This window comes from Thalassophryne amazonica, chromosome 18 (assembly GCF_902500255.1).
Source record: "Thalassophryne amazonica chromosome 18, fThaAma1.1, whole genome shotgun sequence".
In the NCBI taxonomy this organism is placed as follows: Eukaryota; Metazoa; Chordata; class Actinopteri; order Batrachoidiformes; family Batrachoididae; genus Thalassophryne; species Thalassophryne amazonica.
In genome coordinates, this window is record NC_047120.1 from 55106303 (window position 1) to 55160705 (window position 54403).

The following is a 54403-nucleotide window of genomic DNA, read 5'->3' on the forward strand; positions in this document are numbered from 1 at the left end:
ACCTGCATCAAATCAGATCTACTCATTGACATTGACCCTATGCCATGACATTGACCCTATGTGTCTTTTTGCAAGGAATGTTTTTGCAGTTTTTGCTCTATGGCAAGATGCATTATCATCTTGAAAAATGATTTCATCATCCCCAAACATCCTTTCAATTGTCCAAAATATCAACATAAACTTGTGCATTTATTGATGATGTAATGACAGCCATCTCCCCAGTGCCTTTACCTGACATGCAGCCCCATATCATCAATGGCTATGGAAATTTACATGTTCTCTTCAGGCAGTCATCTTTATAAATCTCATTGGAACGGCACCAAACAAAAGTTCCAGCATCATCACCTTGCCCAATGCAGATTCGAGATTCATCACTGAATATGACTTTCATCCAGTCATCCACAGTCCACAATTGCTTTTCCTTAGCCCATTATAACCTTGTTTTTTTCTGTTTAGGTGTTAATGATGCCTTTTGTTTAGCTTTTCTGAATGTAAATCCCATTTCCTTTAGGCGGTTTCTTACAGTTCGGTCACAGACTTTGACTCCAGTTTCCTCCCATTCGTTCCTCATTTGTTTTGTTGTACATTTTTCGATTTTTGAGGCATATTGCTTTAAGTTTTCTGTCTTGACGCTTTGATGTCTTCCTTGGTCTACCAGTATGTTTGCCTTTAACAACCTTCCCATGTTGTTTGTATTTGGTCATCAGTTTAGACACAGCTGACTGTGAACAACCAACATCTTTTGCAACATTGCGTGATGATTTACTCTCTTTTAAGAGTTTGATAATCCTCTCCTTTGTTTCAATTGACATCTCTCGTGTTGGAGCCATGATTCATGTCAGTCCACTTGGTGCAACAGCTCTCCAAGGTGTGTTCACTCCTTTTTAGATGCAGACTAACGAGCAGATCTGATATGATGCAGGTGTTAGTTTTGGGGATGAAAATTTACAGGGTGATTCCATAATTTTTTCCTCAGAATTGCGTGATTCCATATTTTTTTCCTCTGCTTGGTCTAAAAAAGTAACCGTTACTGACTGCCACAATCTTTTTTTCTTGATTTCTTATAGTGTTTCTTAAAGCCAGAAAGTTGCCATTTGAAATGACTTTAGTTTTGTGTCATGTCTGTGATCTGCTTTTTTTCTACAGAATTAAACAACTGAATGAACATCCTCTGAGGCCGGTGATTCCATAATTTTTGCCAGGGGTTGTATAAATGAATATATATGTATATATATCACAAACAGTGACCCCAAGCTTATTGATTAAAAAAAAAAAAGGGAGGGGTGTCAAAAGGTCATTTTATCAATAGTGGAATGCCCATGATTTTGAAAAAAATTGTATCTCTTTCTTTTTTTTTTTATTATGAGTTTGGTATTTTTGATTTTGAGCTGGGGTGTTGTTGTTGTTAAAAGAAAAAAAGTCAGTGTATGTCAGTGAACATACTTTGTAAAAATGTTGTGATTTTAACTTGTTTTTTCACTGCCCAACTGTCATCAATGTTAGTAGGTGTGTTAAGAATACTGACCCCAAGAAGCCTACTGACTTTGGCTTCAAAAAGGAATGGTCACGATCACTAAACCGTATTTTCTAAAAATATTGTGAATGCGGTAACTTCTTTTCTAATTGCCCGACTATCATCAAACTTAGAAAGTGTGCTAGTCATGGTGACCCAAGAAGCCCATTAACTTGGGGGGGGGGGGGTGTCAAAAAGTAAAAACACTGAACTTCGTAATAGCCTTCAGCCCAAAAAAAAAAGAAAAGAAAAAAAAAGTCACTTGTCAACAGTAAACTTAACATTTGACCAGGATGCCATGGGTTAGTGCAGACTATGCACTTACTAATATAATGGGGTAAAAGTAAGGCCCTCCAGCTCCTCCTTTGTGTTGCACCCGGGGTCGCCACAGCAAATCCAAGGTGGAGCTAAATGTTGAATTGGCACAAGTTTTTTACGCCAGATGCCCTTCCTGACACAACTCCACATTATATAGAGAAATGTGGCAGGGGTGGGGTTTGAACCGGGAACCTTCCACACTGAAACCAAGTGCACTAACCATTTTACCATTACCCCTGCTCTGCTAATATAATGGGGTGACAGCGCTTAAAGACAAACTGTTGCAGCAGAATTAAACCTACCATCCACATTAACTCTAAATACTGTAATAAAACAACAGGATTGCTGCAAGTATCATGTTAATGAGCAGTGTCAGAAATATTATGGTACATTTTAATCTTTTTGGACAAAACTGACTTCATCAGAAAGCTCAGCAGAGATGTGTGAATATGAAAGGAAAACCAGATAAAAGGTGCTTGAGTCTATTTTTGTCTTTTCTATGTCAACCATGTAAGCAGATGCCGTGTCAGTAACATTCAATAGCAAACTCAGCTAAAAATGGACTCAGCCTGAGTTTACACATTCTCCATGTGTCTGAACTGATAAATGTCTGTTGTGCATCTATGACAGACTGATGACCAATTCAGGATGTTCCAATTCAGGATGCTCCCCTCTTTTCTCTAAACATGTGCTGATTAGGGATGTGGAAATTAATTGATACGAATCGGGACCTAGACACAAACGTGCGCAATGCAAGTGTATCGATTCATTCAGTGTGCATCGATTCAACTGAAGGGTGAAATTGTGATCGCATCGCTCGCTGTGTGCTTGCATCGATTTTTTTCCGAGGCACATTGAATGCATCATCCCTGCTTGGTGTTTTGTTTTGACGAAACCCTGAAAGTACATTTCTACCACAACAAACATGTAGGTCCGCGAGCAGTTGGAGATGTTTCACGCACCTAAAACATTAAAGTCAGGCATTAGGAGATACTTTGGCTGTTTTAAAAAAGATGGGAAACTTCACAAGACGCTGGTCATTTGTAAAGAATGCCGTGCTGCTAAACCATACGGCCACTGCTGCTCCACTTGGATACTCAGATTGTAAACCTCCAGCAAAACTGTGGTAAGAAAAGTATCTCAAACTACTTTTGCGGTACTGTCAATGAGTGACTCACTTTAAGTGACTCATTGAGAGTGATGTTGTCTTACTGTTTAAGTTCTGAATTTGTGATAAAACAGGTTCCACATACGAGGGAACCAATTCCTATTCCATAATGTTGAATCTGGTAAATTTGTTGATAACGAGTAAAACAAATCCTCTGCCTGAAGAAGAAGAAGAAGCAGAAGAAGCAGCAGAAGAAGAAGCAGAAGCAGAAGAAGAAGCAGAAGAAGAAGAAGACGACGACGTATTAAAATTTTTGGTGTAATTTCTTTGCATCACGTTGAATCGCACCGTATCGCACCAAAACACATCGTGAGGAACTGAATCGGCATCAAATACATATCAAATCGCATCGAATTGTGAACAGGAGTGAATCGTATCACACTGTCTCGTCAGTGTTGTCATGTATCACTATATGTATCGTATCGCTGGTAGTGTATCGATATGCGTATTGAATCGTCAGTAATGAGATTCACATCCCTGGTGCTGATGTGTTCTACAATGTCACACACAGTGTATTACATGACAGACTTACTTTTCTTTTCTCATCCACTTGAGAAAAGAGCTCATCCATGTCGATTAGGTACTTGTCCTAAACAAGAAATGTTAACATTTCATTACATATATGACAATGTTTACTTAAATATGTATTTCTAAATGGAAAACATAACCACAAACACAAAAACTAAGACATACATGCTTTGATGCAATTTTGGCACTATCACTTCCATTTTGATTGTCGTCCTGTTTTTCTTTGTATTCTTCTAGTTCTCTGTACAAGTACAAAGTTAGTATAAGTTATTCCTCCCTGCAGAATCATGAAAACCATATAGCAAATTTATTTCCATATTTTATAGATGCCATGAAGTAATTATGACTCGCCCATTGGCTATTTGACAGACAACTGGCCTCCACCCTTCCTAGGCTCACCTTTCCTTTTCTGCAAGTATCAATTTAGTTAAATAAGCATGTAACTCGTTCTCCTGATTGATACGTTTCTCCTCAATGCTGTTCCAACGTTTCTTTTTGGCAATCCGTAAGGCGCTGGGAATATCATCTCCAAAATTCAGTCTCTGTTCTTTTGCCAGGTTGTAAGCTGCAGAACAAAATGTCCATTAAATCAACAGTGGAGCACCGTTAAAATGTCACACAGTCTCTTTTGGTTTAGACATCTCTTGAATGACATTATTTAGTACCAAAGCTGCTTCTCTGCATACCACTAATTTTTGCCGTCTTTACAATATTGTTCTGACCTTTCTGCAAGTTGCCAATTGCCTCATCGTAGTTTTCCAACTCCAGATGGCACTGACCCAAAAAGAAGTGGGCCTTAACTGACTGGCTGTCCAGCTCCAAAGCGTGCTTACAATCAGCCAGAGCCTTGTCGTGTTGCTGCAGCTTCACATGGCACAGGGCCCTGTTTGTGTAGTATACTGCCACTGATGGGTTACGGTTCTGTGAGGCAGGAAATACCATAAAACACAGACAAACAATAAAATTACAGGAAAGAACACACTAGAACAGGGATCATCACACGACAGCTTGTGTTAGTCTAAGCACAGCATGCACATTTGTTATGACTTCAATGTTACTTTGCTGTTTTAACATACAGGTTTTTCACTACATGTTTTCTCCCTGGAACTAAAATCCACAGGTGTAATTGTTGCAGTGTTACTTATTACTAATTTAGATCACAGATTTAATACTGGATTACCTTCTGTATTTGCATCAACATCACACAGCACTTGCTGATAATTAAACCACTTCAGAATTTCTTTGTGATAAAATTCAGGTCACTTTGTCCTGTTACACTCTCATTCTGACATGTCCTGTTTGTAAATTTGGTTTGATTGCTGTAGAATTTATGTTAGTTCTGGGTGCATTAAATCCCAGTTTACAAGTGTGCATCAAAAGATCTGGATACAAGGAATTTGGGGCCCCACTAAAGTTAGATAAGTGTTCAGATCTGCCCAAATAATTACCCTGTATGTCTGCAAAGCCGCAATAACAGGGCATTGTTTTCAATGGCGTGTTTGTGTATGCGTTTGTGGACAACATAATTCAAAAACAGCTGGGCAGGTTTCCTTCAAACTTGGTGGGAACAGCCCTTGGATAGTTATCTAGCGGTGATTATATTTTGAAGTAGGTCAGGATAGCACGGTTGCTTAGTGGTTAGAACGGTTGCCTCACAGCAAGAAGTTCATGCAATCAATTTCCACCTGTGGCCTTTCTGTGTGGAGTTTACATTTTCTCCCCATGTCTGCGTGGGTTCCACAGCCACATTCCTCCCACATCCCAAGACAGGCAGGTTAGGTGGATTAGAAACTTTAAATTGTCTGTAGGTGTGTGTGGGGGGGGTAAATGTGTAGGTTTGTCTGTACGTAGCCCTGCAATAGACTGGCATCCTGTCCAGGGTGTAGCCCCCCTCATGCCCCCTATGACTGCTGGGATAGGCTCCAGACCCCGTGACCCTTAATTGGAGTAAGCAGTTGACGGTGAGTAAGCAAGTACACGTAGTTTGGTCAGAGGACAATGAAAACATGGTCATATATATATATATATATATCTCCAACCAAGAAGCCTAGATGGATGATCCAAAGCATGTAGTGTGGACAGTGTTAGTTCCTCAAAAAAAAAAAAAAAAAGCAATCTGCTACTTGGAAAATCCAACTGATGATCCCTTCTGTATGTCCATTATTCTCTCATAGATGTTGTGCTTTATTTTAGACGACATTATCCATACCATTTATTTGACTATGAGCTACTCACAATAGCTTTGCTGTAGAATGTCGCTGCCTCCTGGTACTTGCGGCAGAGGAACAGCCGGTTTCCCTGCTCCTTCAGTTCTTGCGCGGTGGAACTCTTCTCCGGGCTACCGGCCATCTTCTCCACCGGCTCCGCCTCGCCCTGCTTCCCTATCCTGTTCGGCTTCTCTTCAGCTAACTGACGGATATGAAAGATGTCCCTTCTGGATCTCACAGACTAGATTAGAGGAGGGAAAAGGACTGCAAATTAGAGATGGTCACCGCAATGCACCAGCAACGCGCGTATGGAACGAACTGGGCGCAGTGCTTGATGGCACCTAAAAATGCATTCGTTTAATTTGCTGACTGAGCAGACGGCTGCAAAAAAATACAGCAAGGTGCCGGTGAATTAACTATTCATGTGACAGACATCAGTGAGAGCTGGACGGCCAGCGATCAACATCTGCTACCGGCATGTCAAGCTGTAGCCAAACACCGATCTTCATCTGTACAAAATGACATATAAAAGCTATGAAAATAAGCAGCAGCTAAACAACAACAAAAAAACAATGAAAAAAAGCAGATCGTCAACCTCTAGCTAACAGCGACGTCAACTTTGACTAGCTATCATACAAAACTGATGATGTGCTGGAAGGAGATTTCACCAGCCGATTTAACGCTATTAACAACAGCTACAAAATACAAATTCAAGGACGAATTGTTCTGAAAGCTCAGCGTGTAGCACCTATACAGGCCTTAACGCGTTTTTAAAGCCAGCAAACGCCGCTACACAACCTCACGACCCAAAAACGGGCTAATGCTAGGTTAGCTCGGTTGCTAGGCAGCCTTCAGTTTTGCTGTTTCCGCTCATGTTAGGAAACTCACAGTCCAAGACGAGGCTCGCCGTTGAAGGGAAAATCTTACATTCAAGGGAATATGTATGACTCAATATGAAACAAACCAATAAATACATAAATAAAAAAATTTTGAGCTGTCATGCAGTTGTTTTGCTGACGTCAAACGTTTCACTGGACGTCGACGGAAACCGAGGGGATCATGAGTAGGAAAACCTGCATCGCGACTAATGAATAAAGTATAAATTTTTAAAAGTTCCATCTTCTCAGATATAAAGGTTCGCTGCATACTTATAGCTGACATCGAATCACGTCAACTACATATTTTGCATGTTTTAAAATTCTACCAGAACTTAATCAAATCGAACTTGCACATAAAAGCCACTTTACCACTACAAAGCTCCAGCACTACTCAGCTCTACTCGGTTTGGTTTCAAGCGCGAGCTTTTCTACTGCAAATAGTACCTCTTCAACGTGGGCGGGGTCATCAGAGCAAACTGCAGTGACGTCGTTTTATACGCGACACAAACATAAACAATGGCGAACGCCGTGTGTTTATTGCTGTGAGTTTTTAAGAGAAAGTTGCTGGCGGCGAGAAAAACACGCTTGAGACGTACAGAAGACTTTGGGAATTCATATGAAGATGAAGACGAGAAGATACAACCTGCTAGAGATGAAGAGACAAAACATGACGGTAAGCTAATCGTTAGCTTCCTAACCTCGTAAATAATAACTGCAGGCTGTCGCTATTAACTATTAAAATTGTGGCTGTCAAAATAAAGCGTTAATTTAGATTAATTACAATACCTATCAGGCCTTCGGTCACACTTTACTCCATTTTGTTTTGACGTCAGTGACTTGGTCAGTAAATAAAGACGCGTTTCTGAGCGATAAACGTGTTAGTGTCAATACTTTTTTTTTTACCAAAGTAACTTGCTTTGATAACTTATTGTTAAATCTCAAATGTGGGAGTTTGTGCGTTTACTGACGTTCACGCACAAAATGTTGATTCGGTTTTAATGACCGTTAATTAACGTCGTCACTGAACTCGATCAGGCTTAAAACACATTAAAAGTTTGTTTTTCATCCAGATTTTAATGTTCAATGGACAAATTTAAAATATGAAAATAAGATAATTATTAAAGGAGTCATATTGTGCAGAATCAGCCTCCAAACTCCCACAATTCTGTTTTTATAGACATTCTTTATCCTTTTGTCATTGTACACATAAATACAATGAAATTTGCCTGCATTTAACCCATCCAAATTACACTTAGTTCTCCCAATTTAAGACCAATTTACATCTTAATATCTCCTTGATATGTAACAAAAATAACCCTGATCCTTTTTTACCTGATTATTAATTGCCCCAAACACACAGATGTTTTTTTTTTAATATACCTGCAATTAAATGATTCATTTAGATTAACTAATTAAACCCTGTAATCACATTTTTTAATAACCTGACAGCACTAATTAAAATATGTATGCTGTATGTGTGTTTCAGATGGTTTTCTCAGTCACCGCTGGGGAGGTTCATGCCACGGAATGGGACACCTTTGTCATCATCATGTTATGTTTCACTGTGAATTTTTAATAAATTTTTGTACCGTTTGCTAAAATGTCTCCACTTTTGTTTAACATTATTTTGATTTGTAAAAGTTACCTGATTTAAAGGCTAACAGTTTGAAAAGCTGTTTAAGCATAATCCAGTAGTAAAATAAGCTTTACATTTAATGGGGTCGTAAATGTAAGACAGTAAAACTGGTTATTCAAAATTCCTTGATGTAATGGTGCCTTCACTGAAGTGACTAAACCTTTTTGTCTATGTTAACTACCATTTGGTAAAATCTCAGTTTAGTCATGATTATTCCAGCATCTGTGTAAAGATTCAGCCAGGTGTAGTGTGCAGTGTCTTCTGAAGCGGCAAAAACCCAAATTAAAAATTCTTAGAAATGAACCAAAATGTTTTTTACTGTTGACTCAGAATGAAATGACAAATTCTGATACAGTCACATGAGTCAAATTGTTTACTGCAACAAAAAAGAGCAAATACACACATAAAAAAAGCAACACAAACTATACAAAAGTTTCATGTGTCTGTAGTCTGGGTTGGGGGCGCAGGTCACATGCCCCGGTCATGCATCGCCTGCACAAGATCACCCAGCATGCCAAGATATGCCTGATTAAATGCAGCATCCACCACCGTTGCTTCCTCAAGGATCAGTCGGATGTGTCGATCACACTGAACCCAGTTCAGCTTCAACGTCACTCAAGATGGTGAGATTCTCCTGCTGGAACAGGCTCCCTTTATCTCTTGCCTAGACAATAATGAAGATAGAAATGGGAAAGAAAGCTTAAAAAAAAACCAGTCTCTGTATGCTCATTCCCCAGAGTTTCAGTTATCTTGGTCACTTTGCATAAAAATTATGTTCTTTCAAAATTATCCTCCAACAAAATCAGATCATTTGGAGCATCATTTTGAAAGAACATGACTTTTATGCAAAGCGATCAAGATAACTGAAACTTTGGGAAGGTCCATTTTGCTGGACCTTTGTGGGATTTATGACTATTTATGGGTTCTGGATTTTTGTTTTTTTTTGGGGGGGGGGGGGGGGGGGTCACCCTGTATATATATATATATATATATCTCGTATTTGGGAAAGTTAAGGTGATGTGAGACACGTTACTCTTACCTGTGATGACACGTTGCTGTGTGGTGCTGGACGTTGATACAGATGTTGAAGCTGGTGTTCGAACCCTCCTCACTTATGGAACTGGATTCTTCAACAAAAACACAAAATGGCGACATGTCAAATCAATTTTATTTATATAGCACCAAATCACAACAAACAGTTGCCCTAAGGCGCCTTATACTGTAAGGCAAGGCCATACAATAATTACGGAAAAACCCCAACGGTCAAAACGACCCCCTGTGAGCAAGCACTTGGCAACAGTGGGAAGGAAAAACTCCCTTTTAACAGGAAGAAACCTCCAGCAGAACCAGGCTCAGGGAGGAGCAGTCTTCTGCTGGGACTGGTTGGGGCTGAGAGAGAGAACCAGGAAAAAGACATGCTGTGGAGGGGAGCAGAGATCAATCACTAATGATTAAATGCAGAGTGGTGCATACAGAGAAAAAAGAAAGAAACACTCAGTGCATCATGGGAACCCCCCAGCAGTCTACGTCTATAGCAGCATAACTAAGGGATGGTTCAGGGTCACCTGATCCAGCCCTAACTATAAGCTTTAGCAAAAAGGAAAGTTTTAAGCCTAATCTTAAAAGTAGAGAGGGTGTCTGTCTCCCTGATCTGAATTGGGAGCTGGCTCCACAGGAGAGGAGCCTGAAAGCTGAAGGCTCTGCCTCCCATTCTACTCTTACAAACCGTAGGAACTACATGTAAGCCTGCAGTCTGAAAGCAAAGCACTCTATTGGGGTGATATGGTACTATGAGGTCCCTAAGATAAGATGGGACCTGATTATTCAAAACCTTATAAGTAAGAAGAAAAATTTTAAATTCTATTCTAGAATTAACAGGAAGCCAATGAAGAGAGGCCAATATGGGTGAGATATGCTCTCTCCTTCTAGTCCCTGTCACTACTCTAGCTGCAGCATTTTGAATGAACTGAAGGCTTTTCAGGGAACTTTTAGGACAACCTGATAATGAATTACAATAGTCCAGCCTAGAGGAAATAAATGCATGAATTAGTTTTTCAGCATCACTCTGAGACAAGACCTTTCTAATTTTAGAGATATTGCGCAAATGCAAAAAAAGCAGTCCTACATATTTGTTTAATATGCGCATTGAATGACATATCCTGATCAAAAATGACTCCAAGATTTCTCACAGTATTACTAGAGGTCAGGGTAATGCCATCCAGAGTAAGGATCTGGTTAGACACCATGTTTCTAAGATTTGTGGGGCCAAGTACAATAACTTCAGTTTTATCTGAGTTTAAAAGCAGGAAATTAGAGGTCATCCATGTCTTTATGTCTGTAAGACAATCCTGCAGTTTGGCTAATTGGTGTGTGTCCTCTGGCTTCATGGATAGATAAAGCTGGGTATCATCTGCGTAACAATGAAAATGTAAAAAAAAAAAAAACACATCACCGTAATAGCACTAAATGAGTCAAATGTACACGTTTGTTGTCTTGCTGACTTGAGGTGTTTTTCTGTCAGAAGTTAATACTTTAAAGCGGAGCACGGAGTTAGCTAACTCGCTAGTTAGCAGTCAGCTAGCTCACTGTGTCCGCGTACATGAGACAACGATGTTACTTTAACAAGTTTAGACTCACAATCTTAGTTTGTTAAAGTGTGCTTCCCACCACCAATGGGATAAGGAACGTTAAACGGTGCTTTCAAGCAGACTACAGTCACAAAAACACTTACCATCCGTCGCTTCCAACAAAGCCGTGGCCCAGTCGCGGTCATCCTGTCTCCCGTTGCTCGCCGGTCGGTGTCCGTAAATAGCGTTCCTGCGGTCCGACCTACTCCGGTCATTGTGGTCCTTTAATCACTTTTAAGCTTTTTCAGCTGTTCTCTGAGTTGCTGTAATGTCCGGTGAGCCGAGTGCGGCCTCATTTCGGATCGCTTCATCCACCTCTCCGTATTCTCTCCTCCGCCACCAAACATAAACGTCCGCAGCTCATCCACAGACCACGGTGTGGTTTTGTGCGAGTAAAAAAAAAAAAAAAACGCCGTGAAACGAAAGAAAACAACGATCGCTGTAACGCCGCTGTGACTATTTAAAAATGGCGGGTTTTGATTTTCCTCTCGGACGGCGCGCTCATGACTCGTCCAGTGACGACGTTCTCTGACCAATCAGTGGTCGGCAGCCTGTTGACGTCACATTTTAGTATCGGCTCGGCTCGCTTTGAACCGCTCCCGAGCAGGTACTAAAAAAAAGGACCCGGTACCAGATACTACCGTAATGGAAAAGCAAAAAAACCGAGTAGTGCTACTTTTGTGAAGTGGAAAAGCGAATTTTGTTTAGGATTGTTCAACAAACATCTTCCGAGTAATGCGACGTTCAGGGTATATCATAAAGTCGGTAATTCCTTGTTCCAACTCGGGCTAAACGATTTGAACATATGATCGGACTGGATTGGAATTCCGATTTAGCAGAGATGACGTTAAAACAAACTGCAATCACGTTTCATATATTAATTATGTATCAAGCATTACAGTTTCTGCAAAAGAAAGACACTTATCGGAGACATTTCACATTATGCATTTGGATTTTGTTTTTTTTATTTATGCTTATGCTTTTTGCATTTGGGCCACAATGGAAACAAGTGTGTGTGTGTGTGTTTTCACAAAAAGTGAAAATTGCATAATCAGCCATAACTTCGGAACTACTCACCATAAAAACGTCCAGTTTGGCTCAAATTGTTCCTCTTCGAGAGATGCTGTCTGATTGACCTTGGCCTTTGACCTTGACCTCCAAAAGTCCGGTCAAGCTCAAAGTTGACCTGAAAAATTAATATTGTATTTAAATCTGATGCCTGTAAGTGGTGTATTGGGTCCAAGAATACAGTGAGTTCTCTTTTCAAGGTCACAGTTCATTTCATAGTATGACATCAAAAGTAACTACAGTACTAGTTAATATATTTATTTTATATTTAATACACTTATTAGTATTATTTTACATTTTTATGTTTATTGCAGACAGCTGCAAACCACAAAGTTGTTACTGCAAGTATAAGATTATTTTCCAAGCTGATTGAGTGAATGCACGTTTTTCAGAACTATGAAGCTCCCTTCATGAGTTTTCCGACTTTCCTGTTACATTGAACGCAACACAGAAGCGAGCAGAAATCTGCTCCTCTAAAAACTAGAGGTGGGCGATACCGGGAATTTTGGTATTGATCCGATACCAAGTAAATACAGGCCCAGTATCGCCGATATCGAAACAGATACTTTTTCATATTTGGGTGATTCTTTAACTACGGGCACTACTGGCCTTATAAATGTAATTTCCACCACACCATTGCCTTACAATATAAAGCGCCTTGGGGCAACTGTTTGTTGTGATTTGGCGCTATATACATGTGCTCTGATGTTACTGTTTATCTCCATAGAAACTACCCACACAACCTTTCATACAAACTTTTTAAAGGGACATTATTGTTGTGGTGGAAATTACGGCAATAGTGTGGGACAACTACATTTCGTTTAAAAAAATCACAACAGTTGTATGACATTGAATACCCCAATTATGTTTTGATTATTTTACTGATATTTTATTCAGAGATATTTTAAAACATTAGAAAAAACGTTTGTTTACTATTCATTTTTATCATTGAAGATCATAAGTCTTGGTGTGGGACAAGCACAAAACGGCAATATTTGCATATAATGATGCTGAAAAAAGGTGAAAAAGTCATCATAGACTACTAGGACAAATTTCTTAAAACACTTTCATTGTAAAGATAACTATAAAAGTGTGAAATTTCCCCTTTTTCTTTTTTTCATAAAATATGATCAAGGGACATAAAAGTGCCCGTAGTCTAAGAATCACCCATTTAAGCTTCATAGATCCAAAGGATCCAAAAGACCTAGGATAGAATTTCGCCAAACATTGTACGTGACAACAAAATACTTTATTATTACAATCAACATTTTTGTTAAAAAAATATCACTCAACACAACTTAAAACAAAATCTCCCGAGGTAGAGGGCTGACAAACCACAATACAAGGGTGCGCTGCTCCGTGTTGTGTGACGCAGCGCTGCTCTTACAGAGAGTAGACTTTGATGAATCTGCGTGTGCAGCATTCAGTGTGTGCAGGAGAGAAAAAAAAGCTTGAGCATCGATCTTTTTACACGATGATTGTTCAATATCAATACCAGCGTTGGTATCGATATTATCAATATTAGGATCGATCCGCCCACTTCTACTAAAAACAGCACATTTAGATGTTGGGGGAAATGAATGATAGGAGGAAAAAAGTTCCGCACATTATGTTGCACAATCCATACAATCTCCCTGGATAATTTAACAATAACTTTTGTTCCGCAAGCAAATAATAGCCAGCAGATGGCGCTCTATCATCATCACTTCACCAAACAGTGAAAACTGACACATGCAGATAAATAGATGTAATAAAGAAAGTTAAATATTCTTTAAAGCCTGTATGTTTCACATTCATTTGAAGGAGACATGCTGAGAAAAAGACCAGACTATAATTAAGAATTTAGTAGAAATCATCAGGATCATCCCACCCACAGTGTTTTCTCCCCACACAGAGTGAGACAGATCTTTAGATGGTGGCATTTATATTGGGAAGAACTTTTTTTATGAATGGAGGAATTAACAAGGGTGCAACTATGGATACACATGGCTTCTTTCAACTCAGGCCATCAGGTTGTCAGGACTCTGCAGAGATCAACTGGAGTGTGAAGATTAAGACCCTCAGCAAACACACTGAACTGCAAACCCACCACGACTGGGTCCCCAGCTGTGTTTACCTATCACAGTCAGTCTGGTCCCCCCCCTCACCCAAAGAACGCTAAAGCACCAAACCAACCACCTCAAATCCTGAAGTGTTAGAAGCAGTTAACAGTTTGCGGGCAAATACAAACACTGGGATTGTTCATTTCACACATATGAAACAGTCATTGACACATTTTACAATATGAAAAAACTATTAAATAAATGTGATCCATTTATTATGTTTTTCAAGTGATCAGTAGATATAAAAAAAAAATCACAAGAAAGCACATTGTAAATTGCATGCACAATTATTAGGCAAGTGATTATTTTGACGGTATCATCATTTCTATGCATATTTTTCAACTCCAATCTATTTATACCTGAATGCTTATTGGGTTTAAGCATTTTTGGGTGATATGTATTTGTGTGATGAGGGAGGATGTGACCGAAAGTGATTAACATCCAGTATCATATTAGACAGCTTCTTTACCTCAGGAAATAAGACCCAAAAAAGAGATTTAATAGGCGCTGAAAAGTCAAAAACTAAAAATGCTTTCCAGAGGGGTGAAACACTATTGAAATAGCTATTAAGTAAGTCCCTTTGGCTACTCCCTTGTTTTGGGGTTGCCACAGCAGATCCAAGGTGGACCTGCTTGTTGATTTAGTACAACTTTTACACTGGATCCGCTTCCTGACACAATGTTCTCCATATTACATAAAGAATGGGCAGGGGTTGGTTTTGAATCAGGAACCTTCCACACTAGATACATGCACACTTAACCACTTGGCCACCACCCCTGCTAAGCCAAAAACACCTGACCTTGTAAAATTCAGGCAAAAACAAGTAGTACACCCGCTATGGCACTACCTATATGCAGTTAGCAGAATTGAGGCGCGATCACCAAACAATCAAATGTTTTGTTGGGTCTCAAGAAATGCGTAGAGAAGAAAAGGTCCATATTAACTGCAACAGACTTGAGAAGAATGAAACATAACACTATGAGGAAACCATTATCCACCAGTGCCACTATATTCCAGAACTGCAACCTACCTGGAATGTCCAGAAGTACAAGATGTTCAGTGCTTCAAGACATGGAAAAGGTAAATCAGCCTGAAACACGGCCACTAGTGATCAAGACTCAGAAGTTAAAACATCAAGACTGGGCCAACAAATATCTGAAGACAAATTCATCAAAAGTTTTATGGACAGACGAAATGACAGTGACTCTTGATGGATAGGCCGTGGGTGGATGGACACAAGGCACCACCTCAAGTCAGATGCTAGGAAGGTGGAGGAAGGGTAGTGGTATGGTCTACAACAGGGGTGCTCAAGTTTGATCCTAGAGAGCCACCTTCCTGATACTCTTAGTTGTCTCCCTGCTCCAACACACCTGAATCCAATGAAAGACTCGTTAGCAGGCTTTTAATGAGCCTTTCATTGGATTCAGGTGTGTTGGAGCAGGGAGACAACTAAGAGTATCAAGAAGGTAGCTCTCGAGGACTGAACTTGAGCACCCCTGGTCTACAAGCTTTGAGGATGAGCTATAGCTAGTTCTTTTCAGGTTAAAGATGGACTTAAAATCAACTCCCATATCTACTGCCAGTTTAGAAGATACTTTCTTCAAGCAGTGGTACAGGAAATAGTCTTCACCATTCAAGAAGGCCATGATTTTTGTGCAGCACAATACTTAATCACATGCGTCCCAGTATTCTATGGCTCGGCTACGCAGCAAAGGCCACAGATGTTGACAAAGAGTTCATCAGTAAAGTTAATCCTTAGACATACAAATTGCCTAATAATTGTGCATGTACCGTGTTCTTAATAATACCACTTGGACATTGACTTTTTCCTGCAATTAAGCAATTATTATTACATCGTGGGAGTGTTTACTCCTCCTTTCCAATAACCCAACCGACACATCGCCGCCATCCCTCCTCAAATCCAACTGCTGCACTGCACCAGCTGGCTGGAATATAGTCGCTTTGGCAACCAGACCAGGAAGTTGCCTGGTTCCTTTGGCACAGTTGAAAAGCTGCCACTTCCTGATTGATTCCAGTCTTTTCTCTGAGCCTGTGTTGTCATTTTCCCTTTTGGCAGTGGCCTCTACTCTCAGAGCCAATGCAACTGAAAAGAGAAAAAGACACAACACTCTCTTTAACATTAGGGAAATCCCAGGTTCAAATGAGTAAAACAAAAGACGAGATTAGCCACAATAGTGATCCTTTGTTGGTGCGTTTGCTCGCTTCACGAAGGGGAAATGCTTATAGACTTATCATAGTTTGTTCAAGTGAATGTGACATGTATAAATCAAGTTCTGTCGACTTCATAGAAAGAAGCCATAATTGCAGGAAGTGGGTACAGGGATCAGTTCCATGTGTTAGTGCGCCTGGCTGCCAGTGCAGTCGCCCGTACAAATCAAACTATTACTGGGATCGACAGCGTGTAGAGCGTCACTGGACCAATCGTCCACAGAGATCAGTTAAAGGGTTTATACTTTTTCAACTAAATCCTACGTCTCAGATGATTAGTCTCCATCGGACTTGGATCAGACAGATCCAACATGGAATTCTAACTTTTTAAGAATTCATCTTTAGCCTTATCGCAAAGTAAAGAGATAATAGCCACATCTGTGTTTGTGGTGATATCTTCAAAATGCAAAGAGACATTTCAATCAAACATAGTGGAAAAACTCAATGGACCATCCTTTCATCATACAGGTCATTTCAAGGTCACAGGTCAAGGTCAAATCACTGACTGTTTGTGATATGTTCAAAACGCAAAGAGAAATTTCAACTGAACTTGGCAGATAACCTCAGTAGACCGTCCTCTCGCAACATATGTCATGTCAAGATCACAAGTCAAACATCAAGATCAAATCAAGGTCATTATCTAATGTCTGCAGTGATATCTTTAAAACACAGAGAGCACTTTCTATGAAATTTAGTGGACATACTCAATGGGCAATCTCCTTGGAACACAAATCATGCCAAGATCATAAGTCAAAGGTCAAGGTCAAATCAGATGTTGCCATCTACTGTCTGCAGTGAAATCTTAAAATCACAAAGAGCAATTTCAATAAAACTTAGTGGATATCCTCAGTGGACCATCCTCTCACAACAAAGGTCATGCCAAGATCAGGTCTAAGGTCAAGGTCTAATTAGAGGTCACTGAATATACATTAATGGCCATATCTCAGGAGCTATGTGAGATATTAAAATAAGGTTTCATGCATGAACCTCTGCTGTCCTGGATCTAACAAATGCATCAGACCTATGATGTCAATGACGTCACATGATGTTGTCAAGAAAATTTGAAAAATTATTTGACAGCAGCGAGGTATTCAGCTGGATTTCATGGGCTGAAATGTAGATATGCTTCTATATGTGCCATAATAATTAGCCTAATGTGGGAGTGAAGGCCTCAAATGTTTGATCAAATCTCTGTTGTTTATTTACATGGTGGTTATACTTTTTCCACAAAATGCATCATAGACAGCCAACAACCTTTTCAATAAGTTTCATGATGATTCACATTTTTCCCATTTCACACAGCTGCATGTATGGAGAAACTGGTCATGTAATGCATATTTTAAGCACAGAAAATTGCCCATTCCAATGGTTAAATAAAAACCTGATACCATCAACCAAATTCTCTGCCAGTCTACTGCTGAATTACAGTGAAGGACTTTTAAATTTAATGATGCCATTATGAAGTACAGAGGCCTTGCTTTTGCCTGGAGGTCTATTCTGAGCTTTTGTTGGATTTTCCTCAGGATTATGACATCAAAAAATGTCATAGTTGGGCTCATTTTGCTATTACTAAGGTAACCTTTGAAACAATATTAATATGTTGTCATTTCTTTAGTGATACCAATTATGAAGCATAACAAATGTGACTTTCATGATGCTGCTGATCTCTATATCTATCAACAACATATTTGGTATGACAATTTATACATCGCCTACATAGATCCTTGTCATTTGATTGGTGGTTTGTATGTCACGTGATATGGATCATTTGTTACATTTGCCATTTTGTTTTTGTTTTTTTGTTTTGTTTTGTTTTTGCCATTTACAGTGCAGTTTTGGTTCCATACTTTTTGCACCATTGCATACCGCGATAAACATGGCGGGGTTTGTTTTGGTGACAGATGATGATTTGAATGACAGTGCTCATTCTTCTAACACACACATGCACACGCGCACGCACACACACACACACACACACACACACACACACAAAACCAAATCCAGTACACCGTAAACCGTCTGGAGGCATTTGCAATATTTGCTGGGACGTCTCTAGCTGAAGTAGAACCGCTGTCGGATGAAAAGCTTGACAAATTTCTGTCGCGATTTTTCGCTGGATCGAGGAAAGCAGACAGCAGTCTATACACGACCAATTTTGGATTTGATTTTTTTAAATTATCTGACTGTTTTTTGCAAATTGAATGAGAACAATTTTGGATTGGATTGGACTGCGATTTAAAGTTTGTGTTGGAGTGTTTGTAACCTCTTGATCTCAAAGGACATTTATAAATTAATAAAATATAAATGACAACGATCTATTTTAGGTGTTATATAAAACAAATAATGAGTTTTTTTTCATTCGTACAATGGAAAGAATATTTCATGCGGTGAAAGATGAAATATTCTTACCATTGCAAAAATGAAAAAAACATTGATTATTTGTATAATAAATACTAAAACAGGGGACATACCTAAAACAAGTAAGAAGAAATAGCTTGACAGACAGAAATTGAGCATATGAGTATTTTGCCTTTATTTAAGATTGATATCTTACCAAGTCCTTAGATTTTGCACGGCAATTTTGCAAGACTACAAAAACAAGCAAACTTTAAATCAAAGTGGAATTGTTAGTCCTAAAATCTGTCACACTCCAGGAGGTTGACAGAACATTGCTCACACACACACACACACACACACACACACACACACACACACACACACACACACACACACACACACACACACACACACACACACACACACACACACACACACACACACACACACACACACACACACACACACACAGGACTGCTGGGGGTGGACACGGTTGTAGTAGCTGAGGTGGGGGATACAACAGAGCAACTATTTTGGAGGGAAACTAAAAGTTTTGTATTTATTCATTTAGGGATGCTCATGGAAATTTAACATGAGTGATACAAGCACTGTGTTTCCATGCAATATAAAGTTAACCATTGCATACCCGACATCTGGTCCCACACGGACACAATCTTTATTTATTGACTGCTATTATTTGCAGTCTGCAGGATGCTTTTTTTCTAATTAAAATGAGCTCTCTTGTCCAACAAAGCTCACGCAGTTTACAAGCGATGATGAATCAGTGCATTTTTAGCAGGGAACACTAGAAAATACTCCCCTGTCCCCACTCCTGTCCTCGGTGTGACTCCCCCTCTTAACTCCCCCAGTGTACCCTCGGGTCGTGATCTTTGGGGTCAACAATCCACACCCCAGCCCAGCCCCCAGTCTCCTTTCAACACAATCCAGAGGAGCTAAAGCAGACATAATGAGCTGCGGGTTAATTGTGTGTGCATGTGTGCGCCGGCCGGACAGAGCTGTGTTTTCGGGGAGGGGGGTTGTGTCTGTTAATGGTGCACAGTCCTTCAGGGAGGCTGAAAAGGCATTTGGTATCTGATTTTCTGACTGGCATGAATTTACACATTTTTAAAGGGGGTGGATGTGACACACACACACACGCACACACACACACACACACACACACACACACACAGTAATTGATAAGTCAAATGTTTGCTTACATACGTTGTGAATTGCCTTGAGTTTCTGCTTATGCATGAAACTCATGCATGTTACTGCTTTTCTGTAACATTTATTATGTTTGTGTGTCTAGCAGATGATTTTTTTTAATCTGAAATTGACACTGAATTAAAAGAGTAACATTATACACATTTTTAGAACCCTATTAGCTGTCACCAGGTGTCAACAGATATTAAAATTTGATGCATTTGATATTTCAATTTGATGCAAAAATTTGATGCATACTGTATTTTCATGAATACAAGTCATGCATTTGTAATGCATGATGATGATGATGATAATAATAATAATAATAATAATAATAATAATAATAATTGGTATTTGTGCTGGAGACCCTCCTGTCCTGTGCACCAACAGCATTTCCTATATTTTCGTTTTGTGAATTGTTTCTGTAATTTATGTTTGTAGCATGGCCCAAGCAGAGGGTCACCCCTTTGAGTCTGGTCTGCTTGAGGTTTCTTCCTCAGAGGGAGTTTTTCCTGACCACTGTTGCTCTGGTGGTTAGTAAGGTTAGACCTTACTTGTGTGTGAAGCGCCTTGAGGCAACTCTGTTGTGATTTGGTGCTATATAATGAAAATAAATTGAAATTGAATAATAATAATAATAATAATAATAATAATAATAATTTATATGGCTTTCCCAGGAATCAAACACTAAACAAAATAAAAGTACACTACACAAAAATCCCAAATTAATGAATTCATAATAAGGAAAAAAGGTGTGACTTACACTCCTCCAGAGAAAATTATATATGCCCCCCCCACTTTCAAGAAGCTTTTTTTTTTTGACAGGTGTTACTTATACTCTTGAAAATATGGTAATAAAAATTGTGATTCACAAATAATCTGTTTCTGTGCCTGTTGCTTTAAATGGAAAGGATCTGGTATTTGCCACACCAATTCTCCATTTAACCCTCAAGTGACCAAGTGGGGTCATTTATGACCCCGGGCATATATTTTTGTGCACCAATTTTCTAAACATGATTCCTGTCATTAATTTGTCAGTCTATTTGTTCTGCATTTGTTCATAGAATTTTGCAAGGATTGGCCGATCCGTGTGGCAAGTATAATCCAAATTTGTGGGGTGTCACTTATGACCCCGGGAAGATCCATGAGATGTCTGACATTATAGCTTCAGATCGTGTTATAATTATCATTATATTTTACTGTTTTGCAAGGAAGCATGGCCAACAAACCTAGAATAGCTGGATTTACAGCTGCACAAGCACTGAGACTGATTTTTGATGCTCAGAGTGAGGATGAAAATAGCTCCGTTGATGTAGATGAATCAGCATCAGACAGTGAAGATGTGTTCTGTTAAAGTATTGGCATATTTACTAGTCACCGATTCTTCTATATTTTGATGCTATAATTATCCTATCATGTTGTAATACATATTTGAATCAGAGAAACTTTAGTCTTTATGATATATTGTTTTCATTTTTGATGCAAAGAAATCAAAGGTAATGTGCATTTTACAAGATGTCAGACAAGGGCTGCCTAAATAAATGTAATATTGTTCTATCGGTATGTGTGTTTTTTACTTTTTTTTTGTGCAAAAAAAAAAAATCAAATTCTATACCTTATTACATTCGATGATGGACAAATATATTAAATATAATAAATATAATAATCATCATAAATCATCAGAATAAATATGAAGAACCCTAAAACAATCATTTATATAGAAGTATTCCAATATAAAGTCAATGGGGTCATTAGTCATGTTTGAAGGTTAAAGAGGAGTCACCTCCAACTATCTCCAAGAGATTGCATGAGCGTGTCACACAGAGCAAGCAGATGTCCCTGTATGGATGTCTGTTACTCATGTCACAGAAGTCTAAAATGAGCTGTTTCAGGTGTACATTTTGCTTAAAGCACAATAGGTTTTACATGCCCAGGCACATAATAGAGACATTTGGGCGATATTTAACATGAAACCCCAAACACATGTAATTGTAAAATGTAGAAGGAAACATATTTTGCGCAATATGATCCCCTTAAAGATAAAAACAGTGGACTGTAGGGCCTTGGTGAGAGTATGAGCTCTCTGAATGTCCTCGAGTATCTAATCATTTATTTTTTTCTATTCCACATTTACATCATCCACATTTGTTACACTCGACCAGCTCTGTGTGGTTTTCTTCAACTGTTTTAATCAGATCTGCATAAATACCTCATTACACGAAGAATTCGTAGCAATTAGTTGTGTCTATTTAACGTCTCGACTGAATAGAACAAATACTCTTTCCTGCAACAGTCCAGCGATTTGTTGTCATGTAAAGTTGCTGAAAGCATCTCTTGATCTTGGAAGTGTGTAAGTCGGCACATCTCAAATTGGGCCTTAATCAGATCAGTGTGCAGAGTCTGACAAACCTCCAATGACTAGCACTGGACCCTGGAGGATGGGAGGGGCTAGCAAGGGTCAAGGTTGGGGGTCAGAGGTCGGCTTTTCAGAGCCGCTCAATTGGAGGGTCATTAAATCCCATCTTTGTGTGATTTCTCAGCGTGGTGCACGGATTCTCCCAAGCAATGCGCTGAATAAAAGATATGTTAGTTTGTGCCGACATGGAGTGCTGCAAAAAAAAAAAATTTGAGGCAACTGGGAGGGAAAGAAAACAAAACGTGGAATGATCTTAAAATTGTGACAGCAAAGTATTGCTCTTGCTGGTTCCAATGTTCCATTTTAATTAATTAAACATGTTTATACATCATTCTGGGAACGAACGTTCAAGAGTACAGACTTTCTGAGTAAAATAAATGAAAACGAGTCTTTGTGGTTGAGTATTTTGCTTTTGGTTTTTTTTCCTTGGTGTGTTATCTCATGTGTAAAGTATGTCGTCTCGGGGGCGTCCTGTCACTTTGCTTTGTTTTCTTACGCCTGCCGTGCAAATTTCCATCACAAACATCTCGGCCTGAGTGACCCTTTGCTTTCTGTGTGTGGAGAGGCCCTGATTAGCCTGCATACATGTGCAGATAGGTTTGCAATCCCCAATTTGGCCCTAATGCTTTGTGTGTATGTGCATGTACACAACATGCACGAATGTGTCTCTCAGTTCAGGACTATCCTCTATGTAGCCTTTCCTCTTTTCGAATCGAACCCTCCTTTGCATTCTCACTTCTCACTTATCTGCACAGCTCAGTGCAGAAATAAACCACCTCTATTGAAGAGAAAGAGGACAGAATCCATTTGTGTCACTGCACTAACCCCCCCCCCCCCCCTTTTTGCTTATTGGTTTTAGGTCAAATGAAATTGAAAAAAAAGTCAAATCCTAATAACAAAATAACAAAAATAAATTAATTCTTGCATTACTTGGAAATGAACTGCTGCTGGCCACACCCCCCTGTCCAAACGAGAACACTTCTGTATGTCACAAAAGTCAAACAAGCCTTTTAGACATGCGTTTTACTAACTGGGTAATTCTGACACGCACAGAGATGCAGTTATGGGACTTTGATGATGTTTTCAGGTGCAGCACCATGAGCCCAAAGCCAATTTTGACCTAATTAGCATCAATTAAGGGGGAAGAAGCAACATTTACAAACCAGCCTCATGATACTATGGCCTACACAAATGTATGGTGGCCATCCCAGGGTGACATCTGTAGCCAGCTGGTGGTTAATGAAGGTTTACATGGGGCTCAACTTTTAACAGTGCTCCTATATCATACTGAAACATATACCACATTATTTGTCTGATCATAAAGATTCCTCAAAGGTATAGTTTGAACTGTATATGACTGAATGTTATGGGGTAAAACAGCAAAAACGGTGATCAATTTTGTACAGGGGCCAAAAGTTAAAGTTGTTCCAATTTTGGTAAGAAGAGATGTTAGTTACCACGTTATGGGCTAATATGTCATTGAATCCAATGGACATCAACCTTGGTGACCATTTCTTTGGAGACCAAACAGTCAACACAGACAAAACTATGCATTAACCTTATTAGCTCAATCGCTAATTGCAGTCACTTTTTTTTACCCCCTAACTCCATAACATTCAGTCATAGATGGTCCAAACTATACCTTTTTGGAATCTTTAAGTTTGGACATATAATGTGGTATACGTTTTACTATAGTTAAAAGATTTTCAAATGTTAACCCTGGTGTAATTCTTCAATGATCCCTACCTGGCTACAGCTAACACCCCGGGATGGCCACCATAGACCATGGTACACTGAGGCTGGATTGCAAGTGTTGTTTCTTCAAAAATACCTAGTTCCAAAGATGTCCAGTCATCACCTTCAGACACTAGATTAGCGTCCAAGTCTCACAACCACTCAGTAAAACTGGAAGCACCCGAACCCTAAAGACTTGGACCTTCAATCAACATTGCTGAACACATCTGTCCAGTGAGTTCATGAGCCCCTGATTCTTCCCAGGTATCTTCCAACCTCAAAGGTTGAGGACCTAGAGACATAAAATGCACCAGTGATATAAGCGTGTTACTCAAAGATGGTTCAGTTTTGGACATAATCAATCAAATGTCTACACCACACAGAAGCAAATATTATGGTATCATTGAATCACAATTCATTTGCATGAATTGATGTCACATTTAAGGTACAGGTGGTGGAATTAATGAGTGCCCAATGTGGTTTATTTGTTCATTTATTTATTTAATTAATTATTGCAATTCTGCGGCCCGCGTGGCACGGAGTACCACAAAATGAGTTTGTAAGTACTATGATGACTATTTGTGTCCACCAATTTGTTTCATCATTTTACTCAGAACTTTTGAAATACACATAAACCTCAAGCTGTTAAAAAAAATCCCACAAAAACACAACTTTCTTGGAAGTAACTTAACATTTTCTGTTGGCTTTCATGCCACCTGTTGTGTACATTCAAATACACCTGTTGTTAAATCCTCCACCGTTGCACACCAATATACCCTCAGGAATAGGTGATATGATACCCCTGAAGTAAGGGGCTGTGTGTGTGTGTGTGTGTGTGTGTGTGTGTGTGTGTGTGTGTGTGTGTGTGTGTGTGTGTGTGTGTGTGTGTGTGTGTGTGTGTGTGTGTGTGTGTGTGTGTGTGTGTGTGTGTGTGTGTCAGAAAGACAACTGGGGAGGGGGTTGGAGGTCATCCCAGTCATGGAGCCAAAGAGACCTCAGATTATTTTGGCGGTCCCCTGAAGGCTTCCCCGCAACAAAGGATCCTCATTTGCAACACATGTATACATTTTATAAAAAAGGAAGGTTCCACTGATGAGTCAGAGAACTCTGAAGTGCAGGTGCTGAGAGACCAAAGAGGGGGACAACAAAAAAAAAGATGAAAAGAGCTCAGGGATGAGCTGCAGGTCACCAAAATCTGAATTAAATTGTTGAAAGATGGTGTGAAATAAAAGAAGCTTCCGATTCAGATTTGGCGTGCAATTATGGTGACAATACGCCCCCATTCAGAGCCGTTTATTGTCATCTGGGGGCTAAAATTTCATCAGATTACTGCCAAAGTCAACACAGTGACGACTTAAATCACACAACCTGTTTTTGTAGACACACAGTCTAGTTTGTGCTTTTATCTTTGACTGTGATGTTTGCATTGACGGCTGTTTTACTCAACACTTTGTAACAATGAATGAAAATCACTTTACTCAAGCTGTGCTGTGAAAATGAAAATACAAAGACGTGGTAAGTCCCATAGAGGGCCTGAGGCCTACTGGTGATAGTGTTTATCCCTGGATTCTGTTTTAGAATCCAGTTTAAACAGACTGCATTTATATAGCACATTTCCATCTGTGTCAGAAGCTCAAAGTGCTTTACAGTGACGCCTCACAATCACACAGACACACCAATGTCAGGGTGCTGCCCTACAAGGCGCACACTACACACCGGGTGCAACTAGGGGATTAAGGACCCTTGCCCAAAGGTCCTTAGTGATTTTCTGTTCTGGCTGGGTTTTGAACCGAGGGTCCTCTGGTCTGAACCCCAACGCTTAACCACTAGACCATCACCTCCCATTTGTTCCTCAACACCTCACAGGTCTTTTAGCGGATGTCCACTAATCTTAATATGTGGATGATGCTCAATCCCAGAAATGCCTTTAAAGGACTTGCTTTGGCAAAGGTCAAGGTCATTGGGGTCAAAGGACAATTTTTAAATTAATTAATTTATTTTCTGTCAGGTTAACATCAAACATAGCACACATATACAGGTTGATTCTAAAATTGCACAGGCAAGATCAAATTAACCAAAGGTCAATCATCAGGGTCAACGTCATTGGGGTCACAGGTCAAATTTTAGATTTTTCACTCTGATCTGCACCAAACATGGCACACATATGGAGATAGTTTCTGAAATTGCTCAGACAAGGTCATATGTGCCAGTATGTGTTAATCATTGGGGCCAATGGTCAAAGTTAAGTTTTCACTCCAATTTGCACCAGATGTGACACATATGGAGGTGGGTATGGAGTGTAGAAATGATCTGCATCTCTCATTGACAACCACACCTGTTCCTAAATCATCATCAATCCAACATCCTGTCACCATCCTGCAGGTGGCAAACATGTCTACTACAAGCAACAGTTTCATTTTGTATTACGGTGCACCAGATTTCACCAAACTTTTCATGAGTTTGTCCTTTATGTTCTTTTAATTTGTTGGGTAAAAAGATGATATCGTTTATTGTTTTTGAGTTATCATGTTAAAGTGTGTGTGTGTGTGGGGGGGGGGGGGGGCGAGATCTATTTAGATATGTCTTTAATTAGAGATTTCCTTGTTGAAATTGTTACTATAATATAATGTGAGATCTGAAAGTGGAATCTTACCAGGGTCATTATTTTGCTGAGCAAGCAGGAGGGCAGAAAACATTCACGGGGTTTCAGGATTAATAGGGACGATTTTGTGCAGGGATGGGGGGCTGATAGGCATGTGTCTATTGTCTGAAGGGGCTTAAAGTTTAAAGTTTGTATGTGTGTAGGCTGGCTAATTGAATTCTGCACAGCCAAGGATGACCGACCCGGGATGGAGTGAGGAGGAGGAAGAGGAAGAGGAGGGGAAGATTGTGTGCAATCATGCAGCAAAAGGACGTCAAATACTTTCTTTTGCTTTTTTCATTTGATGGTGTGAATGAGAGTTTTCAATGAGTGTAAATGAGTTGTGTGAATATGCAAGACACAATTCATTAGTTATAATCATGGATACTTAAAATGCTACATCAAATTTATTCAAGTGAAATGGGTTTTTGGCTTTGAATGTGAGAAACAACTTCTTCCAGTTAGTACAGGTTTCAGCACGTCACATGCGCCATTTGCACGACAGAAACTGAACCAAACATAGTTTGATGCAAAGATTTCCACTGTAAACACATTGCAGGAGCACAGCCTGCTGCCAAATCCAACCAAACCAAGCCCCCTAACTCAAGTTGGGCTTGTCCCACAACGGGAGCGATAAAGAAATTGTGCAGTGTCAATGAATTCAACTAAATTCAGAAAGATGCACATTTGGGGGGGGGGGGGGGGGGGGGGGGTAGTATTTGTTGTTAACACATCATAGGTCTAACTCTGTTTTTAGTTTAACCACAGCGAGGACACTCACAAACGCAGATGGCACAGAGTTTGAAAGAAAAGCGTGAAAATGTCTTTGTCAAACTCACTGCAGATATACTGTTCTATGCTCATTGTATCATCACCGTGCTCTGAGACACAGATTGCAACAACTGTTCTTTCAACTCGGAGCTGCTGCACAAAACAGCGGACTCATTGTGTCAAATGCTGAATGTCGTAAATACGGAGACGAGATTACCGGTGCACATAATGAATGTCTTAAACTGGTACTTCAAGCAGCCCTGACAGGCACCAAAAGTGGACGAAGTGGGTGGTTCGTCAGAACCTCCTGAATCCCCCTGGCTATGGGCCAGAACTGATTGAATGATACATCTTCATGGTTTCTGGTGGGGTTCAAACACCAGACCAATGCTCTACCAGGTCAGTCAAAGGGGAAGCCCAGCTAGCTAAACTAGCAGAACATTTCAATCTGGATTTCACCTTGTATATTGTTCCCAACTAAATTTTGGATTTAGGCCCCGGTAACGGGCGTCTTTAAGTATTAAAAACCTTCACCTATGACTATTTGGTCAACTGCCGCATCCAGTCAACAACGCCAATTTGCAACCATATAACTTCGCAGTTTGAGGTGGAATTCAAATGCCAAACCTTTTGGTAACAAGATGAGTGTTCGAAGGGTAATCCGCATACTAGCCAAACTAGGATGTATTTCAATCTGGTGTGCTTCCTTTCATTGTTGGGAGGCTCACAGTTCAAGGCCACCCCCTGCCCATTCTCTGTGTAAAGTGAAGTTGCGTAAGGAAGGGCATTCGGCGTAAAACTTGTGCCAAATCAACATGCAAGTCCAACTTGGATCAAATTTGAGTAACTGACGGAAATAAAGAGATACACTTAAAATGTCAAAAAAAAAGTGGTCATGACTTCTAGATCTGCATCTACCTCATCATAAGAATATACATATTTTCATGAGCTTTCTTAAGAAACTGGTTATCACTCAATAAGCTGCTATAAATCGAAAAGATAAATGGACAAATCTCCTTGATTGAGGTGAATATGAAGAATTATTTAATCGAATGTTCAGCTGTATAGCTTACCAAACAAACTATACAGCCAATACCACATCCTACGCAACATAAAGCCATTTTGGCGGTCAAAACATACATCTGTCTTGACCGCCAAAATGAAGCAGCCCTTTTGTATTCACGTCCATTGTATCCAAATAACAGCATTGAAATGCGGCGGTGGTGGAGAGCAACAACATCTGTCTCTGCTGTGGACATATGTAAAACACTTTACCTATTGTTGATTTTGGAGGGATCATGCTTCTTGTTTGGTTTCCCTCCAAATTTAGTCAGCCAATTAGAAGCCGTGTTGGGGGTTGGAGGCGCAACAAACAAGTCAGACAGGGGTGAACCTCTGTCTGACCCCCCCAGCATGGCTCCAACAGTGCCGCCCGGCCTGAGGCTTTACTGCCGCTCCGTTGACAATGCTCTCCTGAAGATAACAAACAGTTAGATTTGGAAATTCTCTGTTAACTGCAGCTAATAAGAGTCATAAATGTGAAGTGAAAGGGGCCGGAGACGTCGGCACAACAGTGGCTTTCCTTCTAAAAACAGTTAGACCACCACAACAATCAAAGAGCCTAGTTTGTAAATAAATATCAGAAAAAAACCCTCAACAATTCACTAACAGCTCTAATTTATAAGTAAAATATTTATCAAGAAAAACGTGTGTGTTTCAATCTGGCTATAATCAGGTCTGGCGATGACGTTGTATTTACCCTCAAACTTCGCATACCACAACAAAGGTCCTTTGAATTTTGCGGTAACTGAACTGCGTCTCTTTTGCCTTTTTATCTCTTTGCTGCTCTCAATGAAGCACTGACTATCAAAAGTAAAATCTTTTGCCTTCGCACCAACAATCCTGTGTGAATAACCACATTAAAAGAGAGTGGCCTGGTGACCTCGGAGCTAAACTGGTCCCTTATGCGCTTGAAGACGAAAGAATATGTGCGAGTCAAATGAAAGCACATCAAATTTGTCTGCACTATCCACATAATCTCCCTGCTTAAAGTTATGCAAGCTATTTTTTTACAATAGTTTTAGTTTCAGTTAGTATGTTAATTGAGATGTTCATTATGTTTATATTCAGTTAGCTTAACATTTAGTTAGTTTTAAATTTTATTAACTATTGTTAGCACAACACTGAGTCAGCATTATGTTTAGCTTTATGTCTAGTTAGTTTTACATTAATTTAAATTTAGATTCAGCTGCAATAGTTTTAGAATGAGCTTTATATATTGATAGCAGGGGTGGTGGCCAAGTGGTTAATGCGCTTGGTTTCAGTTCAAAAGGCTCAGGGTTCAAATCCCACCCCTGCCACATTTCTCCATGTAATGTGGAGTTGCGTCAGGAAGGGCATCCGGCGTAAAACCTGTGCCAATTCAACATGCAGATCCAACTTGGATTTGCTGTGGCGACCCCGAGTGCAAACAAGGGAGCAGCCGAAGGGACTTACTTAGCTTTATATATTGATGTAACCTTTAGATACAGTTTGCTCTATCAGTTAGTGATATACAATATTCAGTTACAATAGTTTTAGATTCAGTTACCTTTATAATCTATTAGCTTCATGTTCGTATAACTTTACATACAGTTACAGCACTTTTTGAATCTGTTTATATTTGGTTAACGTTATATTTAGCTACTTTTTAGTCTGTTAGCTATTCAGTTAGCTTCTTATTCTTTTAGCATGATGTTCATTTGGATGTTAAAGTTAGCTTTGCGTTCATTGACCTTTGTAGTCTGTTAACTTAATATGCATATAATTTTAGGATTACAGTAGTTTTCAATTCCATTAGCTTTAAACTAGGTTAGCTCTATGTTTAGCATTAGATTTTGTTAGGTATTCAGTTAGCTTAGTGTTTTCCCCTTATGTTCATTTAGTTTTATGTCCACTTGGCTGCATGTACAGTTAGCTACATATTGTAGATGGCAGGGAAAACGCTGGTAGTGTTCAGTGTAGCATCTTATTTAACTGCAGTTTCAAACTGCATCGGGGTTTCAACCAGGAGTTTTCTCCAAGTTTTGAAAAAAGAGAAAACAGTTCTCATGATGGTGCTTCCTTCAAAAACGTCAAATGAATGTAAATGTTAAAGCTTGTGATGAAAAGCAAAGATAGAGAATTTTGCAAAAATATCATATAATGAGGGTCATTTAAGACACCTGCAGCCTTTATTTTGCTTCCTCCACTTTGCTAATGAAGAGCCCTCAAGGAACCCAGCTGTGACCTCTGACCCCAACCACAGTAATTAGGTTATATTTGGAGCTGTTGAATAGTAGGTTTTGTGTGTGTGTATGTATGTATGTATATTATATATATATATATATATATATATATATATATATATACACTGAACCTTTCAATCTCAGATGTCTAAAATGAGACTGATACAAATAATCACCAAAAATAAGTGTGACTTGTGTCATGCTGACTAAATCACAAAATAATGCAATGGATCTATTTGAATACTTCCCGTGTTTTCACGTCATGTTATACAGTATCATGACAGAGAGCATTAAAGGACACAGATGTGACGTGAAAGTTTTGTGACATTGCAGCTAAATGATCCATTACATTAGAAAAGCATTAGGGAACATTCTCAGGGTGTCGCTGTGTGTTTCCAGCTGTGTTTGCAATCATTGCTCTCTGTTTATCTGCTCTCACATTCAGCAGATTCCCACTGGGCTTTGCATACACACACTGCACAAACTGAAGCACACAAAGAAATTTACTGTCATGCACACAAACACAATCCAGATCCTGAGAAAGTGCAATCAGCAGGTGTCACGTTTCACATGCAGCCCTCATCAGGGTTCTGAGAGTAAAAAGTGACCTTGTGCTGGATCTTCTCACAGATACGGGCCACCGTTCAACTCCAATGACACTCGGGATGCCTCACCTGCATGGACGGGTGGGAAAACTTCAGTTTTGCGGCTCTCACCGACTCATCACAACACGTACAATGTAAATGGTTCAAAAATTCTGTATCATTCACACTGAGCAAAACCGCCAATCTGATCATTATGGACATGACATATACACCAGCTGTACTACACCTTGGCACTGGGGGGATGTCTCCATGGAACAAAGGGTGGAGCCACTAGCATTGATGAGTTTGATGCCCACCACCAAGGCTCTTCAAGCTAGCTGAGCTTGGACCACGTAAATGTTGCTGAGCTTCAACAGTAACTGCTTATAGCGGAGAAAAGACAACAACATTTGTGTTGGAATTTTCAAATTTGTACAGCATATAAATTAGTTTCCTGTTGAATTCAGAAATGTAGATCAGTGAGATAAGATGATGGGCTACCAACGTGTAGATCCGGGATCGATTCCCAGTTATGTTGCCTGTCTGTGTCCTTAAATAAGACACTTTGTGTGCATTGTCCCAGTCCACCCAGCTGTAACTGGGTACCAACCACGGGTGGGCAAGTAACATGCATCACACTGACGTCTTGTCCAGGACTTTCATCTGCTTCATGCTATGGAATCGGGGATTAAGCACCGGCACCAATAGGCTTACTTCATCTTCTTGGGGCCAGAAATATCAGCTTTCAGATGTAGTTGTCTGGGGTGTTTTAAAAAATACTTTGAAGTTTGAAATAAGTGTAGTCAAGCAAATGACATGGTTAATGCTAACAACGTTTAGCAGTGATTCAAAGCATCGACCACTATCAGCTCTAGGGTGAATCAAAGTGATGCACACACTGCAAGACTAATAATATAAACACACCTTAATCAATATATCACTCCGCATGAGGTGCATGTTTTCATGTCATGCATTTAATTTTTTAGAAATGCATTGCAGGTTCTTTGCACATTCATTTTACAGCATATCGTAAAGCAGCAATTGTACTTTAACTACTTAATAAAGCACAACATTCTGCATAAACCAGAAAAAAAAACCCTAATTAAAACCAACTACATGGGTATTGACCGTATGACTAATACATCAGAGAAGGGTTCAAGGTAATAGGTCTCATTACCTGCAGACAGATGACTTGTGAAGGACAACAAACAGCAGCAATGTCAGATCAGCCAGATCTGTACTGTGGTGTCACGGGAAACTGCTGAAAAGTCTGGGAATAGAAACTTTTCAGCTCAGCTCAGCACATCCTCCAGCAGCTGACTGAAGCCATATTACACTTTTTTTAATCAACAATATTTGCAGCAATTTCCTGATCTATCCTATTATAGTTTCTACATCTGTTCTCTTTCCTTTTTTTTGCACAGGGTCACAGCTACAGCGCAGAGAAATGAAGGAGAGGCTAATGACAGTAACATACATGTTGGAATTTTTAGAAATGTAAAAAATAAATAAATAAAAGTATAACTGACTCCTGTTCAGATTCCTGTGTGCAGGATGACAGAGATCAGTGGGATAAGGAGTTGGGCTACCAATATGTAGATCTTGGATTGATTCTCAGTTACATCACTTGTCATTGTCCTTGAGTTCAATAAGACTCTTCATCTGCATTTTTCAAGTCCACCCAGCTGTAAATGGGTACCGGTGTCACCAACCGAACAGTCCTCCCTAAAAATTGGTCCACCCTGCCTTCACTGCGTATGCATCATTTCAGAGTGTCAGCAGCATCATTTCTGAGCATCAGTAGCGATTCACAGATTGTCGCCTCGTTTCTGCTTAAATCGGCCTTGTTTTATTCCCTTTGATTTGTTTGGGTTTAGAGAGTCAGACTCAGAGTCAGTCTCAGAGTCAGACACATGTGCAGTGAAGGCAGGGTGGACCAATTTTTATAGGGGACCGTTCGGTCGGTAACACCGGCATTGGCTGGGAACGTAACTTGGATCAGATTGGCATCACGTTTAGGGGGAGTCACGGACTGTGATCTGCTCCATTCTACGGAATATGAGGACAAGCACCATTGCCAGTGGATGTACTTCTTCTTCTTGAGGCCAGAAATGTCAGCTTTGTCACCACATCTAGATCTGCACAGTGATTTGGCACAAGTTTGATACCAGCTGCCCTTGCTGACGCTAAATGTGAGCTGACCTTGTACATAGAGTTTCGGCGTGATATACAAAGTCTTTGTCAAGATATGAGACACACAATGTGTCAGAGACCCGGCCCCCTGGTGGCTACAATTAGAACTGAAACATGCCTGGCATCAAACATGTCTAAGGTCTTAGTGAGGTGATTGTGTTTACCAAGTTTCATGCTGAAATACAAAATTTCTCTCAAGATATGGTGTACATATGGTTTCAGACCTAAGCCCCCTAGTGACCACAGTGAGAACTGAAACACACCTGTCGAGTGAGGTTAGGTTAGCTGTTGTAATGTCCATAATTTACGTTATTGGCAGTAAGAGAAATTGTGCACTGATCTGAGCTGGCATCTAAATTGATTACATCCACATGGACACATGGGTGATATTGCTGTATTTTAACAAATAGAGGTGCAAATACACACATACTGTATAAATATCAGTTAAATATGGGCTGCCAATTTTTCTTTTTAAATTTGAAACATTGAAGGCAACATATAATTTTTTATTAGCCTCTTAAATATCAGCAAATAAGTAATACTGTATTCCAGAATTGCTACTATCCTTGCATCATTAAATAAACAGAAAATTCAACATTTACAGAGTGCACCACTGCATGAGTCTCTCTCACTCTCTCTCTTTTTTTCCTGAGAGAATAAATAGATGTAAGGTCATAAATGTCCGTAACACCACATTGTTACTACATCATCTCAGTTTTTGCAAATACACCAAGACAAATAGACACAGCACTAACATGTGCATGACTACTCTGGATGCATACAATGGGATTATTTGAAGACCCTGTCATTGACAGAACAGTGAGAAGAATGCTACAAACAGAGAGAGAGAAACAAAGCTCAACAATGCTGGAAAGTGGCTTCAAGTCTGAGGACATCCAGACAAGTGTTTCAGTGTCAAAGCTAGCATTGTTCTGGGTGCAGAAAGAAAGCTACCAGGTCTGCTGTTTCACATGACATTCTGAAACTCTATTTGATTGCAGCTCAGCACTCAGAAAATGTAGTATTCTAAATCTTTTTAACAGTCTGTCATGTTGCACGAAGAATTGGCCACACAAATTTTTCCTACGTGGGTTAGCAGAGCAGCTCCCGCTATGTCAGCATGGAGCATTTAATGCCACAACAGCAAAACTGAGTTATTTACTGTAATAATACCACTTCCTGAGCAGTAGCAATGACATTAACCTGATGAACCCATGTTTGTTGCACACATTATGTGCGCCAAACAAGTGCAAAGGTCAAGCTAGCTGGTTTAGCAAAGTAGCTAGAATATTGGCTGGACTTGAATAGTTACTCTTCATTAATTCCTCCATTACATCCACTCTTAAATTAAATTTGATTGTAAACTTATATTGATCTGTTTCTGAACAGGTTATTGTGCGGTAAAGCAGAATTTTGTATATATACAAAGCTAAAGAGCTAGCTAATATAGCAAACATTTGGGATGCTATGCTCCTTCTATCACCTCAGAGGCTAACAAACACAAGCTATAATAATATAAATAACCAAAGTTCATCAATCTCAAAACTGTGAAATCAAATGAAATTTTCTCCACTATTTCACACAAAAATGGATATTTGTGCTGAGACACCAACAATTCTTCAGCGAATGTGTTGTTCTCTTACACCTCATTTAAATAAAAGATGTGATTTAACAGGATTTTTGTCATAAGTGAGAATTCTCATTGAATTACAATGGGAAGATAAGTTGACATTCAAACGGAACCCTAGCATTTTTTCAGCCTAGACTGTTTTGTTGTCAGTCTGTTCACTTGGGACAAAAATTAATTTAATAGATGCAATGCAGATTTAGAATGCACTTTTTAAGTCATCCAGTTAAACAGTTTGCTGCTTACCTTAGCCTGCTGTGCATTCAATGGCACCGCTCTCCATGGAGTCATGAGGGGCTCGTTCTCATCAGCAATCGACTTGTAATGCCTTCCCCTTTAATAATATTGACCTCAAAATATTTGAACTCTGACAACCTTGTATTGGAACCACACTTTATATAATTTGAGTCTGTATGGAAGTGACTGGACTTCAGGTCATACTAAGGTCATGTATGATTATGTGTAAGTAAGTCCCTTCGGCTGCTCCCTTGTTTGCACTCGGGGTCGCCACAGCAAATCCAAGTTGGCTCTGCATGTTGAATTGGCACAGGTTTTACGCCGGATGCCCTTCCTGACGCAACTCCACATTACATGGAGAAATGTGGCAGGGGTGGGATTTGAACCCGGAGCCTTCTGAACTGAAACCAAGCGCATTAACCACTTGGCCACCACCCCTGCTTCATGTATGATTATGTGTACAGTGTTGCAAACACACACGCGTGAGTGGACATGTTTGATTGCATTTTACTAAGGTGGATGCTGAGACATATTTACAATGATGTTTAAGCATTAATGTATTCATTTTTAATAGACTGGCTCGACCTCGGTCACGCTTCGCTTTAAAATCTGTTGCTTTGAAATGTCGCGCAGACAACACAGCGCCGTCCTGCCGCAGACAATAAAGCAGCTGGATTTCTGCACATGTGCTTTTGTGGAAGTCTGAGGCTTTGTCATAACTCGACCGGAGGGCCTAGTCCAGACTTTCATCACGCGCTCACACATGTGCAAAAACACACACACATACAACTCAAAGCGATTCAAGGAGATGGATGGCTGTGGTGTCACAAAAGAATATTTGATTTGGTATAAATACCACAACATGAAAGAGATGCCCAGCGGGGCAAAGGGCAGAAGTCACGACAAACAGAGGAGGCAAAAGCTTCATCGTCATCATCATCATCAGTATGTATGTTGTGTATGTTGTTGTACTTGTAGAATAACAGTAATAACATTGCCAATAGGTGACTTGCAATTTTTGTCTCTTCTCTGTTAAATATTTGACATTTTGCACAACAGAGCGTGCAACACCTGTGATGTATGTGCCTGACTCCAATTCATGCAAATTAATTCATTGTAATTCATTGACACTGTAATTCCTGGTTTTGTGTGTTCTTGAAGCATAACCAATTCTATCCAAACTTGAGCAATTTTATCCTCGACTAAAACACAAAATCGACTCACTTTGTCCTTGACTGACCCTCAAGAATCCCACCAAATTTGATCCAAATCAGATCAGAAATCCAAGATGTTTTGTGCAAAAATGGACTGGCAAATACACATTACTGACAACAAAACCACCGCTTGTGCTACAGCTGTGTGTGTAATTACAGCACATCTGGCAACCACGATTGTAGGACAAAAGTAACAGGAAAAAAGTATTTGTTACATAGTGTAAAACATTATGATGGGTGTTTTAGTGATTAAGAAATTGATGGCATGTATGAGGGAATAAGTTAATGAACCCTAACTCCTAACTCTAACCTTAAACACCTTCCATATAAATAGTTATGTGAAAATAAACTTTCATATGGTAAACAAATCCCAGTGTTACTTTTTTTCCCTAGCGAAATCTGTTACTTTTTGTTCGTTACTTTGTTTCCGTTCACCGGCTGCAAATTATGAAGTAAACGGAGAAGTTTGGTGCCACCACATGAGGATCAGCTTGTAACAAACAGCATCTGACCGTCATTCATTATATAACGGCTGAGTGGATCCTTGTCATTTGATTGGTGCTTGCATTTAGCATGCAAATATGGTTCTGTTTACTGTGCAAATTTGGTTCCATACATTTGGTACCATTGCACTCTGCGCACACACAAAACAAAGCCACTGCGCTGTAAGCCGTCCGGAGGCATGAAGAGCTGTTAGGAGGAGGTTAGAATGAAAAGCTGGACTACTTTCTGACGTGATTTTTTTTCGCTGCACAGTCTCTCTTTTTTTTAATTTTTATTTGGAAGTACACAAAGTTGGTACACGGCATCACGGATGACATCGTCAGAATTATTTTTGGTCTCGTATTTAAAGTTCGTGTTGGATTGTTGATGTCAGAGCAGCAGTGATGCACCAAATTTCTGATGTGTTTTGCTGGAGTGAGGATGGTACACGAAGTCTTTTTCTTCTTTTTCTGGAAGTACACAAAGTCAGTGCAGCGCCGCACCAAAATATAAGTCCCTTTTCAGAATCAGAATCAGAAAAGTTTTATTGCCATATGAGTGAACAAGTTCACAACATTAGGAAATTGCTGCGGTACTCGGTGCTAACATAAAAGACAATTTTCTGTCCAAAATAAAAAATAGAGTAGTAAAACAAATAATATATAATAAAAACTTTACACTATAACAATGTTACAATGTAAAGTTTTTATTATATATTATTTGGTTTACTGCTCTATTTTTTATGTTGTTTATAAATTAATAAATTGTTTATAAATTAATATAATATCAAATGACAAGGATCTATTTTAGCCATTATATAAAACAAATAATGAATGTTTTTACATTCTTTCAAAGGAACAAATATTTAATTCGGTGAAAGCTGGAATGTACCAACCTCATGAAATATTCGTACCATTGAACTCATAAACATTCATTATTTGTATAATGTGTACACCGTCCAGAACAGGGGGCATCACCAAGAATATTTTGCAGCTTTCATCAGGAGTACAACCGATTTTATGATTATATTTGAACAATTTATTTAAATTCATTTCTATTTAGAGTGAAAGTAGTTTTTACGGCACTTTTTTTTATTATTATTATTATTTGTAATCTTTAATTTAAAGCAAAAAAAAAAAGACTTTTCTTTTTTTTCAGACACGTGTTCCAGCAGTTTTAAATGCGGGGGGAGGGGGGAGGGGTGTAACTTGTAACGCGGCGTAACAGTAACGCGGTCGCCCCGCCCCCTCCAGCCCGTGAGTGGTTTAAAGTTTCTCCTGGCGGCCTCTGATTGGTCGGTGAAGTTTTTCTGGGGGGGGGGGGGGGGAAATAACTTCAGAACTGAGAGAAGTTCTGTAGGAGCCTCTTATCACACACACACACACACACACACCAAACTATGGAGCCGATCAAACACACACTTATTTAATTCATGAAGAAATCTTTCTCCCAAACCTGTCGTACATCGCAGTTTGGGACTAATTTGTTCTTTTTAACCCTCGTTTCCTTTTTTCTTCTTCCCCTCTGTTTAAAATGGTTTGTGTGGGCGACTGGATCTACATTATTTGGATTTTACTCTTTTCCATTTTTGATGCGGTTCTCTCGAGTTATTCTGAAGATCAGTGCAGCTGGAGAGGAAGGCAAGTACTTCATACTTTATGCTCTATTTTTGCAGCTAGTGTAGACATTTGATGCCACAAGTGGTGCACAGAGATGCTGCAGGTGTCTGGTATTTTTAGACTTTGCAAACACTTGTAAGGGCCAAGAAATAATAATGCTTAACTGAATGAAATAAATGTTGCCAGATCTGTGTTGCCATTCTAACTCCAGGGTTGGAATGTAAAGAATCTGTAGTTGTATTACAACTTTATTAATTAAAAAAAAGAGCCATAAGTGGCACATTTTCCTCCTGATTATGTTTTAATTCAGTAAAACTAGTTGTTTATTAACAGTCGTATTATTTTCAGTGTCTTTTACCCAACAGTTGTGGATTGAACCCTGTGGCCTTTACACATTTTTTAGAATAAAATCAAATTTCATAAAAACAATTCATACTTCTTTATATGAAAATTTGTAAAACTTTGCCCTTTAAATTCATAGGGAAAACAAATTTCTACAACATAACCCACATTAAATAAAAATATCAAGGCCAGCCATAAATAAATCATCACTTTTACAGCCAGGTTTCTTTAAAGGAGTCCATTGGATGCAAGAACATTGCCAAATTACCGTTCAAGAAGGAAACTAACTAGTGAGGGAAGCCATCAAGACACACATGCCAACTCTGAAGGAGTTACAGGCTTAAATAACTTCACGGTGGATTAGAACAAGGATTTTCTTTAAAAAGAAGATGTGAAATTGTAGCTGCAGTTTGCCACAAGACACATGAGAGGCTTGAGCCTAGAGTTGAACCATTTTGTTGTATGTTCCATTCCACCATGAAGCGGTGAGTCGTGATGCTGCGGACAAAGTTTCTCCACAAAAGGCTGCAGAAGCCTATATAATTCCTTCAGAGTTGTAATGGGTGTGTCTTGGCAGCTTCCCTCATTAGGTTACTTCTTGCATACAGTTTTTGAGCCCTGCCTACTTCAGATATAGTTAGTATGCAGTGACTTTGAATTGTTCATGAATCCTTCCCCTGAGTAAAGAAAACTGGCATTAAAAGTGGTGATTTAATTGTGAGAGACAAACGGGGCACATATATTTGGTTAATAGTGAAGTCACCCCACTGCAAACTTGCCCCAGGTGAAGTCACCCCATTCTTGTAACACAATATTTAAATTCTGATATGTTCAGTAATAAATTATTTATACACATCAGTGGTATAATACACTGTTCTTACTCAAGTTTTGTAAGTAAGATGATGTTTTAAGGTCGGGGAATGTAATTGTCAGGTAAAAAGCCCAATGATGGTAGAAGCGGGGAGCACTGTCCAGTTCTATACGTCACACTGGCAAGTCCCTAACTTTAAACTAGGCATTCTTAATTATTAAAAAAAAAATTAAGCATGGATAGCTGGAGTGGGGTGACTTCACCTGCGGTGGGTTTGCAGTGAGGTGACTTCACCTGGACTGGGGTGACTTCACCAGGGGCGAGTTCACAGTGAGATGACTTCACTCCATACCCATATATTTCATTCTTTTATTTACTTTACGTCATGTTGTAGAGTTTAAAGGTAGCAATTAAAAAAAATTTCATATAAAGAAGCGTGATTTTTTTTTTTGATGTAATAATTTTTGTTTTAAATAAAATATAGCCACAAGTTCTGATTGACAGGGTAGAAGCACTGTTTGCGCAATTCAACCCATGAAATATTCGAACGTGGCAGACATATATAAATAGATTTGAGTTTGATTAGTGATTGATGTAAAAAAAAAAAAGAAAAAAGAATAAATAAAATTTGTAAAAGCTCCAGGGGACGCAAACCTTTTCACAGCTCTATTATCTCAGTCAGCAGTTCTTTTTGGAGATGGTAGATGGTCGAGAGCAATGATGTAGCCTTTATTTAATCTCGTGCTCTCTTGTCGTGTGCTTCCATCACACAGCGGTTTGTCCCAGCAGCAGGGCAGCGTAGAGCAGATCTCCCTGCACTGCTCTGAGGGAACCCTGGACTGGTTATACCCTCAAGGGGCTCTGCGCCTCACTCTGTCACCTCGCCTGCCGTCTGTGGCAGTAGGACCCAGCGGTAGCAGCTCAGGCCTCATCACAGCCTGTGTTAAACCTTCCGAACAGTTCCACGGAGCCCAACTGTACCTGGAGAGAGACGGGGTCTTGGAACTCCTCGTAGGAGACCGCCCAGAGTCCTCCCCACCGCCGAGGGTGCGCTGCTTCAGCCGTTTGCCTGGGGAGAGAGTGGCCCTTTTTTTGCAAGCCACACCCCATCAGGATATCAGCCGGCGTATTGCCTCCTTTCACTACGAGCTGAGAGGGGATTGGTCTGCCCGCCTGTCACTCGACTCCACCTCCATCAGCAGTGAAGGTGAGATACTAACGTAGACTGTATAGACTGTGGGCAATGCTACAGAGGGTTTGTAGAGTATATACTCTACAAATTGGTGATGTAGAGTATATACTCTACAAACCCTCGGTGGGCAATGCCACATAGGGTTTGTAGAGTATATACTCTACAAATTGGTGATGTAGAGTATATACTCTACAAACCCTCGGTGGGCAATGCCACATAGGGTTTGTAGAGTATATACTCTACAAACCCTATGTGGGCAATGCCACATAGGGTTTGTAGAGTACATATTCTACAAATTGGTGATGTAGAGTATATACTCTACAAACTGGTGATGTAGAGTGTATACGCTACAAACCCTCTGTGGCATTGCCCACAGATTTTTGGAAGAGTGGGTTTGAACCTCAAATGGGGCGGTTCTAAATATCGCCATCTTGGCAGTGTCGGACTCCGCTTAACTCCTAGCCAACCCATAAATGGTAAAGAGGTGGGGCATGAGTAAGACTGGCATCACCTGGTTGGGACAAATGAAGCCTGAACACACCCACTTATCTCAAAGCTACCAAGTTAGCTAAAGATAAGAGGCTAGGTCACCTGACTTTCGCAGACTGATTAGCGCATATTTTTGCAGCGTGTACACTGGTTGTTATAACGAGTGGCTTGGATGCTGGTATTAAAAACTATGACCAGCATATTGCCTCAATAACTGCGGCGTTATGACTGTAGCTAACATCACCAAGCTATTAACAAAAATTCACTTAACGGAAATACTCCAGCAGAGACGTCTTAGGTGGTCTGTTAGTACAATTAACCGCCCTCAAGCCATATTATTAGATATTCATAATAAATTCCTCAGACAGGACAAACAGTGAAACTGACAGCAGCTAGCAGTCTGTGCTAGCATGACGCTCAGCCCAGCACCTGTCACTCAAAGCGACCACACCCGTAACTGTTTATAACTTTATATCTTATAACCGGATGTTCGTCGCCAAGGCTTTGGTTGGTTGCAACGCACAAGGATGTGCGCCAAGAAACACTTAAGATTTGTTGCAGAAATGATCAATTTTCTTCCTTTGAAAATATTAGGCAATTCAAATGAGTATAAACCATAAGTGATGGTATTATTCACCAGTATATCCTTTCTAGGTGATTCAAAACTTTCCAAAGAGGCCTCTGTGGGCTGCAGGAAAGAGGAAGTGACCAAACGTTCCTCAAAGGTGTGCAGTCTGCTGGTTGGGAGGAAGAAAAGGGGAGACAGAAATTGGGGGAAAAGGGTGGGGGGACAAAAGCACAGTATGTGGGGTTTTCTCCAGAGCACTCTGAATGAGTGCCGCATGAGTATTCTGGGATTACTGCCGTCGCCAAGGCTACGCGGAGGCCTCTGCCCAGCTGAGATGCTCCCCTCTTTTGTTGAGCTGCCTCTCTGTGGGCAGACCTGTCTACAGGAGTATCCTCCCCCCTACCTCACACACACACTGATTAGGGGTGGAAGAGGGAGTGCGGCGGACCGGAGTGGAAAGAATCTCATTTATCAAGAGGATTTGGCTAAGTAGGGGAATGCGTGGGGTGGGCAAAGGGATTCCAAAGAAGCACAAGAAGCGTGAACGCAATGAAATGCCGGACTTTTTTTTCCTACTCGGTTTAGTCAATGCTTTGATGGTTTTGGCTTTAATCTTTTTTTGTAGTAGTAGTAGTAGTAGTATGAAGATCTTGCTACAAATTACAGAAAAATACTCTTTTTTTGGGTGGGTAGTGGTGGTAGTCTAGCACTTTTTGAATAATAATAAAAGTTGTCAGGTCTTGGTAGAAATGAGGGCAGGACGTTCATAGAAGTGGGACCATGGTTCATTGGCCATCTTTGTAGTCCACCCCCACTCTTTTTACTTGGCCTCTATCTAGGGGGCTTTGATGTGGTGTGACTGTAGACACCCTAGAATTGGGGAAGTTTCCTTTGGCCCGAAGAGTACAGGGTGGAAGGTCCTCACACCTTAAATGCTCCATGGGTTGTCTTGGATAACTATAAAAGTAGCAGCTGTCTGCTAGAAGCTTGAGGTTTAAGGCCACTGTGCAAATGATCAGACTCTCCCTGGGGCTTTCAAAGAGAGTTGGAAATCTCTGTGTTTGACTGCAAACAGGGAAAGGTGTGCTTGACAAAAATCGGTAACTTTCCAAACGAAATATGCTGAGAAAATGTGACTTTCATGTGTGGTTAAATTTGTTCTTCCAAACTCTTATTTCTGACCCCAAATCAGTAACAATGAAAACTGGATCATAAAGATGACGAAAGTATGCTCTTGTGATATGATCTTTAGGAGAGGCTGTTTCGCGATAAAATCACATGGAAACCTGTTGTCTTATACGCATGAAGTTTTTGTACGAGATGAAACTGAGTGGGTCACGTTTTATTGACAGTGAACTGGATGTAGTAGACTTCTAGAAGTTCTCCTAGAACTTCTATGTTAAAACAACTTGACCTGTTTAGTTTCACCACGTCAGGTTTAACTCGACAGGTTTCCAAACGTTTCCTACTAAAGTCATCTGACTCAGGATAAGAATGTGGTTGCAAACATTGATGTACAGAGGTTGTTCCGACCTGGTCCGACAATAGGCCACATGTGCACTGTGAGACAAAGTGTGCCTCAGCTTTTTGTGCCTCTTGATTCATTGCTCACATTCCTGTGTATTTAATCAGGAAATTTGGTATTGAATTTCCAGACGCGCAACACAACATTCACCATGTGTCCAACGTTATGCAAGGCCACTAACTGACCACGTTCTTCTTCTCCATGTCTCTCCAGATGCCTGCAGACCCTGCAACAACACTGAGATTCTGATGGCAGTCTGTACCAGTGACTTTGGTGGGTGACCTATGAAAAAATGTAACAGATCAGATTTGAGAAAGTGATTATTTTGCATCAGAATCTTCACATCAGCTGCATTGACTCAGTGAAAGAGAAAACCAAAGTGACTCAGAAATCCTCAGTTGTCAATAGTACAAAGGTTTAGCAAGTCCAAAATACACATAGAATAGGGGTGGAAGGTCGTGTGTTGATTGATAAATTTTGTTGTGCCATCAGTACACCGGCTGCATTTTCATCCTTTCAGATCAGTGCTGGATTTGAGTCACAAAATGTCTTCATCAGATGGACACAAGTATCAGAAACAATGAAAAATGGATCACAATGATGAGAAAAATGTAATGTGTTATATGTAATATGACTATTTTTGTGAGAGCACACCGTAAACACACGGAGGCTGGTCCAGGTCCTTATTTCCAGTCTGATGACATGTGACACCGCCCTAAAGTTTCAGCAGTTCCATTCTGAAGAACTAAAACCTTCAGAGTAGAGAGACATATTTCAAGGCTCCCTCAGTGTCCATCAAACACAAATTGGCCATTACTAGTCCTTAATTCTGAGCCCTCATCCGACCACCATTAGTCAAGATAACACACCACTGGGTGAGCTAGTATAAGCAGCAACGGGTTTAAAAAGTTTTGTTGTGGTGATCATAAATAGATCTTTGTTTCTGTCATAACAGTGCAACAGAGGACATTTACCAGACAGGACACAACAATACCAACTACTGCCACTAGTTTAAAAATCAACATATTTGTATATGACAACAGAAATTCTAGACTGAGTTCTTGCTAGCACAGTGCCTTTCACCTGGATTAATGCTAGCTAACCTGGCTCGTTTAAGAATTAGCTGATTTATAAAAACTTTTTTTTAAAGAATTTCCCAGTTTGGGATTAATAACGTACCTCCATCTATCTAGCTAGCTATAAAAGCACAAGTAAAAATGGCTAAATTATTGAAAAAAAAAACAAACAAAAAAAAAAACAAACATGTCTCCACCCATCGTAAAACCATTTAAAAACATCGACCTAAATTTAAAAAAAAAATTTTTTTTTCACCTTTATGTTGCATAGTAACGACTACAGGAAACCTCTTCGTTTGCCATCGTACTCTAGAGCTCCAGGCTAAAGTGAGTACTTATGGTAATAAATAAAAAAAAAAAAAACTATTTCCGGTTACCGTAGCAGACCTTAAAACCTTCTGTTTAAACTCTGTGTTCTTCAGCATCACAGTGGCAGCAAACAGTGATTTAGTACGTCTTTATTTATTTGGAACCCCATTAGCTTCCACTAAGTGGTTGCTAGTCTTCCTGGGGTCCAATAACTTAAAATCACAATACAATTACTTTCCAGCGATAAATACTCCATATTATGGTAATTGCACAATCAGGTGTACCACTAGTGTTTCACTTTTGGCAAAAAAATGAAATTCAGTATAATGCTTAATAGTTTGTTTCACAATGATAACAACATCCCAAGGGATCTTCATGCAGAATTTCATGAGCAAATACCATTTAGATTTTTTTCGGTGACAGACTGAGTGCTTGATCGTTGTGAACAAAAACAGGTACTACGGAGACTACATTAGGTTTGTGAAGAACTCTTTTATTCCAAAAAGTTACACACCAAAGCATTGGAAATGGTGTTATTTCTGTGTCCTATAATGTGAGTCAAAAGACTGGACCAAAATTTCTGCTGTAAAACCTCCATCATAGTTTTACAAGTGATTCCAGTATAGAGCTACTACTACGGAGACTACATTTGGCACAAATTGTCATTCTTGAGGTACTAAAAATAAATATATCACTTTCAATTTCTAGATCATGGTTGAGACAAAGACACTCTAGTGAAATATATTGGTATCATTCCTGCACCTAGTGTTGCCTCTTTGTGAGTATGCTACTACGGAGACTACAATATTTTGGGGGACATCCACATCCCTGATTATGTGAATTTCCCAGAAGTTCCAGCAATAAAACTGAAACAAATTACTCGCACTGTTTTGTAGGGGATCCATTTAGGTGTCAAATCTAATAAACAGGAATTATGAAATCAAAGGATTTATGTTTAGAACATAGTGTTTTCACAAATGAATTGACAAATGGTTACAAACCTATTATTTTACTCAAATGACTGCTGCTTGGCTCCAAGTGAAGATATTTTGATTCCGTAACTTGTGTCATGACCAGAGAAATACTGGGAATGTCAATGATTGGTGTAGTTCTTTGAAAGGTTTGAGAAGATAAATATCAGCTTTATTAAATAATGAGCAAATTTCACATGAAACGAGGTAACATGCAAAAAATTGCATTTTTTTCACCATATATTCACCATTTTTGAGGTTTTTTATGCATTTCCAAACTGTAAAAAGCAGGGCACAGATAAAGGTATGCCCAAGGGTCCTTACCAATAGCTTCTAATGTCCCTAATGGCATTATTTTATGCGATATAGGTTGGTAACATTGCATTATTAAAATGGTAACACCTGATTGTGCACTTACCGCATACAATTAACAAATTCAATACATAATCCTTCACATTGAACTCAGTTCAAAATCTATGCTTTTTCAATTCATTCATACAGTTTTGTTTTAAAATCTTTTAAAAATAACATCTACAGTTTATTTGCCTTATACCCCCAGACAAATGGTTCCATGTTTCTGAGGATCTAAATAACACTGTTCTCCTCATATAGTTGGACTTTGGAAAAGGTCCAATTAAATGACCAAAGCTAACCTGCTGAGTGACATGCTGATGACAGTAGCCACTATACACCAATTTATCTACAAAGAAAGTTGGATAACCTTTACATCTAATGCTACTTTTGCTAGCACTAGCATCAGGGCAATATCCACAGGGAAACCTGCAAAATTAAATGTGGATTCCAAAGATTTACAACATATCTTCAAGCCCTACTGACAGAGCTATAATGTGACTAATCCTGACAGCGGGTTAGTGTAGTAATTAACCATGACTGAGGCATAGAACTAAGAAATTCACTAGACATCATCAGAAATTCAATTCAATTTAGTTAGTTTGTATAGCGCCAAATCAGAACAAAGCTGCCTCAAGGGAAGTAAGCTCTAACCTTCAACCCCTAGAGCAAGCACACAGGCGACATTGGTAAGAAAAAAAACTCCCTGTGATGATTTGAGGAAGAAACCTCAAGCAGGCCAGAAAATATGATAATTATAAGAAGGAAATATTGTAGGAATTAATGTTATATTTTGTTTATTCACAGTGGTGCGTGGAAACATTCAGTCAGTGGAGGAAGACGAGAATCTACGTGCGGCAGTGATTAAGGTCAGCGCCACGCGGGTGTTTCGTCAGAAATACGCCCTATTCACTGGCACCAGTCGGTTGAGGAACCAGGGCGAGATTAGAACTTTGCTGCAGTGTGGCGTCAAACCAGGACCGGGCAGCTTTCTTTTCACTGGTCGAGCCCATTTTGGGGAGGCGTGGTTAGGCTGCGCTCCTCGATACAAAGACTTCCAGCGGACTTACACCACAGCCAAAGCGGCCCAGCAGATACCCTGTGAACTGCCTGTAGACTGAGTGAGAAACTTTCCGTCAGCTCGTCTGCCGCGTAGAATCAAGGCTGTGCGGGAAGCCAGCCTCCTCCCGGGCTGCCAGAACTTCTTGGTAACACGGTTAGGAAGACGTCATGGTGCACAAGCTTTGGCTGGGTTAGCCACGGCACCACCGGCGGATGGCATCTTCCGAAAGGACTTAAGATCAGTGCAATATGCAATCACCTGGTCCAAAAGACCCGGTGGAGTCACGAAGTTTGGGATATGGTAAAAATGAAGATTTTGGCATTAGACAAATGTGACAACATTATGCAGTTTCAGCTGTTTTAAAAAGCTTTGGTATAAATTGATACCATCAGTCCATGCGTGGTGACTGTTATGACTTTGGAACTCAGGAATATCTCTAAAAAGTTCTGCTGCGACACATCCAGGTCAGATGGGGTGATCCAGGATTTTTTTTTCCCCCCCACAGTGTTTTAGTGATTGCAACAAAACGCGTGGTCAACTGTTTTAAGCAGCCGGCTGGAGGCAACTGAGCACCTAATCACGTTTTTAGTGGCTGGATCATTACTGGAGCCATCCTCAATTGAAGAGATTAGAAAAGGGCCACGTGATAGGAATAATATTTGCACTGAAAAGGATAAGGGAATGATCTGGAAAGTGCAAAGCTGCAAGCACTGAAAACCAAAAAAAGAAGAAAATAGAATTTTTAAGAAATAAAGCAACTATATGTAGCATAGAGAAGTGAACAAGAATTTAATATATGTACAGATAATGTGAGCACGGAGCATCACAAAGCTAACTGAGGATTTTCGCGGCTAGAAGCAGTGCTGGAAGCACTTTTCTGTTATTGTCAGCTCAGACTTTTATTTCAGGAGATTGTAATAAAATTAGGGATGTCCCGAATCAGTCTCAAAGATCAATATCGAGGCTGATCAAGGCATTTTTTGACTGACTGGTATCAGTGTTATTCAACACGAGTTGGAGTCGTCTATGATCCATTTTCTAAGTAACGTGTCGACAAAGCTGATGGCCACTGCTCTATTCAATGCTTGCTAACAAGCAACATCATGGCGTGTTTTAAAAACATATCTATGCTCTGCTTCGCTTCAAATATGTACCAAGTCTGTTGGAGGCTGTCTGGCTTCGTGTCCAGTCTTTTGGCCTCAATGTCAAGTTTAAATTGTTGCTTGAAAGTGCACCAACTGCTGTCAACTTTCCTTGTTAGCTTCAGGTTCTGCAGTGGCTTAAAATCATCCATTATCATGGCGCTTTTCATAATTCGCTTCCACATTGTACCCATCAGAGAACAATACAGAAATAGTGATGCATCAATAAAAATTGTAAGCATTCAAGTTTTTTTTATTATTAATTTTAAATGGTTGTTGATGATAGAGTCTTATTTTGTCAACATCCAAAATTATTTTTCTCCTCCAGCATCTCCTTGCCTGCGCAACAACTTGGTCGAAATGATCACGTACAAACCCTCAACCAATCATCACACAACCGCTAGTCAGATTTAATCCAAGATGGCGCTATATCCACTTTGCAATCGAAAACTGTGTTTCAATCGAGACCATCTTTTTAATAGGCGGGGTAAAAAACGTTTTAAAAAAAGAGAGAGAAGAGGCTGGACACTCCAGACCTAACATTACTGACACGTAGTGGAAAGAAGTAAAAAAAAAAAAACTCTTGCGCCTTTCTTTGAAGTTAATTCTGCATTAAATGAAATTGATAAGGGTAATAAAAAAAAGCATTTTGGTTGTTACTTTGTTGTAAAAACTTTAAGGAGCAGCTTGGATTGCAGGTTGTGATTTGTTATTATTATTATTATTATTATTATTTTTAAAGCAGTATAGCGATCAATTGCCAGAAATATAATTTTATGTTTTTGCAGTTTTTCCTGTGCAAGTGTCAAAATCTGTGAAAATACAATTGGACAGACAACATATATATATATATATATATATATATATATATATATATATATATATATATATATATGTATATATATATATATATATATTGCTTTGAAGCAAATAAAGTGATTAGGACACCCCTAAATACAACATATTTGCTGCTTCAATTAAACACCTGCACCATGCAGATGACTGCTGGGATAGGCTTCAGCCCCCCTGCAACCCTTAATCGGAGTAAGCGGTTGAAGATGAATAAGTGAGTGAACTACGTTTCGGTTGTAAGAGAATTATTTTTCAAAAGTGTTGAAAGTTTATCTGCAGCAGCTGCCTTTCACTGCTTTCTGCTGGTGTTTACATGTATTATTGTTCTATTTCAAGATGCACATATCACAAAAACAAAAAAGTTCAAGAATATATTTTATGTTGTAAAGTTAAATAGGACTATAATGTAAACCCTCTTTCAACTGTTGACAACAGGCTGAACGGAATTCCAGGAGTATTACACTACAATAGAACAAAATGCTGAAAGACTCAAATGTAGGAGCCAGTAAAAAATATAAGTTATTACACTGGCCAAGGTTGAAGATATTATATGCATTTCTTGGAGATGTGATATTCTATAACATGATGCATATATGATGTGTGCTATATTAACAAGTTCAACCAAACTGCCATGCTGTACGAGTACACTGCCATTTTTATGTGTGTGTGTGTGTGTGTGCGTCTGTGTGTATGAGGGCATGTGTGTTTTATGTAAATTTATGTTTAAACAAATGTGAACGTAAATATGTTAATAAGAAATTCTGGAAAAAAATTGCATGAAAAGATTGATTATTGTTTATGTTTCCCATTAAATATAAGTGAGATAAAACTTGATGTTTATGGATTTTTTTTCCTTAAAGCTACAGTGTGTAGGATTTAGTGTCATCTAGTGGTGAGGTTACAGATTGTATTATGCTGTCGCCAGTCAGGATTTCGCTTGTGTTGTGACGGGGATTCATGTTCCCCTGCCTTCTCCTGTCATAAGCCATATATATAACTATAAATGCTGTATTTCATTTATGCTAATAAACACCCCTAAATCCTACACACTAGCTTTAAAGCACTTAATGCATAAAAAAAATACAGGAAATCTGTTTAAGGTATGTTAGAAAATGTGGGTTTTTATCGTGTCAACCTTTCTCAGACATGTCACTTGACCATGATTCAAACCCTTTGAAAGCGCCAAACAAATGGCATGCCTGAGAGAGCGAGGGGCTGAAACATGCACAGACAGAGGGGGGGGCTTAGGACCCTGAAGGCATTTGCAGAAAATAGCAGCTGGAATTCTGTTGTTCTTAGACTCTCATTTTCAGGCCCCAGGAAGCAATAAATTGTCATTAAGGGAGTGGCACAGCAGACTCGGCGGAGCAGAGGTGCCACACAGTCGCTTAGTCTGTCCTGAGCGTGTGCACACAATGTCACGATCGAGCCGCACCTCTTCCACTGCAATTAGCTGAAAGTCTGCAGCACGCAAGCTGAAGTTCCTGCCTTGGTTAAACATTGTAAAAATGCAATTGAAACCTTTGTTGTTTAAAATTTACTAAAGTTTTTAAGCAATTAACACCCCCCAGAACTAAATATTTACAAAATGCATTATGATGGGTATCAAACTGGCAGCCCAGGGGCTGGATAATGCCCACAAGTCATATGGTTAGTGCAAGAAAGTCTTCATCCAGTAACATTATGCATGACCCACATGCCGTCTGTAAAGTAGAAGGTGTGTGCATAAAGATACGGGGGGGTCCAACTGATCATCATGTTGCAAATAAGTGCAACTAAGTACCGTAACAGGTGGCTACAGTGCAAAGTAACAGCATTTTCGGTGTTTGCTTTGTCCCACACCAGAGACCATGAAGTTAACAATGGTGGACTTTTTCCTTGGTTCACTTTGGTTCCACATGGCAACATTTCTAATCAGAACAAAACATAAACAAATGCTAATTTGCTATGCTATCGCTAGCCTGGATTGCTCTGCCAAGACCTGCAGTTCCTTGAGGGGCCACTTGGGTACAACCACCTGTGCAGAATTCCAAGTCCCACCTTTTCAGATGAAACCACGGCCCACATTTGGTGTGCTTGTCCCAAATAAACAAAACTATCTGAGTAAATATACCAAACATGACAGCTGTGTTGTATACGGTACATCTGGAAAGTATTCACAGCACTTCACTTTTTCCACATTGTTTTCTTACAGCCTTAGTTCAAAATGGATGAAATTCTTTTTTTTCCTCAAAATTCTATACACAATATCCCATAATAACAATGTGAATAAAGGTTTTATGGGATTTTTGCAAATTTATTAAAAATTAAAAAGCTAAGAAATCACGTGTACATACGTATTTACAGCCTTTACCATAAAGCTCAAAACTGAACTTGATTGGACATGATTTGGAAAGACACACCTGTCTACATATAAGGTCCCACAGTTGACAGTACATGTCAGAGCACAAACCAAGCGTGAAGTTAAAGGAATTGTCTGTAGACCGCCGAGACAAGATTGTCTTGAGGCACACATCTGGGGAAGGGTACAGAAACATTTCTGTTGCTTTGAAGGTCCCAATGAGCACAGTGGCCTCCATCATCCATAAATGGAAGAAGTTTAGATCCACCAGGACTCTTCCTAGAGCTGGCCACCCGTCTAAACGGAGTGATCGAGGGAGAAGGGTCTTAGTTAGGGAGGTGACAAAGAACCTGATGGTCACTCTGACAGAGCTCCAGCATTCCTTTGGAGAGAGGAGAACCTTCCAGAAGGACAGCCATCTCTACAGCAATCCACCAATCAGACTTGTGTGGTAGAGTGGCCAGACAGAAGCCACTCTTTAGTAAAAGGCACATGGCAGCCCGTCTGGAGTTTGCCAAAAGAGATTGAGGGTACACATTGGAGGGCTTTATTAAAACGAAGAGCTGCAAGGTTCTCCAATTTCTCCAATCACAGCCACAGAAGCCTGTAACTTCTTCTGGGTTGTCTGGGTGTCTTGGTGGCTTTCCTCACTCTTCTTCTTCTTGCACAGTAACTCAGTTTTTGAGAACTGTCCACTCCACACAGATTTACCATAGAGTGCCATACTGTTTGTATTTCTTCATAACTGATGTAAATAAAGTTCAACACATATTCAGTGACATGGAAATGTTCATGTATCCATCCCCTGACTTGTCTGAAGAAAACTGGCAATTAAACTGATTATTTACAGGTATTATACCAAAGGGGATGTCAAAAAGTTTTGAGCCTCAAACAGAAAGAGCAAGATATTTGGATTTATAAAATTTTATTTTTCAACATACTCCCCTTCTAACTCCATACACTTGTTACATCTAGTTTACCAGTCATTGACACCCGATCGGTAGAACTCAACATCTTGGTCCCCTAACCAGCCCTCTGCTGCAGCAGTCAGCTCATTGTCATCCTCAAATCTCTGGCCCCAAAGGTATTTTTTCAGCCTGGGAAAGAGGTGGAAATTGCTAGGGGTTAGGTCTGGAGAATAGGGTGGGTGAGGAAGAAGTTCATAGTCACACTTATGCACAGTGTCCATGGCAACCCAGCTGGTGTGGACTGGTGCATTGTCCTGGTGAAGCAGAATGCCAAAACAGATTTTTCCATTTCACTGGAGGGTATGTCTCTTCCACACGGTGTTTTGACTCAACAAATGAAGTGAGCATTATGATCCTATATGAAATAAATAGCTAAGGCATTGATGGAGATCAGGTGTGATGCATTGTAATATCCGACTGGGAACAATATGCAAGGCTCAAAACTTTTTGACATCCTCTATAGCAAAGGGGCTGATTACTTATGCAAACCATCATCTTGACTTTTATATTTTTAATTAATTATATCAACTTGTAGAGAATTGCCTTCAGTTTGAGTCTAAGGAAGATAATTTTACAAATTTTTATACTGAGAAGCCTGATTTACTTTTTGTATTTGAAATGCCATAAACAAATTAAAATGCGTGAAATATGAAGGGGCTGAATACTTTTGCAAGGCACTGTACATGTGATTTCTTATACATGTGATTTTTTTTGTTTATTTTTAATAAATTTGAAAAAATTTCAAAAAATGTTTTTCATGTCATTATGGGGTGTTGTGAGCAGACTTTTGGGGGAAACATTGGTTTACTCCATTTTGGAATAAGGTTGTAACATAAAATGTGGAAATAGTGAAGTGCTGTGAATACTTTCCAGATGCACCGTTTATTAAATTTTGTAGTCATCCTGAACAGTGTGATATGCTAAACACAATGACTGAAAATATTGCACGTTTGAAAGGTAATAATAAAAGAGATACAGAAAACATTTATATTTATTTTAAACTTCTACTTTATATGGGTGATAGAGACCCTGATACAATAATTTTTATTAATTTTACTAAACTTTTCCCTCCAGGTGGACAGAAACTGACACAAAGTTAGTGGCCATTGATAATTTAAAATTTTACAACAGCAGTGTCATTTCTGCATGTCAATAATCACTGCAGCACTGTACATCCATCACCTGTTCCTCTTATTCGTCTTGTAAATTTCTGCTAAATCAAGTAATGTTCTGCATGCTGTGCACAGATCCCAGACTATGACATACTGTAGAGTGAAACTCTCAGATTTACTAGCTGCAGTAAATGTGTTGTGAAACAGAGCAGCTGATGGATTACACGGTGTTTAGCTTTTTACAGCGGAAAAATAAAGAAAGAAAATGTGGACATTTCCCATGTCTGAGACTCTTATCACCCATAAATACCCTGACAAACATCTCTGTATCAGCATTTAATGTGAGCCAACCTCCAGAACTCCTCATTGCTTCTTTATAGGATAGATTCTCTATTTTACAACCAAAGTTATATTAAATCACTGTTAGTAATCAAGCGTGTGATTCCCACACTCTCCTTTGACAATTTTGTTTCCAGGAATTTTATTTGATTATTTTTTTGAGTTCAAAGACATGAACTGAAATTACAAAACTTACAAAGAAGAATTTACAAAAATCCAACTTCATGACATCTTTGTGACCTTATTTGATTGATGATTTACTGATTGATATAAGATTAATATTGTTTTTCTAGCCTTATTTGTTGAGTTGATGTCCTGGTAAACGTGGGTTTTGTTGGACTATTTTTTAC

The 54403-nt window shown here is 39.5% G+C and overlaps 2 protein-coding genes across 2 annotated transcripts in view; one reads left to right on the top strand and one right to left on the bottom strand.

The window, feature by feature from the left end:
- stub1 (STIP1 homology and U-Box containing protein 1) overlaps window positions 1–6770 on the bottom strand; it is a 10221-nt gene extending 3451 nt beyond the window's left edge. Inside the window, exons 1-6 of the mRNA XM_034193816.1 lie at window positions 6623–6770; window positions 5763–5975; window positions 4250–4448; window positions 3927–4092; window positions 3693–3768; window positions 3532–3588 (exon numbers count right to left, since the gene is read on the bottom strand). Coding sequence (XP_034049707.1) covers window positions 3532–3588; window positions 3693–3768; window positions 3927–4092; window positions 4250–4448; window positions 5763–5876 — 612 coding nt within the window. The 5' untranslated portion in view covers window positions 5877–5975; window positions 6623–6770. The remainder of the gene's footprint in view (window positions 1–3531; window positions 3589–3692; window positions 3769–3926; window positions 4093–4249; window positions 4449–5762; window positions 5976–6622) is intronic.
- A 31574-nt stretch (window positions 6771–38344) lies between these two features.
- metrn (meteorin, glial cell differentiation regulator) lies at window positions 38345–49047 on the top strand. The gene is made up of 4 exons (XM_034194317.1): window positions 38345–38623; window positions 40529–40962; window positions 43743–43802; window positions 47044–49047. The coding sequence occupies exons 1-4, from the start codon at window positions 38517–38519 to the stop codon at window positions 47355–47357; spliced, it is 915 nt and encodes a 304-aa protein (XP_034050208.1). The 5' UTR covers window positions 38345–38516; the 3' UTR covers window positions 47358–49047.
- Window positions 49048–54403: the final 5356 nt, after the last annotated feature.

Bases quoted from the DNA above. Each gene is read 5' to 3' on its own strand.
- metrn (XM_034194317.1), top strand. From the start codon at position 38,517: ATGGTTTGTGTGGGCGACTGGATCTACATTATTTGGATTTTACTCTTT. The intron at 38,624-40,528 runs GCAAGTACTTCA...TCCATCACACAG, and splicing joins CAGTGCAGCTGGAGAGGAAG to CGGTTTGTCCCAGCAGCAGG. The intron at 43,803-47,043 runs GTGGGTGACCTA...GTTTATTCACAG, and splicing joins AGTCTGTACCAGTGACTTTG to TGGTGCGTGGAAACATTCAG.